At 45.5% G+C, this 70078-nt stretch overlaps 3 protein-coding genes across 4 annotated transcripts; 2 read left to right on the forward strand and 1 right to left on the reverse strand.

Moving 5' to 3' along the window:
• The first annotated feature begins 8815 nt into the window (after positions 1–8815).
• Positions 8816–23127, forward strand: TRAF5 (TNF receptor associated factor 5). Of its 2 annotated transcripts, none has more exons than XM_063152147.1 (12): positions 8816–9332; positions 11572–11704; positions 12090–12462; positions 14206–14263; positions 15498–15599; positions 15935–16099; positions 16401–16478; positions 16859–16933; positions 17202–17294; positions 18232–18372; positions 18878–19046; positions 19548–23127. In XM_063152147.1, the coding sequence occupies exons 3-12, from the start codon at positions 12248–12250 to the stop codon at positions 20123–20125; spliced, it is 1674 nt and encodes a 557-aa protein (XP_063008217.1). In that variant the 5' UTR covers positions 8816–9332; positions 11572–11704; positions 12090–12247; the 3' UTR covers positions 20126–23127. The 2 variants fall into 2 exon arrangements, with proteins under 2 accessions (XP_063008217.1, XP_063008216.1); XM_063152146.1 differs by having other exon boundaries at positions 12131–12462.
• A 444-nt stretch (positions 23128–23571) lies between these two features.
• On the forward strand, positions 23572–28935 carry LOC134416019 (corepressor interacting with RBPJ 1-like). The gene is made up of 7 exons (XM_063152149.1): positions 23572–23635; positions 24113–24184; positions 24422–24559; positions 25226–25278; positions 25876–25959; positions 26182–26274; positions 27657–28935. The coding sequence occupies exons 2-7, from the start codon at positions 24115–24117 to the stop codon at positions 27705–27707; spliced, it is 489 nt and encodes a 162-aa protein (XP_063008219.1). The 5' UTR covers positions 23572–23635; positions 24113–24114; the 3' UTR covers positions 27708–28935.
• Positions 28936–35512: 6577 nt separating this feature from the next.
• RD3 (RD3 regulator of GUCY2D) lies at positions 35513–58642 on the reverse strand. The gene is made up of 3 exons (XM_063152148.1): positions 58247–58642; positions 45935–46246; positions 35513–38251 (listed from the first exon to the last, which is right to left on the reverse strand). Exons 2-3 carry the CDS (start codon positions 46228–46230, stop codon positions 37954–37956), a joined length of 594 nt encoding a protein of 197 aa, XP_063008218.1. The 5' UTR covers positions 46231–46246; positions 58247–58642; the 3' UTR covers positions 35513–37953.
• Between the last annotated feature and the right edge of the window lie 11436 nt (positions 58643–70078).

Raw genomic sequence — 70078 nt, forward strand, 5'->3', positions numbered from 1 at the left:
CGAAATTTTGGGGGCTGGGAAGGAGACAAAGCCGGGACTGCGAGGATGAATGAAGAATGTCTTTGCAGCTCTGATCTTCTCACGCTGCAGGGACCTGTAACAAGCATCCCCGCTGGTGTCAGCTGAATGCTGCTGGAGGGAGGGAATCTCCCCTCTGTGCTTGTGCAGGGGGTCTTCTGATTTTCCCTGATTAACAGCACTCTGGGAGCATCTCGAGGCGCAGCAGGCTTTAACCAAACGCTTTCAACACTCCTCATATTTAGAAGGAAAAATGAAGAGCTCCTATTGTTGGCACTTCTTGAATTGCTTTGCCTATTGTTAGCTTGGTTGTGCCTTCCCGGTGCCAGCCAAGAACAACTTTCCTCATAACTTCCGTTTTATAAATACGGGATGGCTGAAAGGAGTGCAGTGATGTGCTAAAAATAGCTGGGTGTATTCAGGTCAGGCACATCTCCAGGCTGGCAGCAGAAACAGTTGTATTTTTAAACTCCCCTGCTGATTGCACACAGAGCATGCGGGTTTAGTGATGAAGGTAAAATTGGGGTGGTCTGGAATGCATGAGCATGGGCATGGCTGGTTTTTCACATCATCTTCTTTTCTCTGTTGTATTATTTCTTTAGAGCTGAGCATGAGGTTTGGTGGTGATGTGTTGCGCTCAGCCTAAAACCACCCATGACAACTTCCTTTGCTGTTAGCTTTGATTATTTTATTTCTGCTGTGCAGAGAAGTGTTTGGTGTGGTTGAGGACCCCTCTGTGTGAGCAGAAGGCTGAACTGCAGCCCTTGGCTGAAGGGAGTTCATAGTTTCAAGTCAGGAGGGAGGGACCTGCCTGCATGCAGGAGCAAAAGGAGACAGTGGGACCCTCTGGATCACCTTGATAGTCAGAAGCCAGTTGTTCCCAGCTGCTTGGCAAAGGAGATCTTGGAGAAGAGATTTGAAGTAGAACAGCCTGCTAATATCTCTCAAAAAAAAAAAAATCTGCCCTCCCAGCACACACTTGCTCAAATACATGACAAGGAGGCAGTGGAACCTGTTATCATTGCTTGAACAGAGAGGGAACCTTTCTATCATTGGAGGTGATGCAGAGGCAAGTGGAGGGAGACCAGAACAGGCTTTGAAAGTGAAGAGCTTTTGGTGCAGTGGGAAAGTAGAGGGATGTGAGAAGTGATGTGGTTGTAGCTGTGGCTTAGAAAAATTATCCCTGTGGCAGCACACAGGGTGGATAAATGAGTAAAATACTACATTTCAAGAGAAACAGGTGTTTGAAAATGAGTGTTTTCCTCATTCCTGGAAGTGTTTTCTCCATTTCTGGAAGTGTTTAAGGCCAGGCTGGATAGGGCTTAGAACAACATGGTTTAGTGGAAGGTGTCCCTGGCCATGGCCAGGTGGTTGGAACGAGATGATCTTTAAGGTCTCTTGCAACCCAAACCCTTGATTCAATGAAAACCAGAGGATGATGGTGATGGATGGCAGTTTTATTTGTGTTAGCAGACCAGAAATACTGTGTCACACAGAGGCACCAAGCAGGAGAAGTTGGTGAGGTATTGTGAAGGTCTAACACTTAAAGCCTGGAGGGAGATGAAGGTCACAGAGCTGAGTGGAACAGGGTCTGGTTGTGCCAGGCTGGGGAGAAGGGCAGCAGGGCGAGCTTGGGGTCATGGTGCTGCCTCTGGGCTGGCCATCATCCACAGCCCAGACATCAGAGGAGAGGCTGAGAGTTCAGCCTGTGCAGAAGATGGTCTGCAGTGATAGGGCACATATGTGAGAACCTCCCAGGAAACTTTAGGGTTAGAAACTAAAGAGTTGTAAGCTGCTGAAAGATAAGATTCAGAGTAACACCGTGGAAGAAGAAAGAAAAGCTTGTGGTGCTCACAGGGTATTTAATGGAGTTTTGAGAGGGTAAGGAATCACAGCCAGGAAGGGACAAGATTTTGAAGCTAGAAAGCTGCTCTTCTTTATTTCACCACACAGGCTCCCTAAGTGAAGAGCAATTCTTACACAGCTGTCAAAGCTGTGGGACAGGTCAGGAGCTCTTCATTCTGTGCCTTGTATTGCTTGGGTCACTTTGCAAAATCCCTTCAGTGGGCAGGTGCAGACTTGTAGGGTGCTTCATCTCCTGGACTTTATTTTCCCCACCTTTAAGTTACCCTATAGCCCTCTCTCTTCTTCATTTCTTTGTCTGACCCTTTGATTTTGCATAAATAGACATAATTCATCATCAGGAATCACCTGACTGGGGAGAGATACTCCTTTCTCTGGTTTTTCAGGGAGTCTGTGTGAGTTGTAGATCTCTTGGTCTCCTGATCCTGAGGAGGCAGCTGCTGGTGGCTCAGGGATTCGGGTGGTTTCTGCTGTCTCACAGACATTCTGCTCTTGGGAGCATTCCCTGCCCAGAGCAGCTCCTGGGAGCATTCCCTGCCCAGGGCAGCTCGTGGGAGCATTCCCTGCCCAGGGCAGCTCGTGGGAGCATTCCCTGCCAGAGCAGCTCCTGGGAGCATTCCCTGCCCAGAGCAGCTCTTGGGAGCATTCCCTGCCCAGGGCAGCTCTTGGGAGCATTCCCTGCCCAGAGCAGCCCCTGGGAGCATTCCCTGCCCAGGGCAGCTCGTGGGAGCATTCCCTGCCCAGGGCAGCTCGTGGGAGCATTCCCTGCTCAGAGCAGCTCTTGGGAGCATTCCCTGCCCAGGGCAGCTCTTGGGAGCATTCCCTGCCCAGAGCAGCTCTTGGGAGCATTCCCTGCCCAGGGCAGCTCTTGGGAGCATTCCCTGCCCAGGGCAGCTCCTGGGAGCATTCCCTGCCCAGGGCAGCTCCTGGGAGCATTCCCTGCCAGAGCAGCTCCTGGGAGCATTCCCTGCCCAGAGCAGCTCTTGGGAGCATTCCCTGCCCAGAGCAGCCCCTGGGAGCATTCCCTGCCCAGGGCAGCAAGGCAGGCTCAGGATGCTGCTGCAGGATCCAGCCAGTGTGGGGTCACCTGGTCACTCTGGCTGGGACACCTTACAGCCAGCGTGCCCTTGGGACTGCACCCCAGGGGGAGGATTTCAGAACCTCTTCTTTTGCTTTCTGGGGCTTTTCTGTCCAGGTTTCTCGGCAGTAACTGAAGGGTTAATGACCACGCTGTTAGTCATCAGTGCCTTATCAGCAGCAGTTCGGGCTGTAAGTGTGTGGTTGTTCCACTGTCTTCCCTCAGCCCAGGAAAGAAGCTCACCTCTTTACCCTGGCGTGTGGCTGGGCTCAGGAAAGTGAGGAAACTTGAGTCATGCTGTATTGTTAATAAAAATGTTGCAAAAATTTCCAGTTTCCCCTGCTCGATACTGCAACAAATACACAAGTGTGTGAGAAACTGTTTGCACCTAAACCACAGTGATTTTGAGATGGGATTGGCCAGAGTGCTCTCTAGTTAAGCATGTTTGTCTCTGGGAGTGGGACTGTAAAGCAAGTTTTTGTCTGTAATATACTGATGTTTGCACACAAGGATTCTGTATGCAAAATATGTTGCTGTGAACTTACTTTGCAGAAGGTTATATCAAAATACAAAAGTTACTTACTATTATTATGCAAATCACCTAGTGATTAACCAAACCTCAAGGTTAGGAACCATCTGCAAAGCAGTTTTTCCCAAAGTAGATGCTGTGGGACATGAAATGGTCTGACCTGTGCTAAGACCATATGGTTCACAGTCTTGTCTGCTATATCCATGTGCTTGAAACAGGAATGTGGCCCTATGAAAGAAACAGAAAAATGCTGTGGCTGCCTGGCTGTGGCAGCATGCTCAGGCAGAGCAGCACAGCTTTCCAGTGCCCACTGCATTTGGAGAAGGGGCCATGGGAGAGCACTGCTCCTGGTTCTTACCTCCGTACATCTCCAGCCTGTCCTCATGGGAAGGACTTTTTAAGAACACATCCTTCTTCCAGTTGACTTTTTTTGTCTTTTCAAGGAAAGAAAATGGTGATAATCTTTGCTGTCACCACTTTCCCAACAGCAAGTTCATGGGGTCCCTGAGAGCACTGGGTTTTTACATTAGCAGTTGCATTTTCAGTGACAGCTCTGGCTAGAAACGTGTGTGTCTACATGTCATCAGACATATATATGTGTTTAAAATTTTTTTGAGCTCATCCTACTAATTCAGATGAATAACCATTGAGTTGATTCATAGATTTCTGTGGAGATGCTGGTAAAGTCCTCTATAAAGACTGAGTCAAAGGGTCTGGGTGTGGCAAATTAAACCAAGGATCTCTTGTACCTTAAACAGATATTCATGGCCAAACCAACAGAGTGGTCAAATCAGCTAAAGTCCTGAATAGTGTATCCCTATAGGACAGAGAAAGAGAAGTGAATTTGGAAGCCCCAAAGACCTAGTTCTGCAAAATTTGTAATGGCCAATTATTTGTTAGGAAAAGTGATGACTCACTTTGGCTTCAGTACACTAAAAGATAAAAAATTAAAGCCTATTAGTTGTCTTGCTTTCTGTCCCTGTTATTTTTTTCAGTAACTTTTGTTTCTTTATTTCATTTTTCTGTCTCTGCCTACATTCTGTTTCCTAAATGCTGTTGCTGTCTGCCTTTTCACTTGAGTTCATCCCCTTGAGTTTGCTTGAAGCTTGGTCAGGGTTTCAGCGCTGTGCTTGCTGCTGGAGGAGGTCAGGGCTGCTCACGAGCAGTAACACTGCCCTGCTGCTCTCTACTCATCTGCAGAGTCAAACTGTTTAAAATTAAGATCCTGCTCCCACTCAACTTCTCCATTTGGGGTTTTCCCCAAAGCTTCCCAGAAGCAGATGGTGCTTCCTGGAGCTGTGCTTGCAGAGCACTACAATTTCTGCAGTGCTGCCTCCTCCCGAGGAATCCAGCTGGATGTGCCCTTCCCTCAGAGCTGGCAGGCTCTAGGGAAGCCTGTGGACAAGCTGTTGTGCAGTTCTGGTGTCAGGTGCTGATGGCAGGGATGAAAGGACACCTTGTGGGTTAAAAAGCTTGACTGTAGAAGGGAGCTTAGGCTGTGCTGAGAAATGCAACTCAAATCAATTTAATTGATCCCATAAAGAAGCAGCATGCCTGCAAATTGGTGCCTTTCCCTTGGCCACTGACTTCATGATGCAGTGATTTGTCTGTTCCAGAGCTTCGTGGAAGGTTCAGGAAAACGTGCTGTAGGCTGAGATACCTCCAGGAGGGAAGATGGAAACTGAAATAGGTTAGAAATGCTTTGGGAAAAGGCAAAAGAAGCTATATGTTGCATTAAGTACAAATGAGAATAGACACTTTCTTTGGAAAATTAGTATTTTAAATAACAGGAGACTTACAACTTAATGCTTTCACAGAAAATATAATAGGTTACTTTAGGAAAGAAAGAAAAAAAAAATGAAAACAAGAGAGCAGAAAGCAAAGGAAGAGGGCAGAGGAGGATAAGGAAAGAGTGGGGGTAGAGATGGAGCCTAAGGCACTGCCTCGAGGGCAGCACATTTTGGACTGGGGAGGGAGGCTGCCGAGAATCCTGAGTGCACAGTTAAGTTGGGACTACAAAACCATTAGGGTTTATGGCCACTTAAGTTCTTACAAAACCAAATAAAATGTTTATTTTCTTAAAATGGATTTTATTTCAGTTTGGGAGTTCTGTTTGAGTGTCTCATGCCTGTGCAGCCTGTGGCATGAGCTGATGTGACCGAGCCAGTGCTGCTTCCTCTGTGAGCTGCCACTTCACTTCCTGCAATGGGTGGGTTCACACGGCTTTGCCAAGGCTACTGCAAAGGGCTCCCCAGGACTGGACCTGGGTGTTTCTCATGTCCTTGTGTGCTTCCTGCTGCCCTTGTACTTTTTCTTTGATCACATCACTCACCAGTTTGGTGGAAGGTGGAATCTACTCTGCATCTTGGATTCCGACTGTGAGAAACGTCCTTGGTAACCTGGTGTTACTCCAGATGGTGAATTTGCAGTCCCTGCATCATTGCAGTAAGGCAAAATGCTTTTCAGTGGCTTGCCTTGTATCCTAACACTTCTAAAACATTTTTATGCATGCTCTTTTCAAAGCTACTTTGGGGGATTTCCACTCCCTTGCTGTTTTAAAATGCTTGTACTGCTATGCTAACCACAAAGCTCACGCTGGTAGACTCTGTCTCTCTGTCTCTGTCTCTCTCTCATTTTCTCCCCATTGAGGACCAGCTACAGCTTCCAGGTATGGCTTTACCAAAATGTGTCCTGTTAATGCTGGCAGCAGCTTAACTTTGCCAGAATTATTTCTCATTTCTGAAGAGCTATTCAGGGGCATGGCACACAGAGGCTGGGGGAAGGCTGCAGACCCAGAAACATCTCAGGGAACAAGTTCACCCTCTGAACCAGCAAAGTGGTGTCGTGATCTTGTAAGGGTGAGAGGCAGAGCCTTCTTACTGAGATTTCTGTTGGTGCTTGGGAAGGTGATAAAGCATTCAGGGATTGCCACAGAAGTGATGGCAACAGGTTTATTTTTCAGCTGTGGATGAGGTTATTTTAAGGCATAACAATATTGTGTTGATTAGAAATAGATTTCTTGATAGTGCAAAATCAATTAATTAATTATTTTTAGAACATCCAGGGAAAACAGGAGATGTAGCAAATAAGTAAACTGGCTATAAAATAAAAGGTGCTTTAGCACCAGACACACTTCATTAATTTTAAGAGTTTATTTTTAATTTTTTTTTTTAATGCAGTGTTGTAACCTGTGTCTTAAAACCCTGATGCAGTCTAGTCTTATGGGAATTCATTGTAATGCTTGACTGTACCTCTGTGCAAAGGAAACCCTACTGTCTTACTCTGCTCAGTGAAAATTTGCCTATGGACATGAGCAAACTGATGCTTGCTTAGTAAGATTTTACTGTGCCTTGAGGATGAGGTAGTATTACAGTTGGAACTTCAATAGCATAGTGGTGTCTGTATACAAAAGAAAATGTTTATTTTGCTGTCCTCTGCAGCAACATCCCCCAAGGGTGCTCAGGCACATATCCAATAGGAAATTGTTGCTACTGTTAGAAGTACTCTCTCCTGGGTACCAGCTGGTCACTGCCCTGCGGCTTGTAAGTGATTGGGACAAGAGCAGAGCAGTTCCTGAGGTTCCCTCGCTGCCAGGTGAAGTGGGAGTGAGCCCTGAGTGCTGGCTGTGGGTCTGTGTTGGTGAACAAGGGAACCTTCCCTCCTCAGCCTCTGTGCTGCAGGGACACCCAGGGTGCAGCCAGGGTGCCTCTCCCACATGGGGACTTTGCAAGTGTGTTCTGTTGTCAGCAGTCAAAATGTTCTATCTCTCCATGGGCTGGAAGGGACAAGGATGATCCCCCAGTGATGTCAGATGTCATCATCTCCTGTTTCCACATGGCTCCCTATAGCTTGCTATATCTTAAATATGTATCTCAGACTGTACAGATACTTCTAGTCATTCTTTAGGAAACTGTTAGCTCTTCCACTCTGTGTGTTGAGTTGGGGCATATATTTTTTGTCCCCAAAATAGTGGAGTTTTGGACGACCTTAGAGTAGTAGAGTAGTAAATCATACAACTTTGTTATTTTAATTCAAAAGTACTGAAAGCAGCTAATCTGTTCATAAATTTAATAGTTTATAAGGCAGCTTAGAGAGGGTTGTTTTAATGCAACATGCGTTCCCCTCCATTCTGTTTCTGCCTGTTACCTCCCAATGAAGTGGCTTGATCTTAGACATCCAAATTTGACAAAACTTTTCCCACTGTGCCTAAGACAGTTCTGATCTCCATAAAAGGTAGATAATTTTAGAGGGAGGGACAGGGCATCTTCTCAGCCTTGTCCCTCCCAAGTGTCTTAGTGTAAAGCAACAGAAGTGGACTAGAGCTACAGAAAGGTAGGTGCATAACCTTTTTTCTGTGCCCTGTTGTATGTATGACATGGAAGCTGGCAAGTGAGGAAGGTGCTTTTTACTGGGAATACCCCAGTCCTGGAGCGTGGCTGAGCCTCACCCTCCCCTCGTGCAGTGAACCTGGCAGGAGCTGGGCTCTCAGCCCCATTTGCTGGGCAGCAGGACCAGGGATCTTGTCTTCTTGACCATGAGTGGTGATCAAATCTGTGATAACAACCTGGATATTTTCCCTTCTCAGTCTGAGACATGGTGGCACCCACTGCCTGTGCCTGGTTCTGCTGTCCTGGAAGTTTTGGCTGTAATGGTGCACTCACAGCTCATGGGGTAATGATTGTTTCACATTGGAGAAAACGGGAAAAACATGCTCTCTTTTAAAAAAGCAACCACGTTGTAAGGAATGGTTTTTCCTGTGTGCAGAAGGTTTGTTTTTGTGGCTAGAAGAAGTTAATCTGTCCACAGTGGTTCAGTGTGATCAAGGTTGCACACAGCCTCTGTCATTCTGGCTGCTGGTGGTGGAGAGAGAGAGCAGCCGTGCTGAAGGGAGCTGTTTGAACATGGCTTTAAAATGTTGATGCAATTTGATATCCTAGTAAGTCATGCCCATGCTGATTTTTCTCCTTATTATTATGTTCTGCTCAGTTTCTGAACAAGAAGCAATTTTAAGTGTGGAGCATTTTACTGGAAAATGTTTGGGCTCCGTTTGGTGTGGTAGTATTAAAACAGGATAGCTCCCAATTTATAAAGTTAATTCTTGTTATGAAAATTCTCCCACTTGGATTATTTCCAGTGAGGTTAAGGCATCTGCATGGAAAGAGTTGTTCCAGAAGCATTTTGCTTGTGCAGCTCATGGTGCAGGCAGGGCTGGGATGCTGAGGTGGTGGGAAGGTGCAGCTGTGAGCTCTTTGTACTGCCCTACATTTGAGCTCCCACTCATTGGTAGCTGTTTATAGGACTTGGGCTTAGTTCCTAGTGATTCATACCACTTTTTTATGTGTGGGTAGAATTAATTCTGTTTATTTCAGTATAGGGAAATCCTTTTTTTTGTAATGTGTGTTTTAATGTGTCGATTTTCAGTCTCCATAAATTGGGGGGTTTTGTGTGTGTGCTGTTGCAGTGCAGTTGCAGTGAAAATCCCTTTCCAGCATGCACTGTCTGCCACAAGAGCATCATTATGCAGCACGAGCCTGCCGCTCTCTGCTATTTTAAACCAGCATTACAGTTCACACGTGTGCTGAAAAACTGCAGCATACACAAAGGCAGGACAGCTTCCCCTTGCTGGAAGCTGTGAGCAGACAGAAGTGAAAGCTCCCTCAGCCCCTACCTACGCTGGCCAGGCATCAGCGTAAGCAGGAAATTGATTCAGATAACCCTGGGCTGCTCTCACTGTCACCTACAGCACTTTTTCCCCTGACGGTTTCCCTTTGGTTTCAGTTCCGAGAGCCCTGCGCTGGGAGCCAGGAGTGGGAGCAGAGCTGCTGCAAGTGCCCTGAGTCACTGGTGAGTGCTGCCATGGGAATTACACTGCCTGGGCTCCTTTGGATCACATCCCACTGAGTGCTGGCTGGCAGGGGCTGCTGCTTCTCAGCTCCTCTGAGCCTGCCCAGCTGATTCACACGGGCACCTCTCCAGCTTGGGCAAAGCGCTGCCATCCACAGGCCCCTCCTGGAGCATCCCATTTCTTCCAGCAGAACAGCTGCAAGCCCTGCAGCAAAGCTCCTGCAAGGCTGGCAGCAGCTGTGAACTCCCTCATCTTCTGAGGTTTCCGCTCTCCCCTCTGAGCAGGCAGCCTCCCCTTTCACCTGGGGTGCTCTTTCCTGTGTCCTGAGGTGCCCTCAGCTGTGCAGTGCTAGCCTGGGCCAGGCTGAGGTGGAGGAGGTGCTTCCATGGAGATGCCAAGAGTATCCATTTTTAGGAGTGGGATCTGGGTTGGGTGCATTAGGAAGGTGTTTAAAGAGATACAGGCTCTCATTTCAGCAAGAGAGTGTAAGGTGTTGTACCACAGCAGAGTGCTCCTTGCAGAAAGAAATGGGAGTGATTTTGGTTGATTTAATGAGCAGTGAGAGCTCTGGAGGAGTTTCTTGATGGAATTTTTGGCTGCTGAGTGTTTCTTTTTAATGTGTCTCATAACTTTTCTGCCTACAATACGTCGCCCCAGCTGGAGTTTCTGGAGTTAAGGAAGATCCCTAAAGGCCAAATGGGTAAAACATAGAATTGTTGTCGTTGTTGGTTTTATTTTAGTGTGTTTTTACACAGTGATGCATTAGCTTGCTAAACCATACCATCAGATGAGGTAAGTGCTGGAGCAGGATAGGACTGGGGCAATTGTCTGCCAAGTAAATGGGAGAGAGAGCAGCAATAAGAGAGAGGAAGGAAACTTGTTTCAGGGTTGTCACTGACCCAGGGCAGAGTGAGTTCTTAGGCAGCTCATCCTGTGGGTGGTCCATGCTCTGGAAGTTAATGGTGACAGCTCTCCATCTGCCTTAGAAGCAGCAGGAACACTCTGCTGCTGGCATCTGCTCCTGAGGCAGCCCAGACAGGAGACTGGTAATCCCTCAGGCTGCATTTTGTCATCTCTGGCTAACGTGAGGAAAAGAGAATTGCTCCTTATTAGGTGTCAGGGAACTGGAAGTGCCTTTTCAGAGGAGGAAAGATCGACTGTTTAAAAATGAAAGAAGCAAATGGACAGCCCTGTCTGGTTTGAAGCAGGAGGCTCTTCATTTGGAGGAACCAAACAGGGTGATTTGCAAACTCCTGTTGGAATAATAAGTCTTTAATGGCTGGAATATGATTATGGTTCATATTCCTGAGGGCTACCAGTGTTAGATGCTCAGCTGTGCTGGAGTATGTCAGACATGCAGCCTGGTGAAAGGCAGGGAGACTCTTACAAGCTGGGGAGGTGAATACTGTGTACAGCCACTAACGAGGGTGCTCAGTTACAGGAGCACTTAAATGTTGGCTGTGGAATACATTTTAATTGGTTAAGTGCTTTGGTGTGTTTTTGAATCAGGCACATTTTCTGTCTGCAGGATTTCCCGGCCCAGTATGGATTGTTAAAGCGGAAAGGAAAATGGATGTTGCTCTCTGAAGCCCAAGGTGCTCTGTGGCAGCTCACTAATTGCTGCTTTTGTGGGCCAGGAGCCGCTGCAGCAGGGAGGGAGGGCGGAGTGTCAGCCCTGGGTGCGCTGTTTCATGCCAGACACGAGGTTGTTAATGGTGATGTGCTGGCCCTGCTTCCCTCCAAAAGCAGCAAATGCCCTGGGTGACCTTACAGGAGATGAGTGAGAGCTCTCAGACAGGTGCTAATGCCAGTAAGAGTGACTCCAGTGACTGACAGGGTGGGTGGTGCACACAGAGAAAAGACAGCATCCTTTACAGCACAGCTGTAAAACTGAGCACTTCCCTCTTGAAATCAGGATCTGGCAGCTCAGGTGTGTTTTGTACAGGCCTGTAAGGAAAACGTTTTCTGAGTGCAAAGCTACAAGAAATGCCAACCATAGTGGCTCTAGGGCTTGAGCTACTTGCAAAAAAATAGAAACTGCAAGGTTGAGGGACTGGTGGCAAATCTCAAGGTTTGTGGCATAAGGCTTGGAACAAATGTTGATGGTTTTTCCTATTGGAAGATTAACATTGCATTCCTGTGCTGTGTATGAGTTATGGTAGGTTGAAGGAGAACTTACGTCACACTTCTAATTGCAACCCTGCTTTTCTTTCTTTTTTTTCCCACCACTTCTTTTAGACAGAATCGATATAGCCAAAAACCTGCACATAATCCAGTAAAATAAGAGTTTACTGCTAGAAATGAATGATCAACAGGAACAAGAAAGATGTCAAGTTAAGAGGCTTCAACTCCTGTAACACCTAAACTGAAGGTAAAATCCCCCTGCTAGCTTCTTTTTTGTATGCTCCTTGCTGTGAACTACAAAGCCATCTCCTGCTTGAAGCACTGCACTTGTAAATTCATGTGGGTGGGCTCTACTTTATGTGGAGACTTTCCTGGTGAGCATTAAGGCCAAGACTTGGCCTCTGATTTCCCCAGCTGTGTCTGAGACTCGTGTCGTTTTTTAAAAGCTAAGAACTGCTGCAAGAAAACAAAAAACAAACAAAAAACCCTCCAAAACCGACCAAACCATAAAAATCACAATTCTGTGGAATAATTTTCAGACTGTTAAGCTCTTTTCCAAAGAAGTGTGTTTTGATGCTTGCCGCATGATCTTTGTTTTGTGGTTCTGTGAGTGTTTTATTGCTCTTCCGTAGCTGGCAGCACGTTTCCCTCTGAAACCTGTGTCCCCCTGCAGATGAGAGCCCTGCTGCCCGCAGCAGCCTGCTGCAAGCGGTAGCCGAGGCAGAGTGGCTGCCAGGGAGTGTTGGAAGAGCTTCTCCCTGCATCTGCTTGCCTTCCCAGCGCAGCTCCCATGGCCTGTGACGAGCCCGCTGCTCCCTCGGGCACCTTCACACGGCAGAACTCCTCCAGCACCGGCTCCCTGGACTTCGAGCCCAACGCCGACTACAAGTTCGTGGAGAGCCTGGAGGAGCGCTACAAGTGCGCCCACTGCCACCTGGTGCTGCACAACCCCCACCAGACGGGCTGCGGGCACCGCTTCTGCCAGCACTGCATCCTCGCTCTGAGGTGACAGCACGCTCCTCCCTGTCCGCAGGCTCCCCTGCTCCCTCTCCTAAAAAAGCAGCCCACGTCTCCTGTAAATCAGCAGTGAGTGCCATAGTGATATTGCCCACCCAGCGAGAGGCTGAAGGAGTCAATGGCAGGGCTCTGTTGAACCCAGGGTGAAAAACGCCAATCACTTGTTTTAAAAATTTTAAAAGTTTAATAGTAATAAAATGGTTATAAAAATAATAATATAATTAGAGTAATAATAATTTGGACAATTCGGATTAGGGCAATATGAGAAGCAAAGAGTTAAGGATGTCCGGGTACCTTTTTCTGGGCAGCACAAGCCTGAAAAAGGACACGTTAATAGAGGATTAACCCTTAAAAGCAGTAACCTATTGCATATTCATACATCTCATACATGATGCATAAATTCCATTCAAACAAGGGATTCTGTCTGGTCAGTGTCAACTTCTTCCTCTTAATCCTGATGGCATCTTCAGGGCTGAGCAAGGCGGGAAGAAGTTCGTTTCTTCTGATAATGAGGCAATAAATTCTCTTTCTCTGAAAGATTCAGGTGTCCTGTGGCTGCTATCTGGTGCAAGTACCTCATTCCTTTCTTTAAAAAAATATCCCACATACATAGGTCTTATTTTAACTACAAAAATTACCTTTTAACCACAAAACTACATTTACCATATTATTGAAATGTTAATACAGCACTACTAATCAGTACAATAAAATACATATAGTAAATATCTGTGTAGAGCCATATAAATGCACTTTTCACTGACTGCATGCTCAGTGTTTTAAAGGTGTCTCTAAAGACCTTACCCCATCTGCAGGGAAGTCAGCATAAAGAAACTGTTGATGTAAGCTGATAGTGCTGTGTGAGATGCTGCTGTGGTCTGTCTGTCTGCCATGGTGCTCTTCAGAGGAATTTGCTGCATTGATGTCTCACGGTGTTGGTGCTGGTGGTTAGACTAGGCTGTGTTCATTTGCTTCTGTGTAATTCCTCTGAATTCAGCAGAATTGTAAGCTGATGTTAATATTACCTGATGCTGCAGTCAGATCACAAGGCTGCTGGCATGCCTCTTGCTTGGTACAAATGAGTTTACCCTCCAAACCTGTCTGGGAATACATTATGGACTCTTTGGTGTGCCTGAGGGCAGGATTTCACCTGGAAAGGTTGCAGATGAGCCTCTTTATGTGGATGGATATCACTAATTACCTTTTGTGAACTTTAGATACTTCGTTTGCTGCTTTATCTCTGGGTTAACTCCTTTTGCACTGCCTCTATGACTGTTTTCCTGGATTTTACATTATTCCTGTGCCTTTTAAGAAAGAAGCCATTAGATCTCCTTTTAGTGGCATATCAAGGAGGGCACTGCTTCTAGTAGACAAAGGCTGGGTTTGAAGCACACAATGAGAATTTTTGAGATATGACATTTGTGATCTGCAAATGGTCAGACAGTGATGATGTTCCCTTAATTAAAAAACATCTTGTGGTTTTTACCATTGAACATTCTTAGGACAGACTCTGCTTTCTGTTATGTATTCACAATTACTGCCTTATGTCCTCTTTAAGCTATGGACAGAATTTGGCTGTGCAGTTGCCAGATGAAAGTGTTTTTAAAGGGCTTTTTGTTATTGTTTTTATGCTATCTACTGCTGACTGCTGTCAGAGTCAGATTATAGCATAGCCCAATTTCATAAAACAAATTGAATTTCCTGTGGGTTAACACGACTCTTCTTTTGATCTAGAGAGTTAAATGCAGTACCCACCTGTCCTGTCGACAAAGAAACAATAAAAATGCATGAGGTAAGTGGCTGTAGCTTTATTTCAGCAGTCAGCATTTACATGGGAAAGGCAAGGCAGCTGAGAAGAGGTGGCTTTCAGTCCTCAGGGCAGAGCAGTTTTTTGTCTCTGAAATAATGCTTAAGGAAGCAGTCTACTCAGTGATGCTCTCCCAGAAAGGGATTATGGCTGCCTAGCTTAAGCTTCATTTTATACCTCATGTTCTAAAGTTATTTCATTTTAGTCCTCTGTATTTCCAGTAAAGTGTGGAAGAATTTCACAAAGCTTTGAATCCTCCCAAGTCACCAGATGTATGGTTTTTTAAAGGAGATTTTACTGACTTGCTTTTTAAATTCCCTGTCTTGCTGGAGTATCTTGTTTATTTGATTGTCTTCTTTTTAACTTGGCTATAATTTGATTTCTTGATTATCTCCATTAGATCTCATTAACCCTGAAGACCTAATTTACTTTTGGGTAACTTTTAGAGGAAAAGAGAGATAATACTTTTTATTTTGCAAGCTGTTGTTGCTTTTGGTTGTTTTGTTTTATAATGGAATAGTTTGTCCTTATTTATATTCCAAAGCTTAAAAGTATACTACATACTGGTCCTGCCAGAAATTTTCCAGGGAAATAAAATGTCTCCTTCCTCTCTCTCCTAATCCTGATAGGAAGTTATAATCAGACTATCTACAGGATTTTTGTTTTTCATTTTTCATCTTCTATTTCTTGCAATTTTTGATGACAACAATGCGGGAAGATCTCTAAATAAGGCTGAGAGTTTGCTCTGGGGGCTTCATTTGCCTCTGCATGCACAGCTGAGAACAGTGCTGCTTCTCAGAGGTGACAGAAAGGATATCTCAGCATCACCTCCATCCCAAAGGCACTGTTTGAACAGAGTGGAGCATGCACAGAGCTGGCTTTCAGAGCCTGTTAGCTCCAGCTGCTTTCTTCTAGATACAGGCAGGCTCTGGCAGTGCTTATACAGCTCCTGTGCTACTAGTCCTGCTGGCTGTGGGATGGATCAGCATCTCTGGAATAACTACATGGGGAGAAAAAACCTGTGCTTACTAGAAATGTCATAAATGGCTGAATTTATAGTTTCAATACAAATTTTCAATATGAATTATCGAGAGCCATACTCACAATTATGGTGTCTGTGCTTGAACACCTAGAAGATCTGTAGTGATGCTTTGTCCTTTTATATTATTTATAACATCCGATGTGACTGCATATTAAGGCTAGTTTGCTTCCTTTACAGGTATTCAAAGACAACTGCTGTAAAAGAGAAGTTCTCAACTTGCATGTGTTCTGCAAAAACTTTCCTGACTGCAATTCAAAAGTAATTCTGGGGCGATATCAGGTTGGTTTGCTTGATCAAATTTTGAAGCCTTTGATTTTCATGACAGCTCTGTGTATTTATGATCAGCTAAATTCCCATGATTGTCTTCTGGGTTATTGTAGCAAAGTGGTTCAAGTACAAGGATTATGACAGCTATACACTGTAAGTAGCATAGATTACAGCTTTTAGCTTGTTCCAGCTTTGCCTTGGGGTGTTGTTTTTTTAATAAGAACCATTTGCTTTATGTAGCCTTTGTAAATCGCAGCGTTCATTCATATTCTGAATGCTTAGGTGATTGTTGATTGGAGAGAACCACACTGGCCTTTTGGCATTTACCCTGCTGCTGTGTGTTGCAGGAGCATCTGCAGCAGTGTTTGTTTGAAAGCATGCAGTGCACTAATGATGGATGTCAGGATCGAATTCTCCGCAAAGACCTGAAGGAGCACTTGAGCCAGCACTGTAAATTCCGGGAAGAGAGGTGCCAGTACTGTAATACACATGTGGTGTTAATTAACATAAAGGTAAGATTATGGAGCATTCCTGGGAAACCATCACCTGTTTCCCCTTGATACTGCTGAGTGAAAAGTTTCCAGCATTGCAATGGCACTTAACTCCTGAAACAAAATTTGGCTGAGTGGCTGAAGGAGAAAGTACAATAAATGTAATTTAAATTATACCAATTACTGATGCTCTCTTATGAACAACAAAGTGATATGTGACTTGCGTTTGTATGTTTGGGATTACTTTTTGCATAGCTTCCTCTGTATATACTACTTTACAAAAATGAAAGCCATTGCCTTGTTCTGTTTTCTTTTTCTTTAGAATCATGAGAAAAATGACTGCCCTGATTATCCTGTGCCTTGTCTCCAAAACTGTTCACAAATAATTCTGAAAAAAGAGGTACTATTATTTTTTCTGATACTGCAATTCAGCATATCACATAAATTTATGAAAACTGAAAGCTGCAGACCACATTAGCCCATGCCAATAAAATTTCATTGCTCTAATGAAATTTGAAGTTTCCTTTGTTTGATCCTAAAAAGGATAGATCTCCCATCTTCTAAGTGGATTTTTCTGTCACTGCAAGCCATGGGTGTTTTGCAGCATGGAAAAATACCTGGCTTGCTTATTGATTCTGAATACTTGTTTTCCTGGTAAAGTGATTGGTGGTATCATGACAATGGCCTTTATTCACCCTTTTTGCAGGCATTTAGATTTTATTAGTGCTTTGAATGACTAAGTGTTTATTTAATCACAAACTGCTTCATTAATACATGCAGATTGAAAAGCACCACGCTGTGTGTCCCGAGGCAGAAGTGGACTGTCCATACAAGCAGTACGGCTGTCATGTAAAGGTACTGTTTTACACATCTTTGTCTGTACCAGGACTGGACTTTGTCTCTCAAACCATCAGAATAATTAAAATAACCAATTTATGTCCTTTCACAACCATTTCTGCTGGCTAAGATGAAATACTAGAGAATCAGGACTGCCCTTCCCTCCCTTTCAAGGCATAAAGGAGACATTTTGAATGTTTGCATCAATAATTATTTTACCAACAGCTTCAAAGATCTGCTTATCTTACTATTTTATTCTTTCACTTCCTCCCTCTGCCTCACTAAGGTTAAAAGAGGGAAACTTGCTGAACATGAAAACAGTGCCCTGAGGGAACACATGCTGCAGATTTTAGACAAGAACTCCCGGTTGGAAGAGCAGGTAAGTCATATTTAATGAGCACTCTTCAGCAGTTCTTGACTGGTTAGAGGATGATACGAGATTCTACATTTGTTGCCTGGTTTATATCAGGTACATTTTAAAAGACTGTTTTTATGGTTTTTCACACCTCAGAAGACAGAGTAAGCTCTTCTAGTGAAGCCAGTTAATTACAGGGAAACCTCTGTGTGCTCAGGCACATATATTCTCCACCAGGCACAGTGGGAGGCTCCTTGCTATTGCTCACCTCATTTGCTTTCAGTCTCTGCTTTACACTGGATTTGAGGTTTAGAGATAAAGTAATTTAAAGTTTAATTGACTAGCCAGGTTGCTCGAAAAGCAGCCTTTAGGTGCCCAGGTCACCTGCTCTGTGTGGAGGCAGCACAGAGGACAGCAGAGCCAGTTGCAGGCACCTCTCTGCTCAAGATCACTTCTTTGGCTCCCAGCAGGAGACTGGATTTAGGCCCAGTCCTGTTAACTTAGTTGATGGGGGACTTACTCTTTGCTTGTTTATGCAAGAAATAAAAGTCCCAAACTGCTAAAACTTGATTTTGAAGTGTGTATCCCTCACTGACTCATCTCTTCTGCTGGTTAGACATCAGCAGAGGAAAAAATGCATATACATACACATGCACCTGTGCATGTAAGTATATATTATCCCACTATAGAGCTGAATGGATCATCACGATGGAAATGAGAGATAGGAGCCTCTTTGCACCTGGAGCCACACAGATCTGCTCAAGAGTCTGATTACCTTATGTGCAGTTCTTGCCAGTGCTTATTCACAAATAGTGAATGAAGGAGTGCTCTGTCTAGCTCACTTAGAGGATTTGCTTTGTAGACTTTCCCACTCTCTCTTGTATAGTCAGATACATTATAATTTCTGCATCGTATGTTTTGATGTTCCTTAGCATTTATACTCTGATTTTTCCATCTGTAGATATCTGACCTGTATAAGAGCCTGGAATGTAAAGAGATTAAAATCCAGCAGCTAGCAGATGCCATTAAGAAGTGTGAGAAAGAATTCAGACAGTATACACAACTGTTTGGTAACAATAGCAACTTGATGGTAAGCACTCAGGTGAGACATTGATTTTACTTTTTTTACCAATTGCTTTTTTGCATCCTGAAATATGTTTCTCTGGTAATTGTTGTTATTAATAGCACAGCAGTAACAAATCTCCCCAAGACCTTCTCATTTTTTTACAATATGGTATTGTCTTTTCCTTTTAATCAATACAGAAGTTTGGATACATGATCTGGGCAAAAAAAGCACAGTACAAATCCTCATGGTCAGATGCCCAGGGCAAATGTGCAGGTGTAAATTTGAATAATGAGTTGAATGAAGTGGTGCAGTGTGAATGGGTTCTGAATGAGGAATGGCTTCTCAGTCTGTTAATGTGCTGAATTAATCATGAAGGAGCACTGGGATAAGTTCCTAAGCCAGCAGAGCACTTTGAATGCATCACATTGTCGCTACTGCTCACATGCTAGACTTCACTATCTTAATTCAAAGCAAATGCCTGGTTTTATGGATATCTCTTGTCTCTACTTCCCACCCTCTTCCAATGGCATGAACTGGGAAGGCTCTGGCCAGTCACCTGGACAAGTCTGCACGCCTGGAATCACAAGTGAAACAGCTAATACAGATGGCAAACCAGCAGCAAAGTAAACTAGACCTGCGGCCCCTGTTTGACACCATTGAAACCGTGAAACAGAAGATTGCCCTGATGGAGACGTACGACCAGCGATTGGGTATGTTGGCACTTCCCTGCACATGTGGGGGGTTGCTGATTTACTGCTGATTTACGTGGGGGTTCTGGTGCTACAATTGGGCAGTTGGAGCTTTTCACTAGAAAGGGCTTTCTTCTTGCATTCTGAGACCAAACTGTGATGGTGTGTGCGGTGTTCTCCCACCTTTCCCTACTGCACAGTGTCTCCTGAACTCCGGTGGCACTGCAGGGCCACAGAGCCACAGAGCTGGCCTTGGTTTGGCTCCTGCACTGTGATGGAGGCCATGATGCTATTCAGACATTCATGATTTATAGTTGACAGCTTTTCTTACTCAACTACCAGCTGCTGCAATTACAGTTTTAAAAAGTTAACAGCTGTAGTTCATAGCCTGTACTCACACTTGGGTAGATCAGTTTTGCCAGCTTGAGCCTGGGTGCTCGTTTTATCCAGGGCTCTGACGGTTTTATTTTACCAAATGTGTCTCTCTTTGTTCTATTTCTTTTTATTTCCCTCTTCTCTCAGTTGTTTTGGAAGATCAATCCAGCAAACATGATCGCCAGATCAATAATCACAAAGCACAGCTCAATAAAAACGAAGAACGATTTAAGCTTTTGGAAGGCACGTGCTACAATGGGAAATTAATCTGGAAAATCACGGACTACAAGAAGAAGAAAAGAGAGGCAGTGGAGGGCCGTGTGCCGTCCATAGCCAGCCAGCCCTTCTACACCAGCCGCTGCGGGTACAGGCTGTGTGCCAGAGCCTACCTGAACGGGGACGGCTCGGGAAAGGGAACCCACATCTCCCTCTACTTCGTGGTCATGAGGGGTGAGTTTGACTCGCTGCTGCTGTGGCCTTTCAAGCAGAAGGTTACACTTATGCTTTTGGACCAAAGTGGGAAAAAAAATCACATTGTGGAAGTCTTTAGAGCTGACCCCAACAGCAGCAGTTTCAAAAGGCCGGATGGAGAAATGAATATCGCCTCTGGCTGTCCGCGCTTCGTGCCACACACCGTCCTGGAGAGCACAAAGAACACCTACATCAGAGATGACACTCTCTTCTTGAAAGTGGTCGTGGACCTAACTGACCTGGAGGAACTGTGAAAAGCCCGGTCAACGTGACTGCTGCTTTTGTGGTGAGCACCAGCCATGCAATAGCAAATTGCCACCAGTCAAGCTACTGAGAATGTTTCATGGCTTTGGACTACAGGATAGATAAAGAATTGCCAAAGCATCAGCCTTTCCTTTTCTACCCTTTTTTCAAGACTGCATTTTTAAGACAGCTAGAAGTCCAGGTTGGCGCAAAGATGCATTCAATCCAGATTGGTTCAGTCCAGGCTGGGGGGAATGCTTGGCTCCCATCCTCAGACTGGCATTTGGAGATGAACCTCCTCCAGTAAATTTCCAGGAGCCCAGGCAGGCCTGTGGGCTCCTCTCCCCCACACAGAAGTGAAGCCATGCCCAAACATGCAAGTGCATTTCATCTGTCTGCAATGGAAACATTTCAACATTAGCAAATTTGAATCAATGTGTCTTGATCCCTCCATCTTCTGGATTTTTGAAGCAGGGAGAATGGCTTCAGTCAGGCAGGGTAAACATTGGCCAAGTATCTTGCATCTTTTTTATTTGTTTTAATCAAGTTTGTCCAGAAAGCCCAGAGGAAGGAGCCAATGCCTCTTACTTTTTTAGCCTGTTTTTTCAGCTGTACAGAGTACCCCAGGTCACAACAGCTTTCTTGTGTCCTTTCCTGCCTAGTGCCTTGGGACTGGTTTCCATTGGTGGTAAACATGCACAGTCCCCATCTGAAGCCAAAAGCTGCAGGTGCTTCTCACCTCTCAGGACATGGCCAGAGGCAGGGCACTCAGCCAGCCCGCCAGCTCCTGGCTGCACTGCTGGAGGAGGGCCAAAACTCCTGTTCTTTTGCTTCCACATCTGTGCAAAAGAGATGTTTTCTGGCCTTACCAGCTCTACAAAAGGCAGGAAGAGCTTGGGGAATAGCTCACTTATGTAACATGCACTTTTCCTCTCTCCTAGAAGTTTGGGGAAGAAGGGGGAAAATAGATTAGGGAGTGAGGTTGCTGTAAGAAGCCAATTTTGACAATCAGTGCAGCTTTAGTGTTTGTTAAAGGATGACACAGCTGCTGACCGTGATGTCTGAAGATCTTCATTTTTATTCCAAGTTCCTTCCATATTGCAAAGGAATGTGTGCATTGTACAGGGTTTATTTGAGACAGACTAAAACCACCAAGGTCAGGCACTGAGGAACACGTAACACAGAACACATGTGCCTTTTTAAAGCCCTTTGGGTGCCTGTAAGAGGGATGTAATTCTGCATGCTCAGTGATTTTGTTATTACAAGTGGCAGAATTTTGCATCTCTCATCTCTTACAGGTCAGGTGGGGAAACACCTCAGCATTATCTATTGCTCCAAAGCTTATCAAGAGACAGCAAGAAACTAAGCTGGTTTTGGAGTAAGAGTAAACTACGCAGGATAAAAATCAAAATAGGGCACAGACTGAAAGGCATAAGATAGAAAATTCAAGAGGGCAAATGTGGTAAAATGAAAAATACCCTTCCCATAAGGGAGGTTGATAAGACTCTAAATAATTCAAGGATTGATACCAAGATGAAGGCAAAGTACTTTATTTTGTATCTGCAATCTTATTGCTAGACATTCACTTTCCCACATGGTTTTCAGGGCATAATTCAGACACGTGTATTTTCTAACTCAGGGGTGGAGGGGAAGAGACCTTAGTAATCTGTACCTCCTGGTGGGTTAGCACATGGGAAATCTTTGTTTTGATCTTGAAGTCCTTTTGTTTTATAATGTCAAGATGTACTGAGCCACCATAGGGGCTTTCCATGTTCCCGGGGACAGATTGTGAGGAACAAATTTATTCTTGTGTACCTCCACCATTGACCTCAGGAGTCATTTCAGCTGTAAAACAGAATGAATTAGGCATAACACTTGGTTACAGAAAGAGCAGGCTTGTTTTGACAGTGGTATGCCATTCTGTGACATCAACCCTGAGCCTGGATTTCATGTCACTCATTACTTTAATTTTTGTCATGTAACCTTCAAAGTGACACAACTTCCATAATAACCACTAACAACTGATGGGAATGTACCATCCCTGTGTCCTGGGGCTCTCCAGGACACTGAGTGTTCAATACAGAAAGTGATAAAGGACAAGCAAGGGAGGCAAGATGGAAAGGATGTGTGTGGTCTGTATCCTGGCAAATTCCCAGCCCTCTCTGCCTCCACCACCCCAAATGTAAAATGGGAATAATAATACTTGCAGAAGCGCTAGGGCTATTTAAATGTTTGTGAAGAAGTCTGAGCATGAAAAGAGCTAAGTATTATTAAAACTCCATTTCTAATTGTTAGAGTAGGTGATGGCATAGTGATGTGGATAAGTGTTTAGTGTTTTCCTAGACAGATTTTGGAAGCATGTTTGGTTTTATGCAGTTCCTACCTGCAGTCTCTCCTCTACCTACTGGTTGGGTTTAGGTTTTTGCCATGAATATTCCTTTTAAAATTCTGAAGCACAAATTCATCCTGGGTGATGGAAACATCCCTTTTGAAATACTGCCTGTTTTATAAAGAATTAGTTGAGAAGATTAATTTTTTTAAAGACAACCTTCTTTAAATTTGTTCTTTTTAGTACAGAAATTAAGATATTTATGTTAAAATTTTCAGTGATTTTTTTTTACTGCTTGTAAACAGGGTTTTAAATTTCATCCCATTCCTAATAAAGAAAAAATGTTGTATAGCATGAACTGTCAGGAAGAATTTTGATGTTGCATGAAGAATACCAAAAAACTTTTCAATAATATTGTACTGGGTAAGTAACCAAAAGAGCATAGGGTATTTCTACATCAGCATACCATATGTTTCTAATGTATTTATTGATAGTTTGTAGTTGTTTGAATATCTCTTACTACAATACAGGCATTTTTCTAGCCGAATGTCTTTACTGTGTACATAAACTAATGTAATAATAAATAATTTTATCATCCTTCTAGAGGGACTGTTTTTGGCTGGACTGAAGGAGACTTTTAAGGATATGGAGTACTGGACGTTTGTTTACACTAATTAAAAAAAAATTACAAAAACCAACACTGCTTAAGACTAGGAATCAATGTGCTTCACGGGTATTTTGGTTTGCACTTGGATATCGCAGAGCAAGTTCAGTAAATCCTAAGCTAGATCAGATGAATATCCTCGAGGTCTGAGGCTGCACTGCGATGACAATTTGTGCTTGGGCCGGCTTTGGGCTCAGCAGGTTTTGGATTTGTTTCGGTTCAGAGCAGGAACAGGAACTGTTCTAGAATCCCACGACTGCGGCGCGCTTGGGAACGCGGTGCTGTGCAGCGGGAAGGGGACGCTGGGCAGGGCAGAGCCCAGGCAGGCGGAGCGGGGGCCGCGATCGGTGCCCGTGAGGGAGGGCGGGCAGGAAGCGGCGGAGCGGGGCCGTGCTCGCTCCCTGTGCCCGCGGCTGCCGTGACGGAGGGCGGGCAGGAAGCGGCGGCGGGCAGCCCCAGTCCTTCCGGGGCCGTGGGCGGCGCCGGCCCAGGGGCGGCGGAGCCGGGGCGGCGGCGGCCGCAGCACGGGTGGGTCGGGGCCCGGGGGCGGCCGGGGAAGGGTGGGCCGGGCCGGGCCGGGCCGGGCCGGGCCGGGTCGGGTCGGGTCGGGGTGCGGCCGCCGAGGGCCGTGGGCGGGATCCGTGATCCAGCGACAGCCCCACACGTAGGTGTGGGTAAAACCCCCCTGGCGTCTGCGGCAGCGGCACCCGAGCCGGGTCTGGCCTCCGGTTCCTGGTGCAAGGGCATGAACGTGCTTTCCCCCGCAGTGGGGTGCGGTGTCATGGAGGGGGATGTGCTCCTGTGCCGTGTGCCCTGGGATGGCCCTGCTGGAGCGGGGAGGTGGGACCAGGAACCCTCTGTGGTTCCTTCCAAGCTGTCCCACCCTGTGCTTCCATGGCGCTGCCATCAGGCGTGCTGGCACGATTCCTCTGCTTCTGAATTTACCCCCCGCCGCCAAAGCCTTTTGGAAATGATATTACTGAATGTCCTTTTGCTTCTGACTAGATATGGATAACAGGAAGGATGAGAAAAGCAGGACGCTGTGTGCAACCTCAGAAGAAGGGCTGAAGGCCCGAGGTAGGTGCTGTGATCTGTTGCTGTTCTCTGGTGTTGGGTTGTGTGTCACCCTCTGTGTCACTTACTGGGTTTGCTTGCTTGGTGATGCCCGTAGACCATGGCACACTGGAAGAGCAGGGAAAAACACAACCAACCCGTCAAAACAGGGATTTATTGTGTTTAAATTCTGCTGAGAGTCATTTCAGTAGGCCACAGTCATTAGCAGGCTTGCTCACTGTTGCCTTGTGTTGTCCTAAGGAAAAGAAAAAAGGAAACGAAAGCGCAGCAGAAGCAGATCCTCATCTGTTTCATCCACATCATCTTCTAGCAGTACATCCACTTCTTCCTCCTCATCACGCTCTTCATCAAGGTCATCTTCTTCCAGTAGTAGTAGAGGTAAGCTACCTCCTCACGCACATGGTGTTTTCCAATTCTGATAGCACTCCTGAGAGCCTTTAAAGCTTAAAGTTTTAGAAGTGGTGAGACCACCACAAAGTGATAGTGCAGAATTCCAATGCTGCTTGTTCAGGGTGTTTCTCTCATAACCCTTTCCTATTGTATGTAAAGGTGCTACTTCACACACAGTTTGCAATGTTCTTATGTTAATTTGAATTCCTTCTAAAGACAAACTGCCATTCAAATAAATGTTACTTGGTAAAAATATGCTACATATATTTAAGCCCCTCAGTTTGCTGCATTTTCAAAACACAGATCTTTTTTTACTTCACCAGTCTATCTAGACCAGAGTTGTGGGTTTGACTTTAGTCCTCCTTTGGTCTTAACATTTCAAGCATTTAACTTTGAGGACTTAGGTGAAGCTGACACATCTGCAGAATTAGTAAATCAGGTATTTTCAGCTTCCATGTTAGCCCAGTAAGTGGCAGTAACTTAATGTGTTCTCTTTCACTGGGTTAGTTCAACCTGTGTCGATACATATAGCTGAACTAAAGCACTTTCTTCATTGGTTTCACATTTCTCTGTCTTATCTGTAAAACAAATGCCTTTTTAACAATGCTAAACTGAGTGTTTGATTTTGTTATTAATTTTTTTCTTTAATTTTAGATTCTCCTAAGTCTAAGTCAAAGAAGAAGAAAAAAGAAAAACACAACAAAAAGGTAAAAGTTTACAAAGAGAAATAAGTAGTTAACAAACAAAACAGTTCTTTATATTTCAATAACCTTAAATGTCGTGTAAGACAAGGCTTTAGTCTGTGGCTGTGTAAATCTAAATCATGCTTTTAGGGTTGTGGTAGCTGAACTGAAAAATGGGCGCTTCACTTTAGACAAAAAGAGAAATAATTTAAAAGTTACTTTTGTTAATCATTGCTGGTCCAGCTGGAGTTAAGAGTAGTCTCTGAAAAAAAGAGAAGTGGGGAATCTTGATAACTTTATAGAATTTGCCAGAAGAAATTATTTATAGTTGGTGAGTGATAAATTCTTGCTGTTGTAATTTTTCTATTCAATTTTCAGTGATTTTATATATTTGGGTTACTTTAAAAGAGAGAGAACGGGGAATCAGACCTTTTGTGACTCTTGCTCAGAGTCCCAAGGGTTGCTAGCTCCTGGTGCATTACTTTCTACTGCTTGTCCAGCAGTGGTAAGGGCAAGCAGCAGTGTCTGTCTTGACTTGAGTGGCCTTGGGAGGTCCTGGTGGGTTTGGGGGGTTTTGCCCTTGTTAGTCTGTAAGCATAAGAGCATATCTTCTTCTTGTAGAAAAGGAAAAAGGAGAACAAAATGAAGAAAAAGAAAGAAAAGAAGAAAAGGAAAGAGAAAACAGGCCCTATCCAGCTTTCCAAGGTATGGTGGTCTGAGTGTGAAGTTGTTTTATTTCTCACCTACATACTTAATCCATCCTGTCATAAAAATGTTTATAGGATCACCAGCTTGGTCATCCACCAGTAGAAACCTCTCTCTGTTGTTGTGGACAGTAAGGAAGTGTAAAAGATTATTGTCTGCAATTTTACATAAGATTTGTACAGAACAAAGCTTATGTCTTTTTAACATGTGATCTCATTTCAGTTCTTCAAAAACAAAAAGAAGAATGAAAACTACAGCATGATAACCGGAAAGAAAATTAAGATGAAAATAAAGAAGACTAAGGAAGATATAGAGGTAAGAGTTAATTAGTCTAAATGTCCCTGAGAAAAAATACTGGATCTTTAAATATCTTTTCTAGTAGTAATTTTTGTAGAAGAGTGGGTCTTGCAGTTAAGAGTTGTAAAGTGAGGGTAGCTTTTAATGTGGCTGTGATGGCCTCTGAGAAATTTGAATTCACTCTTTTGGCAGGTTTTATGTTATGAAGGGGCTTGGAATACTCAGTCATGAGCAGATAAACCAAAGGATGCTTGTGCAGGTTCTTAGAATTTCAGCCTCTAATCATTAGGCAATTTGTAGCTTTCTCTTACACTGGTGTAATTGTACTCATCTTCTTTCAGTCTCTTGTGATCAGTTGTGGTAATTGCTACTTCACTGTGTTTTTCTAACACATGCAAGACTAGCCTTTATTTAGAGAGGAATTTTAAAAATCCCAGTTGTATTACTGCACATCCTCCTGCATTTTCTTAGAGCAGTCAAATGTTTTTACTGAGATACCTAGGGAAATAAATAACCATGAGTTGTGTTGTGTGCTATTGCTGTGGGTGTGTGGACTCAGCCCTTAAATACCTTCACTCTCCAACACCTCAGGGTGACCTGCAGAGCGCTCTGGTGCTGGTCAGGAAGTGTTACTTCCTCGAGGTATCCAGCTTGGCAGATTCAGGTTCAAGCCCTAGTAGTTCATTCTACAGCTACCAAAGCAGTCCTGAGCATTCTGAGTTAAATTGGACTGAAAACACATTATCTTCTCTCTGTGACACCAAAGGGTGTGTTAAATTATGCTGAATGTTTGCTAGTTTTGTTCCAGAAGTCTGCTGGTTACAGTATTCAATGTCAAATATTTGATGGTGGTCCTTTTTTTGATTTGGGCCTGTGGTCTTGCTGAATTGAACAACATCCATTCTTTACAATATTTAAAGATTCAATAATTATTTTATAAAAAGCTCTGGAATTGACTGGTTGGGCCATTTCTTTTTGGGAAGAGGGAACCCAAATTCAGGGTTCTGTTATGCTGCATAAGCTGCTGTTTATGCACAGGGATAAAAGGATACTTCCCAAAGCTCAGGACTTGCTGGGAGTACAGTGCAAGTTGCCTCAGCCACCAGAGAGGAGCCTCTGTTGTGCTTGTGAGTTCCCTCCTGGGCAGGCTGGGAGCTGCATCATGACAGCCCAGTGGAGCCTCCGTAGGGAGCCGCTTGGGAAGTGTCTCATGGAATAGTGACAGCTTGTGTCCCCATTGCCTGGCACTTCCCCTGGGCACCCACTGGTAGCTGGTTGGACCCAGCTGTGTCAATGGCACTGGCTTTGGGATGCTGGAAACCCACAGAAAACAGGGAACTGTGGCCTTGCTCCTGAGTACAGCTCTGTTCAAGCAGTGCCTCTGCTTGTCTGCTCGACAGAGAGACCGGAACCGTGCCCAGCTCCTGGAGTTCCTGAACTCTGCCTTGTAACAGGAGGAGCCCTCACCAAGGACTGCCAGATGTGCCCAGCCAGCCATCATCCTAGCAGGACACTAAAGAGAAACTCAGGGAAAAGGACACCAAGTTGGACAAGACCAGGCCCTCCTACTGGGAAGAAAATTGGGATGTCCTTTCTTAATGGCAAAACACAGAGTAGCTGATAACTTGTTCATGGAGATCCATGTCCTCCCTCTGAGATCCTAAGGTAATAGCCAGGCTGTGGTGTTTTAGAAGAGCCCAAGTGTGTGTTGTTCACAGTGATAAGAAGTGACACACTGAAGTCCAGCAATGTAATTTCTATCTTAACTGCATGCAGAATGCACTCTTAATTTCAAATGTCTTAATTTTTCTAGTAGCTTAAGCAGAGTATTTGTAAATGTGTATTTGAAAGATGAGGTGTTTCTTTCATGTATATTTTTTTCTGGTAGTGGTTATGCATCTCATAAAGAGCAAACTGACCTTTGTAAATAGAACATCCTTTTACATAAATGATTTTTTTTTGAAAGTTCATTCACTAATATGTTATTTTCTTTCAGAATTCGAGATATGGTATTTCTCTGGACAGTTTTATTGCTCTCTCATTAGAAAGTGTAACAGCAAAATACTCTAGAGCAATAATGGTAGCAAATTATTTTTATCCTAAAGTAGAAGCAGGAAAGATCTCTGGTTTTGTTTGTTTATCTGAATCAGTTGTTCAGTTCATAATAGATAATTTACCCCCCCAAATCTGGAGTTGCATTTCCTAGGCTGAAAGCTCTGGAGTTGTGGCCTGCAGTTCTGATCCTGTGAGCCTGTATCGAATCTTGCTCTCTTTGCAGTGCAGCGAGGCACGTGCCACAGTCTGATGGAGAAGGAGCTGTGGCAGGGTGTTGAGGCAGGCAGTGACAGTGACTCCACGGGTCTGCTGGCAGCCCACTGGGAGATGAACAGGTCTGCACAGGCAGCAGGAGCCCAGCACGGCTCGTGGGTGTGCCAGCTGTGGTAATTAGCTCAGTGCCTGCCCTCTTCCTTCCACACCTTGAGTCTTGGTTACCCAGCAGGTCCCTCTGTACATGGCCCTGCTGTGGGAGTTCACTGGAATCACTGGAAGCAGGTGCTCCTCAGGAGCTGTGGTTTGGGAATGCCTGAAGGAAGGACTCAAGGGGAGTTGACCTTGACAAAAACATTAAGTGTACAGCAGTCAGAGGGGGGAGATCATTAAAGAGCAAATGGAAAACTGTGTCTGTGTCTGCTACGGTGTTTTCAAGTGAACCTGAAGATTTGTACCATTGCTTAAGGGATAGTTTTATAATTGTTTTGATATGTGAAGCCTTCTGAAGATGCTAAAATCCTCTCCTTTCCCTACTTTTCTTTTGTTGTGAAGCATTTTGTAGTTGTTGCAGAGATGTAGCTCTTTAGAGACTAAAGCCCTGATCCAGCAGAGAAACTCCATACATCCTTATGAACATAAAACTTGCAAAAACACAGGTAAGAAATGGAGTTTCCTTGACTTTTAATCCAGCAATCAAAAGGGGTTTTTTGAAAGTACTGTTCTGAAATATCACTGGGCAGGGGAAACCTACCAAATAAGAAAACCCCTTTTATTTATCATGAGGATTATGCTTTGATTTGTGCTACTTTGATATTTTTTAGCTAGTGATGTCAAAGCATCTTGCCCAGATAAGCAGCTTTTGTCTGTGGACTTTGCATAACAAGGTTAATACCAAACACACTCTCAGAAGACAGCATCCTTCCCCCATCCCACCCATCCCTAGGTTATATTTTATGTAAAGACAGTGTAATTTTAGAAAACTTGGTGCGGAGTAGGGAGTAGAAATTTGGAAAATGGAAAGAAAATAGCAATGGGAAACCCAGAGATCACAGTTGTAAAGAACTGCATTGGTTGGAATGCTCATACTTAGTTTAAATAATTTGCTTTTTGTTGCTTTGATCAAGATCATAAAAACTCCTCTTCTGTGTTAGTAGGGAAAAGGCAAAGGGCCTTTAGTAATATGATGTGGACTCTTCTTTCTTTTGGGTTTTTGTAGTTGTCTCTCATGGTACAAAAATGAGTCAAACTATTTCTTCTTACAAAACCTTTTTGTGGTGTGTGTTCAGGACAGAGAAATCTTCTGTTTATTTTTCTTGACATGCTGGGTATGCTTTGGTGATGCTTTAAAATATTTCTGTGCCAGCATTTACTTCTAAGCTATCATTTCTTCTACAAAGCCAAGCTGCTTAAACTCTGTGTCAGTGATTCTGCTTTATTTTCTCCTGCCCATTCAGTTACAAGTGCTCTCTGAAACTTCCAGCAGTTGCTGCTTTTGTAAGCCTCCTTTTCTGTTCTACCCATCTCCATGTAAATTCTCTGGTTTCTGAAGAGGCTTGAGTCATGTTGCATCCTTCCCTTCTCCGTCTTTCTTCACAAGCAGTGAGACCCTGTGCATCTTCATGGCACTGAGTATCTGCTGTTGGGAAAAGGCCAACAGATTCCAGCCCTCCCTAGTGAGCACAGGCCCTTACAGCCTTGCACCCTTGGGGAAAAAGTTCATTTCACTGACCCTTTCACTAGAGCTTGGCTTCTTTATACTGCTGCAATCCCTGTTGTGGCAGGTGCACCACCAGGTGAGAAGCTTACAACAGCAAGAGTGTGCTGAAAATCAAGTTGAGAAATTTGCATGAGGGAAATGTGAGGCAGCTTACTGTGGGATGTTAACCTGGTAACACACATGGCTGATAGAGAGACTTGCTGCCAGGTCTACCAAGAAGTGCATGTCGTGGGCAAGGGTGAAGCTGGAACAGAGAGCAGTGGAAAAGGTGAGCAGGGCTGGAGGGAGATGGCTGCTGTCAGAAGTTGTGGAGTGGGCAGAGGTCAGGTGATGAGGCAGGGGCTGCAGAAGCTTACCTAGCTGGGCAAGCTGAGGTTCTTCCTAAAATGCTGAATAATAGAAAGCTTTTAGATGTGAAACCTGCCTTTTGTGTGTGTGTGTGTGTGGCAGTCTTCCCTGTCACACTCGCCTTCTGTGTTCTGCACCACTTTCCATTCTGAGGATCGTGCAGAACTCAACTGAATTTTTTTGGCAGCAGAATTTTCAGAAGCAGAAGTCACTGTCAGGGGAAGGAGATAAAGGATACATTCTCTGAGCTGCTGCTGCCATGCCCATCTTCCTTGGCACTGTTCGTTCTGTCCCAGCCAGTTCATGTGGGCAGTGCAATCCTTTGTTACTCATTTCCTCTAGAGTTGGCTTGAACTTCACTCTTTTGCCCACACAAAAACGTAGCAGAGCTGAAAAGCTGAGGCAATATTGATAAATGCCACTTTGACTTGGAAGTGCATGGCTCCATGGAGCTCAAGTGTCTCATCCTGCAGAGCTGAGCAGGGCCTGCCATTTTGGTAACAGCTCAGTGTGGTTAAACTTGGGCAGGTTGTGCTGTTGGGATGTCCTTGGGGTTTCATGCTGCAGGAATTATCATTCACAGTCATCCTCTGCAGCAGGAAAAACTGAGTGAGCTCTACATGCTGGGAAGAGCAGAGGTCAGGGAGGCTCAAGTGACTGGCCCTGGGGTCACCTGCTGAGCCTTTCCTGGTGTGGGCAAGGGCCTTGGTGGCTGGTGGAGCTCTGATGTCCTTTCATGTGTTCAACACCCTCCTCATAGGATTTGCTGTGTGTATTTAGAAACAAGTTTCCAAAGTTCTGGTTCAACACTCAAGGCTGGCACCTCCACTGTCATTTGAGGACTCTGTGGTATGGCTGGATTTTATGTCATAGTGGGTTTTCCTGAAGGAATGAGGTCCTGGGCACACTTGAGAAACTGAATATAACCAGTTTGCACTTGATTATATTTCAAGCTGTAGGATGAGTTTTTGAGGACCTGCTTCTTAAAATTATTGGCAAGCACCCATCTAACTAGTTTCATCTCTGGACAAAATTAATCATCAAAATTACTGCCCAGTGCAGAGAGTGAGATTTATTTGCCTGTTGGCAACAGGTATTTTTTCTCCCTGCCTGTTCAACTTCAGTGTTAAGTTGTGCTTCAGGAGTGTGAGTGGTGTAGTTCTGAGGGACAGCAGGACACAGTGCTGAGGGGTCTGAGGAAGCCCCTGAGAGCCCTTTGGGGCAGCCTGAGGAGCATCATCCCCACTCAGCCTGAGAGGCACCGTGTCCATGGTGGCAGCTGCTGCCATCTTCCTCTCGGGCACTGAGCACCAGGGCCAACATCTCTGCTGTTCACTTTGCTCCCCACTCGTGAGCTGCTCTGGGGTGACAGAACAGTGGTGTGGGAGTGAGGAATTTGTCCCGAGCTGCTGCCTGTTCCCTGGTTGGTCGGTGCTGGAATATCTGCCGGTAGGTGGCAATGCTGGCCAGCTGGAATGTCACAGAAACCTTTTTTTTTTTTTACCTTTGGACATTGGCTTTGCACTTTCTTATTCTGAAACCCTATAATTAGCTCGCAAATTCCTAATTATGGTTGTTTATGGGGAACATGTGTTACTGCTGTCCTATGAATTTAATGGAGTCTTTGTTCCTTTCTTGCCCTTGGCTGTGCTGAGGACAGACAATAGTCTCTTCTGCTGGTGCCTGTGTGCCAAAGGCAGAAGGAATCCTTTAACTTCTCAGTAGCTGAATTCAACGGGAGCAGGTTGCTGAGAGCCAGCAGGGGCCTGGAATGTGCATCACCCTATCTGGGGCTGCTGAGTTCTCCAGAAACTGCACTCTGCTCTTCTCCCTCTCCTGAATACCAGTGCCAGAATGTAGAAAGAAAACTCTCCAATGTAAGAAATATTTCAGTGTCACTGCTTCATAACTCATCTGGTTATTTAAACAGTCTTCAGGCCAAATTAAGTGCAATCTTTTGCTTTAAGCCACTTGACACTGGAAAGAATCAGGTTGGAAAAGTACTGCAGATGGACTGTGACCTGATAGAGGGCTCTGAGGACACAGCATTGTGAACACTAACCAGATTTAATAGTAATTACATCCTGAGAGCAGGTACTCTGATGTCAAAAACACAGAAGCTCTTTTCCTCACTTTGGTGTCTCTGCTCCTGGGTTACATTACATTTATTTGGTAAAGGCAACATCTGTCTGTGGCTAAAATATAGAGGTAAAATGCTATATGGGATAAACCTAGCCAGGACCCTAAAAATTTATAATATTACAAAGTGTCCAGTGACAGTGTATACAGTGTGTCCTTGCAGGTGTCTTTCTCACCTTTCTGTTGTGTTTTTTAAGATCTCATCTGTAAGGATTTTTCCCTTTGTCTGAGAATATCTTTGTGCAGGAAATGCACAGAAAATACCTGGTAGTCATGGGGAGACCTGGGCCCAAGACCCAGCACTCAGGGCCAGCAGAGCATCTCTCTGATGTAAGCCAGCCTGAGACATGGCTTGTCTGACCATGCAGAGGGAACAAGAGGTCCCTTGTGCCAGCAGCCCTCACACAGACAGCAGTACCAGGGAAAGGCAGGCACTGAAATTATGATGTCTCTGCCTGGCGCAGGTGGGTGGAACTGAGGGAGGCCTGATAGCCCTTCCTCTATTGCAGGGCACACCAGGAGGGCTGTGACTGATGCAGTCCAGCTCTTGTAAGAAGGCTTTTTGGGCAAAACTCCCTCCAGTGCCATATCCTTTAGCAGGGAGGTGCAGCAGGACACAGGAATATCAGAGTCAAATATCCGAGTCAAATGGCTCACTATCAGAGCCATTCAGTCAAACTGTAGTTTTCCTTCTGGGAGAGGCCTATAGTATTGTCTGGGGGAAGTGGTGTAAGCAACAACACAGATTTGCTTGTCCACAGCTTCAGGCAAGGAGTAACTGTGTGCTATAGGCTGTGTCTAGAGCACTGTGGTTTACTAAGCCCCTGTTCCCTTTTGAAACCACTCATCTGTCTGATGTGCAGAGTGTGCTAAGCAATGCAATTCATGCTTCAGTAATACCTCATGTGGGGAAACATGGTTCCCTTTTGTTAAAAACACATGCATGCTTTGTATATACGTTGCTTAGCACAGGGAGCTCTGAGCCATCTGGGGCCATCTGCTGATATTGAAGTGTTCCAGTACACAAGATCAGGTATGGAATCAACAGAGTGACTCAAAAGTATCTGGAGACAAAACACCCATTTTGTCTCTCCTGTCATCTCCTTTTGTGGTGATGCTGGTTCATGCAGGACGTGCTCAGAAGCACGTTCATGTTGATGAAGACTTCGATTCAAGGTTGTATCTGCAGACCATGTAGCTTCAGAGAACTTCAGACCTTTGCAATTGCTTAATCCTGGTTAAATAAATGGTTATTTATCACCTTATATCTTGAGATCTGATTGTAGAGGTGGCAAGATAGAAGGTGGGCAGTTGCATGTGTACCTGTAGAGAGAGGATGGAGGTTTTTTGTTTAGATCAAGTGCCTTTAGCACTCGTGCCTTCCTGCTTTGATACATACACAGTAGGGCAGTGGAACAGCTGTTGTGTTTGGCTAGATATAGACAGATTATATTTCAGAAGACCTTTAATTACAGACAACAAGTACAAATAAATTGGTTTATATTCCACAGCTGTGATTTAATTCTCCAAGGTTCTGTGTTAAAATGTATAAACAGTGCAGTGTCAGCAGACAGGTATTTCCCTCAGAACTTACTCCAATTCCCCATGGCATGACAGGTGCCTGAACTCTGAGCTGCTGTGGGTGAGGAACCTCAGCCCCTGCCTGCACATCCTTTCTGGCTGGCACAGCCCGTGGCCAGGCTCACCTCTAGAAGCCACAGGGGCAGGGCTGCACAGCTCCCTCAGGAGAGCAGTGGCTCTAAGGAGTGCCAGCCCCTGGAAGCTGGGCAGTGTGGCTGAGCTGCTGCCATTACTTATTAGCAAGTGTAGCAAGTCTAGGACTGCTTCTTTCTGGGTGTGACAGTGTCCTTTGGACAGCACAACACTGTCAGCAATGGGGCCACAGTGATGCTCTGAGCTGATACTAAAAGCCTTCTGAAAGAAAGTTTGAGGATTTAAAATAATTCTTGTTCAGTTCACTTCTGCTTGTTAATGATGACGTGCTGATGGTTAATGTTTCATTCTCCTTAAAGAATTAAGACACAGGACGAGCTCCCAGGAGGTGCTAAAAAAAGATCAGAGGGTCTCATCAAGATTTTTTTGTTTGTTTTTCTACACTAGCAAGTAGTGCAGCCCAGGAGGAACAGAGCTGTGGAGTCAAACAGCTACCAATGAGGACCTGATGTTCACACTACCCAAGTTTCATGAGAGCTTGTTTCACACCACCATTAGTGCAGATTTATGGTTTGTGAGCCACCTGCAATGGATCATTTGGGTTGGCTTTAGCCAGAAACAATCTGTTGGCCTGCTGTGTGTGCCCAGTGCCATGGACCATAGCACAGTAGGTGGGGACAGTCAGGAGTTTCATGCTCCTCATTTGAACTGACACTAATTTAGCCGTGCCAAATGTGGAATTAGGACGAGGCAAACATGAGTGCATAGTTGTTGCTACATGCTGAGACCAAAGGATCATTTAAGGTTCAGTGCACAGCATTTCTAAGAAAAATGAGCACCAGAAGCAGCGCAGCAGTCGTGCACCCTGATCACCTCCCAGCTCTGCTTCAGTCCCTGCTGCTGCATGCACAATGCAGGAGTTCAGTCATCTCCAAGCAGCTGCCTGCAGGCAAACATGGTACCACTTTTACCCCTGTAAGACTACTAGAGAGCATGGAGTAAGAACAGATCTCTCCTAGCTTGGTATCTGAATATCCCTCTACCATCAGATCCCACTGTGAGCCCAGTGTAACTTCCAGAAGGGGTACAGGGACAGTGATACTACTGTTCAAGAGTTTGGATTACATTTTATTGTGGAATTATAAATGATAGGTAAGTTGAGGCAAAACAGCTGTCACAAGCAGTGCCCCAGCCTGGTCTCCATAACATGCAGGGCTTTGACCAAAGGTCAGCTCTGTCTCCTTGGCTGCACCAGAATGGTGTCTGCCAGCTAGAAGCTGTTAATGAAGGACACAGCACAATCACAGGCCACTGTGATAGTGTGAACACCCATCAGGGATTTCCTTGGCTTACAACATTGCTGCAGGGCAGGTATTTACTGCTGATTCTCCTTAGAAAGAGTGAGCATGCTACAGACACTGTGCTGTAACAAAGAGCTGTGTGGCAGAAGGTCCCGTGTCTCTCAGCAGCCCATCAAACATCTCATCGATGCAGTCAATACTGAAGGTGCCAAACGGAACATAAGTGGAAATAAAAGGAAAACAGAGCTGCAGCATGAAATTCATGAACTCATCTCAGTCTTCAGTACCATACAGTAGCTTGCAAATATATAAAAAAAATATGGCTGATTCTTTTCCAAACACGAATTGTTTCTGCAAATTGTGGTGACCCCTTGCTAGAGATCCTACATCTTCTAGACAGCTAAGGTTATGCTAAGTATGTCTAGCCTTGGTTTTTACTTCATGTGCACAATCACGTTACTTCACAAGGACATATGGCTGAAAAACACTAAGCTGATTGTCAGAAGGCTTTAAACTCTCCCTCATTGACCTAAACTTGGAATAGCCTGTCCCAAACTGGATGCTGTATTTGGAAGCCCTGACTTTTTGATTAAAAGTGAGCTGCTTTCTGTCCCTAGGAGGGTTGCTGGCAGCAATGTTTACCAAGGGATAGAAACTGCAGCCTGCTGCTGCTAAGAAAGCCTTGTCTTCAATGTCACATAGCCCAGAGGAGAGAGAGGAAGAGTCAGAATCCCAGTCTCAGAGAGCTCTAGGGGGTTGATCTTGATCTTTGTTTTATGCTGCCTTCCTCCATCTCTGGAAGAAGCTGCACATTTCTAGTCTAGGATAGATTTCATGCACTGGAATTCTTCCCAGAGTTGGCACAGCTTCAGAGGGTTTTAATCTTGGCTGTAGAACCCACATGCTGTTGCAAAGATCCCCAGGGAAAAATAGCTGGAAACGGACAAAAGAACAACAAAGCTACAGGGTCCTCCAGGAGGCTGTACCCCACTGAGATGATTCCCCAGCAGCCAGTCATCCAAGCAAGTCCCTCTCTTCATCCCCATCGCCCCTTGGTCACCACAAAGCATCCTAGCCCTTGGGTTCTCTGCAGGACACTTGACTTTCACAGTGTGCCCTGCTGTTTCCTTTGCTGGTGAGAGCTCTCGCTGCCAATGCTGAGTTAGGGCCTTAGCAGCTTTTCCTTAGTCGCATTTTCCTGTCTCTTCAAGGTCTCAGAAGAACCTTCATCTGCCAGAGCACTTCAGTCACTCACAGCAGCAAATGTTCACATGATCTCAACCGCTGCCACTGTACAGAGAGCCCTGGAGATGAATGCTGAGACCCTTCCCTTTACATGGATATTCTACTTCAGCCCTCTTTCAGGCTTGGCCATAAATATTAATTTCTGGGGTGTAGGGTGATTTCTGTTAAATTTCGGGGGTGTAGGGTAGAGCACTTAGCTCAGCAACACAGAGCACTGAGGCCCCAGAACAGCACTTGACACAGCACTGAGGTATCCACCTCTGTATCTACACAGCAGGGTGATACATTTCTATCTGCTCTGCGGGTGCAAAGTTCTGGGGGTTCTGCCTGCACAAAAGAGAAAGTACCCAAGAAACTTGAACATGCATAAACTGGTGGTTGTGGAACATGATTGGTCTTTAATCTCAAAAAGCTTGGGTCTGTTTCTACCCAGGTTGGATTGTGAACTGTCAGCAAAAAAAGCGGATCAAGAGCAGTGCTGAGGTTACCTGTGAAGTTTGTTGTAGCACTGAGGAAGGCTATTAGTTGGAAAAGGAAGTTCAGTTCCAAATCAGATACTAGCTTTAGCTCACAAGCCTGATCCTGCAAGCCCCACTCATTTAAGTGGCTGTCTTGCTTTCAGCAAGATCGGTGCAGCCAGCAGCTCTCAGTAGCTTGAGCCAAAAGTTTTTATAGATAACTACATCCAGGCTGGAGGGGAAAGGGAGAAGACAGACATAGCAAAACTAATGCATTTTCCACAAGAAAGCAGTAATAAAAATGAGATAGTAAATGAGCCTTAAGGTCCTTAAGGTTCTGAACAGCTACTGAGTTACAGGAAAGGCTACCATGTTTGGTAATAAATGGTGTGACAGGCTGCAGGCATCAGCAGCAATTACTACAGACACAGCTTCCAAGACAGAGACAGGCAGGAAAACAGAGATGGAAAAAAGAACAGTAGAGTTAAAAAAGGGTTAACTGGGCTTTGAAAGATCAGTGTCTAAAAACCTATTGAGTATAGAGTCAGAAGTCCTTGGTGTTCCGAAATTCCGGCATGCTCCAAACCCTCCTGTTGGGCTGGGTGCCCCGTTCCACATCCTCAGAGATGGTCTTGATGTCACTGATGAATGGGGAGATCCTGGACCGAGATTTAAATGTTGTTAAGGAGAGGCTGGTTCTGTTCTTTGTGTTCCACTGCCTTGCAAGCTTCTTGGCCTCTTCCTCCTCTTTGATCTTCTCAGCAGCTTCCTGCAGGACGGAGCGGAAGAGCCGGGATACTTCCTGCGCTTCTGGTTCGTACTCTGCAACCACTTGCCTGAACCTGGAAGCACAGGCAAGGCACAGCTTTGATTAAAAACTTCAAATTCCAGATTGTTGCCAAATCCCTGTGCTAGGCTTGGAACCTGCACTTTCCTGCTAAATGGGACTCCCTGCACAAAAAGGAACAACAACAAGGAGGGGCCGTGAAGATATGCCCAAGGTCTCTAAAATCACAAGCAAGCCAGGGAATGTAAGGAAGAGATGAATCACTGTTTCTTATAAGCACAAGAAATAATAGGGAGAACCAAACAAAGCTAGAAGGCAAGTTTGAAACAGAAGGAAGTGCTCTTTTCAAACAACAACCTATTAAACCAAAACTCAATGCTATTAATAGCTTAAGAAACAAAATTATTGGACAAGTTTGTGGAAAATGTCCCCAGCACTGCTGATTAAATGTGATTGTCCAAATGCACATCATTGCTTGAAATAGTCCCTGAACTGCAGCTTACCAGAAGCTCAAGGTAGACCAGGGAAAGCCCCACGTGACTTCCCCTGTTTTCCATTCTTGTTCCTGATAGCATTACCCAATGGCTCTAGACAAAGGAAAATCCAGTCACTTTCTTTGGTACTCTTTCCATGGTGTTTCATCTTCCTATGAATTCCTGTGACATAATGGACTGGCTCAGCTGAAAATGTCTCGGTTGGCAGCACAATGCTGTATCTAATTAGATAACTCTGAATTATTTCAGTACCTTCTCAGCAAAGAGCTCAAAGTGGAGTTTTTTTGAAATTTATTAACCTAGATTAGTACCAAGGAAGTGAAGAATCATCACTGTTTATTGTGAAGGTGAGGAAGATAAGATGCAGGGCAGAATAGTTTTCTTGAAGCCACTGAATGGGCCACAGGCTGAGCAATGAAGAGATCGTGCCATTGCTGACACCTTGTTGGGGGGATTGTCCCCAGCCTGGAGAGTGTGGGAGCCACTCCCAAGGCTCACCCTCTGGTCACTTAGATATTCTGATTGCTCTGTAATAGTACACATTTGTGACAGGTGGTAATGTGGCTGCTCTTCTAATAAATTATCAGTTCTTAAGGTAAAATTATACCTGCAAGCAGACACAGAGCTAAGCTAGTACTTCACTAAAATCCAGGTGTTTGTACTGCAGGGAAGCTAAAGTATATAAGGTAAGCATTTTGATATTTTCCTCCAGCAGAACTGAACAAGGATGGAAAACAGTAGGACTGTATTTAAATGAGCCCAATGCAGCAGAAGCTGATAGAATAAGATATTGCCTCTTGGGTTTTTGAAAAGCCCCAGGAATGTAAGAAGGAGTTTAGCACAATATGGAATTGCATTGCTTAATGGTGTGCCAAAGGATACCCAAGGTAGCAGGGACAGAAACCAAGCCAAAGAGAAACCAGAAAAACTTTTTGCATGCTTATGTATTTTGACTCCAACTGTGGAGGCCTGAAATTGGCTACACATCTTGACACCCTGCTGTATCCTGATATTTCCCTCCCAGCAAGTACTGGCAGCTACAGGTACAGCTGTGGGGACACCAAAGTTGCCCACTGAAGGAACTCAGTGTCAGCAGAAGCACCAGTGCCTTCCAGTGTCCAGCCAGAGCAGATTGACACAAAACCTTCCAAAGGGTCCAAAATGTTCCTTAACTGTTTCAGTCACTTTCAATTCTTAATCTCCCTCCTCTGCCCCCTCACCAAAAACCTCAAAACTTTGAATGTTTGGGTGCAAAAGGCCTCTGAGGTGCTGCAGTTCATGCTGGTATTTAAGCACTGGCACAGTGATGCCAAACAGAATTGTGCAGAGCCTGGAAGGGAAAGAGATGATCTCTTGCTGAGGGTTAGCAGACAACAGCAGGAACTGTTGGACATTGCAAACTTTGGGATTTGTTGGACATTGCAAACTTCCTTTTTGCCTTTTGAGGAAGCACTTCAGTTGCATTATCAAAGAGCCCAAAATACAGTTTTCACAATAAATACATTTTCCCCTTTATCCTATTTGAAGCACAGACAGGTGAGTCCATAGAAACTCAAGTCTTCTCAACATTCTTATTATTATACCAGGGAAAGCAGCTTCAAAGGATTTCTGTTGCAGAGGTGAACTAAAATGAGACATTCCATTATTTTATCTCAATGTGTGTTTTAAAGAGAGGTGCTATCATATTTTATACATATAATTACATCCTCCTCTTTTGTATTGGCAATTGTGCACGCAAAAGGCCTCCTCACTGCCTCCACTTTCAGAGGCTGTGTGTCCCACTGCTGGATTGTGGCTCCAGAGCAGGGAGCAGCACACATCAGGCTATTACTGGGCCAGTGCCTGGCTCTGGGTACCAGAGGGAAATGAATGATGTGACAGCAAATATTCCCCCTGAGCAGAGAGCTCCAGTGCTAATGCCCTGGGTTGCTGAAAACACTCCCAACCAATCCAGCTGAAACAGTTTTCTGAAATCAGGGTAGCTTTCCACCTGCACAGCTCTCTGCCTGTTTGCATTCTTTTTAGCTTAGTTTTATCAAGTCTGCTGTTAAGATTTACCTCTAACTTTTCAGGACCAACACCAAAACTACTTTGTAAGGATTTGAGCAGGTCTAAGAAACAAAGAGAAAGTAATCCAAAAGACTGTCTGCCAGTCACACAATGGAAAGCCACCCTGATTCTGATGGAGAAGGGAAAGGGGATCCTTTTCTCTCCCCTAACAGGATGAACTAACTTCACCCCTTTACTAATGCCCACCTAACTTCAGTACCAGCACGTCTGGGTAACGGACAAGCTTATGTAGGAAATCCTAAAGGAGTGCACACCACAAATATTTCTCTACAGAAAAGATGGACAGGTTATCAGGGCTGAGCTCCAGCTACACCAGTCTGTGTATCAGAAAAAAAAGATGGTTTTGCTGCAGGCACCTACACATAACCAAGTCGTCTTCCCCAGGTGTCAGTGAACACCAGCTGATATGCTGAATGCTCCAGCAGTCTGCTCTCTGCACAGAACAGCCAACATATAAAACCAGAAAACCACTGGAATCAGGCAGTATGGACTTGTATCTTGGGAAACAAACTCCACACAAAGCTGCTCAGGGGGGTTAAGTACACAAAATTGCACAAGGCTCATCTGTCTTCTACCACAAGTTGACACCCTTACTCTTGTGCATGGGATAGTTTCAAACTAGGCAACCTCACAACCATGTCCAGAAACACCTCAGCAGGGCTCCCTTACTCATCACAAAAGCAGACCTCTGCATCTGATCTGTGGCTCAAGCTGTGGGAGTGCTGGCTGCTCTCCTGGAATACATCATGCACGTCACACAGTGACTGGGGCGTGACAAAAACTCACCTTGAACCAGCACAGACCTGGGGAGGATGAAGAGGCATACACAGGGATGAGCACATTCCCCAGTCCAGGCACTGTTTGAATCGCAGTTCAAACAAATTTGTCCCTTTCATTGCTTTATGGGGCTGTCAGGTTTCAAGAATCCTGCCGTGCTTGGCTCATCCTGGCACTGCTTTTTAAAGCACTGTCACCTGCCTGTGTTATTCTGTAGGTCCCCTGTACAGTGGGTTCCCTAAGAACAGCCTGAACTTTAAAGACCTGTTAAATCCAGTGAAAGTCCATGGATTTAAACAATGTGCTTATAGTTCAGGGTATTCCTGAGTGCCTGTCTGAATGGGGAGCTCTAAGTAGATTTAGTCATTCAAAGAAAATGTGGGGTTGCTTAGTGCTAATAATTAGCTGCTGACTCCTGAATCTATATTTTGAGCAGTAATTCTGGTTCTAGGGTGACACTCAAACAGCTTTGCTAGAAAAGGCTCCTTGACTCCCAAAGAATTACAGCATTCACACTAATTGCAACACTCGTGTCACATCACCTCAAACTTAAGCTTGTCATTGTAAATAAATCCATTTCTGATTTTAGTCATTTGTCTTACATTAAGTCTTACTAGGAAGGCCACTTCAGCTATACACAATCCTTATAAAATTACAGTCCTTAGCCTGGGATATTGATAACAATTCAGATCACCAAAATGCAGGTTCACATTTCCATACAAGGGAGTCTTTTGTTTCCCTCTGGACACAGGAGGACATAAACTAACTGTTTCACTTTTGCTGAAACTGAAATAAATTAAACAGACTTTAACTAGCTCTGGTTACGGCAAAAGCTCTGAGTAAAAATGGGAAAAAATCCAGCATTTTTAATTGGCAACATACCATTCTACTTGTTCAGTTTGACCAGGGCAGATAGGTACTACAGACCTCACAAAACTCACTATCATTTCCTTCAGCTGGCTCCAGGATTTCATTTTAAATAAACAGAGATCTCTAACCCAGTAACCTAAAGCTAAGTTACTCCTGAATGCAATGGCTTTATTTGCATGAGGTGAATCAGAGTCTCCAGATATCTGATGCTATTTGCAGTCTATTTGAATCCTTCCAGAATTCCAAGAGCCTCAAAGAGAAGTTCCTATTGACCCAAAATACAAAATAGGCAATCTGGATCTGAAAAAACCCTGTTCATTTGTGAAGTGCTCCTTTCCAGCCTCCTCCACATCTAAAGAAACAAATTTGGAGAAAATCTGCCTCTCAGTAAATGAGCCCATACCCACAGAAAGGACAATTTGGATCATTTAGACCTTTAGAGAACAAAGTGACATCTCTGACAACTCACATGAAAATGTTTTGTTCTGGCTTTGACTCTGAACTCAGAGGCTCACAAAGCAGGAGACCTTGCATGACACAAACAAAACAAATTATGCAGTCTTGCAAGATGCCTACTCCTTGTGTTATTTAAGAATTACGTGCTTGTTGAGTGCAAAAAGGACTTCAAAAAGGACCTTAGCTCTTCAAATATCTTAAGTGGAAGGGAAACGATCAAGCTTACTATTTCAGTCAGAACCAAGGGCTTTGGTAGGGTACATGCTCTGCAATTGAATTTCCCAATGCAAGCTCAGAAACTTTTTTTAGGTGGAAGATTTTTCTAAAAGCTGCTACATATGAGGAAGTCACAGAGAAGTGCACATCAGCAGTGCAGTGATCTTATTATTAAAGTACTTATCTGGGAATGTGGAGGTTTCATTGCATTCCTATTATACTCATCTTATGGAATTTTGGGGAAGTTACTAAAATCTCCATCTTATCTCACTTCTGAAAAGAGAATTTATCCAATTTTGGCTGTCTTTCTTTTAAATCGTAAGCTCTTTCTTTTTTTCTTTCTTTCCCCTGTATATTTTCACCTCCTAGCATAGCAAGCCCCATTTTTTTTCTTTGTTTCCTCACCAGCAATGAAAATTCCATGGAATGACAGAGCTCTCAGTTAGAAGGTAGAAAAGGAGAGGGGTCAGCTCTTAACATTTCCAACAAAGATGAAAGGATTATTGAATAAAACTAGGACATATTAGCTTAAGACAAGCAAAACACAGTTTTTTGTAACAGAGTTGTAGTTCAGGAGTGGAGCTCTGCTACAGGGTGCCAAAATGTTATAAATTTATACATGTTCAAAAAGAGAAAAGCTCCCACAACTTAAACAACTGAAAGAAAAAGCCACATCAGCCAATTATGGATAGAAGGTCCACTTGTGGCTCCAAAAGTCTCCCAGTTACAAGGCACAGTAAGCTGGATGCTATACATGAGGTGTAATTGTCCCTGCTGTTGGATTTTCTTCCTTGTCCTTTGCTCTTTTCCTTACACTGATGCCACTGGTCAATGCAGACTGCTCATCAGATCAGCCAGACCTTTGACACAATCCAGTTCCACCATTTCTGTGCCTGTGATAGCCCCTTCTCAGCCATGGAATTGAACCAACAAAGGTTATGAAATCCTCAGGGTTTATTTTAGTGTGGCTCTGCTAAGCATGCAAGCTCTGTAAAACACGCCACTTCTCAAATCACGGTGTAATACAATTTATGACAGCACCCTATTTGTAAGAGGAGTTTTAAGAGGATGGTTTTAGCCTACTTCAGTCACCCACACTGAGTCCACCAATGTTGTTGAGTACATTTATCTACTGCCTTTATCTACTTACATTTATCAGTATGCTGAATCCTGAACAACAGTGAACAACCATTACAAGCTGCACTGAAATCAGACATCTAGCATGATCTGTATCAATTAAACAAAAACCAAATAGCAGAGCAGCAAATTGTATATGGCTCAGCTTAATACTTTCCAGAAGAGGATGAACCTTGGGGCCTCTCTGCTCCAGCAAACAAAACCTGCTGCCATGGAAATAACCTATTAGCCAGCCAGACCTTGCTCAGTGGCCCTGGGGATGGTAAAGATAGCTCTGAATCCCAGGGGTTTGAAGTGGCTTGTTTACAGCATAGCTTGGAGTTATACAACCACAAGGCAGGTGCTATTCCCAGCAAATTTTCACTGGAGAGGTCTTGGTCACTGAATGATCCCAAATTCTGCCATCATGGCAACCTTTGCAAGAGCCAAGGCTCTGTGTGCCAGGTTGCTTCCAAGGTTCAGCCCCAGGGAAAATGAGGGCTAGAGAGGTAATTTTGGCATTCTTTACTGGCTACATCCACTGTAAAACAGAGGAGCAGCTATTTCCAGCACTTTTGCAGCTGCAATTCAAGGCAAAACAGGAGCCAGCATATGCAGTGAGGGACTGCAGGGTGCTGAGAGCCTCTTGTATATGTTCTGTAAGGACTGTGTTCACTCTAATCCCATCTGAAGAACATGTTGGAGCAGGGGAAGTTGATTATAAAGGCTCATTGCACAACTTTGCTTTGGCTGAGGTGCACTGCAGAGTCACTGCTCCTCACTTTGCCAAGTTTGCCTTCACTGTGCCAAGTGCAAGAGTTTATCTTAGAACAGCCACCCCAGAAGGAAAAGAGCCACACCTTTCCCTTCCAGTCTGCATGCTAGAGCAGGCTTAGATCAGTTTCTAAAGGCATTCTCACAGGAGGTCACTCAGCAGGCAGGCAGCAACCCTAAGGGCAACACTTGAAAGGCTCAGCAGCAAGAGAGGCTTTGTGCACATCTAAACACTGCAGAAGTCAGAAGCACCACTTGGCTGTTCAAACCAACTCATCCCCACCTGCATCCCATGACTCCATGTCTAGGGTGAAGAGGGAGGGTAGGGAAGGGAGACATTCTCTGGGAATACCTGGTTCACAGGCTGAAATAAATAATAGCACCTTTAGGCTGGTTTGAACACTAGGGACAAGTGCTTCAACAGACCTGCTGGACAGCTTAAATCCAGGAATGAAAGCTCCAGTGTGAGGGGAGAAACACCAAAGGATGCTGTTCAGAGGCTATGGAAACTCTGCCCTCAGAGATATTCAACAGTGGACAGGACAAGGCCCTAAGCAACCTGATCTAACTTTGAAGGTAGCCCTACTCCAAGTAGGAGGTGGAAGTATATCTCTCTACAGGTCCATTTAAATCTCAGTTTCTCTATGATTCCACAGTCTGAACAGGTACTGAGATGGTACCTCTTCATCAGCAAGGTAATGCTGCTCTGGCTACTCAGGAGCGTGAAGCACTCAACCAATGTCAGAGGGAAATAGCATTCTGTAACTTCTTGGGGGAAATGATGTTAAACTGACTTAAAACATTAGATTTCCCTTCTCTCACAAAGACACTATCCCAGCACAACTCACGATACAAGATGCCACATTTTGGTTCTGCTGGTCCTAGCAACTCTCACTCTCTCCTCACACATCCTAAAGAGGAAAGGGAGAAAGGCAAGCTCTTCATCATCCCATCCTTCACAGTACCTGAGTATGACAGGCCCGCAGTAGGAAGGGTGTATTTTGGTGCACATGTCCTCCAGCTGCAGCCTCTCCCCGGGGCTGATGTCGTAGCTGTGCTTGGGGTAGCTGACCAGCCAGCCGTAGTCCACGCCGCTCTTCATGCGCCGGTACTCGTTCTCGCGCTCGCGCTGCTGCTTCTCGGCCTGCTTCATCTGCCAGCTCAGCTCCATCATCAGCGTCTCCACCACCATCTCCGTGGGGCTCCTCTGGGAAATGCGGTTTGGGGGCTCGTTCCACCTGAACCAGGATGCCAGGGACATCGTGCTCCGTGTGTCTCTGCAGGGAGTGGGGTGAGGGTGGAGAGGGAGAGAAAAAGAACAGTGCCATCATTAGCACACCTCAGCTGAGAACACTTTCCCCCTCACCCCTCCAGTCTGCTGTTGAAATTGCTGCTGGATAACCACTTGGAAATAATTGGTGCTGGGCACCTTGGTGTGGCAACCCAGGAAATTCCTCTGGCTGCCCTGGAGTGTAGCAGGCCCAGGGCCTGCAAGGGCCCCGTGGAGAGCAGAGGCCTAAAGGTAGGAAATGCCAAGTCATGGTGTCTCGGGGTCTCTGCTGGTCAGAGTGACTCTGAGAATTGTTAGAAAGTCTCTTTTCCCAGCCCAGCACTTGAACAAGGAGTCAGGGCTCTTCATTTCTCGGTCTCAAGATTGTTTATTTTATCTTATCTATAAAAAATTTTCTCCTGCCCCGCTGAGGTCAGCTCAGCAAGACAGCCCAGGCACTCTGCCTGCCCCCGGGGCGATGTTATGTCTTTATACTAAAAACTACGTATACAATGTTTACAATTACTTTCCAATACCTATCCCCTATGTTAGACAGTGAGCTTCTACTCTAGACCATCACAGCAGAAGATGGAGGCCAAGAAGAAGAAGGAGAAAGGATGGACACATCAGTTCCTTCCATCTTGCCCCCTGAACACCCATAGCAAAACCCCTAAAATCTACTTTTCCATCCTTTGATAACTTCACTAATATTCTACTTAAACTGTTGTGGCTTGCTGATCTTCATCTAAGGTTGGTAACTTGCTCCATGGGTCATAATCAAAACCACAGGCATCTTGGGCTCTGTGCCAGGGTCTCTGAGCCCCCTGGCAGGGGTCTTGGCTGCTCAGGACAGCCAGAGGGATGTCCTGGGTTCTGACAATGGTGAATAGCTAGAAGCCCCTGTCTTCTGCCTTTGAACCCCTGCTTATCTCTCTGTAACCCCATAGGTCACTCTCCTTTAACCCCTGCTATTGGACAATTTCTGATCCCCCTGTATCCCATATAATGGACTGTTTTAGCCCATGCTGGTTAGAGGAGCTGTCACTGGAACCTTCAGAGAACAACCACTAAAAGCATGTGTGTGGAATGCCAGAACGGCCTTCTCCTCTCTCTCCCTGCATCTGCCTTCCTGTGGCAAGCTAAGGGCTGGAATCACAAAGAGCTGATAATCACTAAAGAGCTGTTATCATCCCTTAAGCTCACTATTTTCAAGCTCACTAAGGTTGCCAGAGGCTGAGAGCTGCTTGGGTTTCAGGCAGTCTGTCCCCATTAAGGACTGAGCTATCAGGCCCTGCAGCCTGCTTGGGGGCAAACCTGAGCCCACCAGGAGGCCGAATTACTGGAGGGCTCGAGCCCCTGCCCAGGGGGCTCAGAGACCTTGGCACAGTGCCCAAGACCCCTGTGCCTTTGATCTTGACCCATGGAAAAAATTACCAACCTTTATATGAAGAATTACAAGTCAAAAAAGTATAAGTAGAATAATAGTTAGTTTGTCATGAGGTGAAAAATAGATTTTTGAGGTTTTTAGAATGGGGGCTCAGGGTCCCAAGATGGAGGAATCTGGGCTTGCCTTGTCCTTTTTCCTTCTTCTTCCTAGCCTCCATCTTCTGGGTGATGCTGGCACTTTTAGACTGGTTTAGAGTAGAAGCTCACTGTCTAACATAGGTGTTAGGTATTGGGAAGTTATAGTAAATCATGTACATGTAGTTTTTAGCATAAAAAAGACTACACTGCCCTAAGAACGGGCAGTGTGCCTCAATCCAACCTGCCAGAAAGATCTGTGGCGGGTTGGAGAAAGAATTTTATAGATTAGAAACAATAAACAACCTTGAGAATGAGAACAGAAGAGCTCTGACTCCTTCAATGGCTGGGCTGGGCAAGGAGACTTTCCAACGCATCTCGGGGTCACTGTGACCAGCAGAGATTCCAAAACCTTGAGAAATCTCACCTGCAGCAGTCAGCTCACTCAGAGCATGAGACAGAGGGTGAAGAGGCACCCTCACTTCCTCTCAGCATGTCATTGAAATGAGTCACAGCCCTGCCACCTGAGGCCAGGTTACAAGGATGCTTTGCTTCCTGCAGGCTGGGGAAGCGTTCTCCTGCCCACACACGGGGCTTGGGCTCGCCTGGCTGAACCCTTGTGGGAGGGCACGACCTTGCAGCAACCCCACCTGTAAAAACCCAGTGCACGGAGTCAAAGGATGGCTGGGAGCTACATTCTAGCCAGGAGATCCTTGGAGATCTCCTCTGTGACCTGCTGCAGCGGGCTGAAGCTGATGCCCACCAAGTACTCACCAAAGCGGCTCAATCACTCCCTTCCCCAGCTGGACAGGAGAGAGAAAATGAATGGTTTGAGAGAAGGACAGAGACATCACTCAGCAATTACTGTCAGGCACAAAACATACTCATCGTGGGTATATTAGTTTATTACTCATCAAATCACACTTAGATAATGAGAAATAAAACCAAATCTTAAAACACCTTCCCCCACTCTTCTCTTCTTCCTAGGCTCTGCTTTACTCCCAAAATCTCTACCTCCTCCCACCCACCCAGCAGTACAGAGGGATAGGGAATGGGGGCTGCGGTCAGTTCACTACACTGCAGCTGCTTTTGCAGCTCCTTCCTCCTCAAGGGGAGGACTCCTCATCCTTCCTTTGCTCCCTTGTGGGGTCCCTCCCATGGGGACAGTCCTCCACGAACTTTTCCAGTGTCAGTCCTTCCCATGGGCTGCAGTTCCTCATGAACTGCTCCTGCCTGGGTCTCTCACAGGAATACAGGAACAGGAACAGGCTGCCCTGTGTGGATTCCCCATGGTGCCACCAGTCCTGCCACCAAACCTGCTCCAGCTTGGGCTCCTCTCTCCAGGAGGTCCTGCCAGGAGCCTCTTCCACTGTGGTCTTCCCCTAGGGTCCCAGCCTCTTGTGGACATGGCTGGAGGTGGATCTCTTCATCCCCTTGAACCTCCATGGGCTGCAGGGGCACAGCTGCCTCCCCATGGGCTGCAGGGGGATCTCTGCTCCACTGTCTGAGGCACCTCCTGCCCCTCCTTCCCCACCGACCTTGGGGTATTTAGAGCTGTTGCCATCCCATAGCCTCCCTTCTGTCTCCTTTTTGTTTTCTCCCCTTCTTAGACCTGCTATCCCAGAGGTGCTGCCAGCTGGACTGAAGGGCTCAGCCTTGGCCAGCAGTGGGTCCTTGCTGGAGCCATCTGCCATTTGCTGTGTCAGACACAGGGGAAGTTTCTGGCAGTGTCCCACAGGAGCCACTGCCATAGCCCCCATCCCTTGCCACACAAACCAAACACACCTGGGTAGGTTTGCTGCTCCTGCTGCTGTAACATCAGCAGCAGAGCTCACCCTGCCTGGGCAGCACTCACAGGAGCCTGAGGTACAGGGCCAGAGCTTTAACCATTATTTAGCAAATGTGTTGCTGCATGCAGCAGAGGCTACACCACCATCTACAAGTCCAATTATTTGCTTTGCTGCAGTAGTACCTTCAGCAGCACCCCCAGTGCCAAGGGAACTGAGGCTGCTCTGAAAGGGATGCAGAAGCATACCAAGGTTTAAACTATTGTTACTTCTAAGTGAGAGGTTTCTGCTGCTGGGAGTTACCCAGCACTTAGCAGACAGAACAAACTGCATCAATCAGCTCAGAAAAAGATGGAATTAACTCCCCACCCAGCCAATCCCTTCATGTTGTCCCTTCAGGAGGACAATGCATGGAACAAAGTTATTACCTATTGTACTTGTATTTAAACACAATGGACTCCAAAACAGGCACTGGGGAGCTGAAGAGGAGAAAAACAGCATCTGTTTCTTCACACAGAGCACTTACGTGCCTTGTTGCTCCCTCCCATTAGCCCCTGGGGACAGGGGTGGCACAAATAAGGATTGCAGCTGGGATTACAGAGAGGCTCCTCTGGCAGCAGCCCAAGCAGGACATGGCGTCAAAAGTTAACATGAGGGCAAGGGATTAAAGAGTCTGCTTCTGCAGGCCTGAGCAAATCCTCACTGCTGGGACACAGACAGGCATGAAGTGGTGGGGGAAAATATGCTTTTCATTAAGCTTCCACCTTTAGTGACAATAAAAATCACCAAAAGCTCATAACTGCACAATACTCCCCCTAGAGCTGAGAGCCACGAGCTCCCAGACTCCTGGATAAGAAGTGATCCACAGCATTCTGCCAGGACTACAAGGAAAAGATGCTTCCATGCATCATTCACTCATCCTACAGTAGCCTGTTCACCTTCCAAAGTGTTCATACTATGTAAATAAATCACACCATTAAAGGAAAATGCTCCAAAAACCTGCATAGTCTGTACAGTGTCCCACATCTGAAATTATTTCAGGCTCTAATGCTTAGACTTTTCTAGAAGCAGGAAGTTTTCCAAACTGCATCAAAGGACTCGTTTCTCTAGTCCTATACCCCACCTCTCCCAGCAAGCATTGCCAGTCTCTTCAGAAGGCAGACACAAAAGGCCCGAAAGCTTCCACAGGTCACAGGTGAAGCCAGCTCAGAGTGTGAGGCACAAATCTCCCATCCCTGCAAAGAGGAGCACCAGGATGTGGGGGGATAGAATGTAAGGAAATAAAGATAGTGCAGGAGGTAATCTCTCTCCTGAGGAGCTGCAGCTGTATGAATTACCAGAGGTTAGGAACAGGCCTGCCCTTAACAGGCCACAGCTGTAACCAAAAATAAGAAGAGTGCTACAGAAGAGTGGGTTAGCTGGGTGAGGAGAGATGGAGTTTGTTGGTTGTGCTGTGAAGGAGTCAGTGCTGTGAGGAGTTACCCATGAGAAATCACCCAGAAGGTAGAGGAGCTTTGCAATAAGGTGACACCAGCTGGGCTGGTTTGCAGTGCCTGTACAGGAGAGATGGCTGCAGTGGCTGCCCTGCAGCATCAGCTGTGGCTATCCTGGTGACAGCAGCCACAGCTGATGCTGCTGCAGGTACTGCTGCCCCTCCCCATCCCTGTGCTCTGGAGGAGGAGGAGCAGCCAATGCTTCCCTCTGTGTCCATGGCCAGGGTGAGTGCCTCCAGCCACAGCTCCCACAGCAGCAGGCAGAGCTCTGGTGTCTCAGCTCAGACACAGGAACAGGCTCAGGCTGGAACTGAGGCACTGACAGCTTCAAATCAGTGACCCTGCCACTCCAGTGGGTACCTCGAGCTTGCCACATGGTGCCTCCACTCACCGTCACACAGCATTAAGGATGAAGAGCTTTTCCTTGGTCTGATCACCTCCTGTGTATCCCTAACAAAAGTGAGGGGCAAAACAGGCCACAAGCTGTTGTAAATAATTTAAAGTTTCCTGTTTCTTTTCAGCTTCTGTGATGACAGTAGTTTTTGTAAGCTGCTACAGGTACCATTATTATTTGTGTTTGTGCCTTTATCTGATGAAGGTGAACATGCCCTTCTGTATTTTAATTCTGGCTATGACCTGGTTTCACACTGGTTTAACTCTGCTGACTTCAGTGGCATTAGGGGTAAATCAATATAAAGCATTACAACTGAGGAATGCCCTTCCAGCTACTCCTGGCTCACCAGCTGTTTCATTAGAAGAGGAGCAAGAGGGGAATTTAGTGCTCAGACTGGGAAAGAGAGCAAGGAGACTTGGATTTTGCATGATCCTGGCCTGTTCTTATTGCATTTATGGTTTTTAGTTCCACAGGTCTCCCTCAAAGCAAGGCATTCTGCATGAGAACCATTTTACCTAGCACTAGTGTTACAGAGAATAAACAGAAAAATATTTTGGATACTTTGTCTGCTGATACCAAGGCCTGCTGGACCTGAGCTTTGCCCAGTCCCAGAGTTTTCAGAAAGCTCTGGTAAAAGGCAGAATTGCTTTTAGAGTGGGAACATGGATAGCTCTGACCCCAAATGGGGCTTTCACTTGACTGCCATAAAAATCTGCTTCCAGATGAGAAGACTACAAAGGAAGGAGAGCACCTGACCTGCAGCTGAAATGGCCTGTTTTCAAATGAACGAAAATCCCATGCAAGCTTTTCATGCACATGGGCAGCTTGTGCTGGCTGCTCCTAAGGGAGTCCTGTTTGTATGAGATTGTTTCCTTCCCTTCCCTCATCCATCATCTCCTCTTTTTGAGAGCTGGCAAGTGGCCATCTCTATTTAGCAGGCTCAACAAGCCACCACTCTTCCACTACTGCTCTTAGCAGCCTGCAGAAGATACTGTGGGCTCCATTAATTGTGGCTGCTGGTTTTAATTTAAAGTTCACAGGCAGGCTAATCATTAACTGACTCAAAATGGCTTTCCCATGTGGAAAAACTCAAAGCACTGTTGGCAAGATGGGGACAACTAAAGAAAGGCAAAAGTTACAACCTGACCTTCTTACTGGGGAAAAGGGCAAATTTATACTTTTCAAGCATTCACATTAAAATTCTTTTTAAAAAGACACTGACTTCCCCAGCTAAATACAGATCTTTCTGTTGCCCAATCAGTCCACTTTCCAATTCCTTCTAAGAGGCTATCCTGGGAGCTGACACAGTCCAGTTGATGAACATCTCTGGTGTTATTCAACCAAAATTTCTGAGGCGTTTATGTAAGTTCTACTCCAGAAACAGACCTGGGGTTTGAGACTTTGGTGTCATTGACCCCAGACCTTTGCCTGGAAGGTCACTGCTGATTGAAGTCTGACCAACCACCTCACAGAGTTTTAAGCATGTGTTTACCTTAACTGTGCTAAAGTCTGGAATACCTGGCTTTCTCCCCCTCTCTCCCCCCCTCACAGTCTCTGAGGGGTTACTTAAAATTTTAGTAATTTTTAGTAAGTCTTGCCGAAAGTATTTCGTGTAAATGTTTCCTGTTAGTTTTGCCTTTCTTCAAAACTCCTACACTGTTCTCTACACTGTCAGCAATTCCTGCATTTTTCTCCTCATGTACTTTGTAGCTTTCTCCATTTTCTCAGGGCATGTTCTGAGCCTCATCTTCCATTTTTTTACCTTCTCACATGTTTCCCCATGTGATTTCCTCTTCTTGCTCCAAAGACCTCACCATCAGAAATATCAACATTCACATGCCTTATCTGTTTTTTCACCTTCTTTGCACAGGGTTTCAGCCCTTCCTCCAGCAAAGGGAGTCTGTTTCCTTGGCCTGCTCTCTGGCTGGTCTTTGGCCAGTTGGAGGCGGTTCCTCCAGCCTGACAGACACAGGCTCTTCCAGGCTCCTCCAGGCTGCATCACCACTTGCTAAGCCTTGTCAGAGTCTTAAACCATGAGTCAATCAGCAGGGCCAGCTTAGCGTACAGAAAATCAACTTCTGAGAATAAAATATTCATTTCCATTGATCCTTCTCCTTGCTCCCAGCTTGTAGTGCCCTCCAGGATAGGAGAGGATTATGCAGGGAGTGAGAAATGTGCATTTTGATAAAAATGAGAGTAGAATAGGACTCTCCGTCCTCTGTTGGACAAGTCTCCTGTGGTTTGCCTTTGCCTTCACAGTGCTGCTGACAGTCCTGCGTGGCTCTCAAGAGCCTTGGGGGCGTGGTGATTGTGCAGGAACAGAAGGAGAAGCCTTAAAGGGGTTACATGAGAGAAGCCTAATCCATAATCCAGTGATGTCAATAGAAAGGCTGTCACTCAGCTGCAGACAGATTTCCAAGAAATCCATCATCATCCAGTCAAAGCATGCCAACAAACTGGGCTGAGGAGCTCGGAAATGCCTTCCCTCCCTTCTTGTGGGTGGTGGTTCCTTATAGCTACAGTCAGAGAGCAGAATTTGCTCATGCAAGATACCCACTTAGCTTTTTCCACACATGCCAGATCACAGGCTAACAAACAAAGAAATTTATTTCCAAAGTGGGTCTGACCTCCAAATTGCCCCCATAATTGTACTTTTTAGAAGACACATAGTCAGGGGAAAAAGAGATAATGTCAAACTGCAGAGCACATTAAAATTTGTTTTAAATTATTTACCTCTTCAGTAAGATTTGGATTACATTGTCCAGAAAAGTCCAGTGTCCTTCAGATACCAAAAGGTATCAAGTACCTGCCTGGACTGCAGCTCATGGGTAGATTGAAATTGGTTTGGCTACCCCCCTCTCTGAATTCTGTGCTAACTGATGCAATGTTTAACAGCTGCTCAGGCAGAACTTGTGGTCAGGCCTCTGCTGCTGGCTCTATCTGTATGGAGTAGCATTAAGTAGTAACAGCATCAAAGATGAACCTCAAATTCTATTTCTCTTGTGATTAATATATTTTAGATTTTATTCCAAAGAATCTTAGCAACTTCTAACTAAGAAACTGCTGCCAACACCCTCTCAGTTTTATTTATATAGTCCACCATAGCTTTGTTAAAGAATCTCTGTTCTCTGTTCTCCACCACTCTCTGGTTTGTTCAGCCTGGAGAAGAGGAAACTGAGGGAGACTTCACTGCAGTCTACATCTTTCTCACAAGGAGAAGCAGAGGGGCAGGCACTGATCTCTCCTCTGTGTGCCCAGTGACAGACGCAAGGGAATGGCCTGAAGTTGTCAGGGCAGGTTTAGGATGGATGTCAGCACAAGGCTCTTCACCCAGAGGGCAGCTGGCACTGGCACAGGCTCCCCAGGGAAATGGTCACAGCACCAAGCCTGACAGAGCTGAAAAACAATTTGGACAACTCTCTTGGGCATGTGGTGTGACACTTCAGGATGTGCTGTGCAGGTACAGGAGCTAAACTGCAATGATCCTTGTCCATCCTTTCCAACTCAGGATATTCTGTGGGGCTTTTAAAGTTACTTGCCATTTTCCTCTCCAAACAGAGAATTTTACCTTACCAGGGCCCAAAGAACTCCACTTCCTCTGTGTCTGGAATCTCATTTCTTGTTCAGTGACATGGAAGGCTAAGGTGTTTACAGCTACCTGCCACGTGATTGTAATTTCTGTGGAAATTATTAGAAGCTCAGCCTGGGATGCTACGAAGCAATTAATGCTGAAAAAGCAGTAGGTAGAGCTTGTCAATCAAGAAATTTAAAAGCAGTGCGAATATCATTATATTATCACAGCAGCATTCCTCATTCTGACCTGCAGAATAAAGAGAGAGAACTTTGAAGTACATTCAGGGGTAGACCACAGCAGAAAACCTGTGTTTTGCTTTGTAAGCACACTGAATCCCCTGTTGTGATGGACACAGGCTATTTCTGGACTAAAAAAATTGGAATTCGCAGTGGTTAACACGTTTCCAGGTACATGACCCTGTTACAGGTAGCAAGGAGCTTTGAATAACAGAAGCGCAGGGGATGAAGCGAATGCTTTAAATGCAACCTCATTGTCACGTCTTTGTGGTGACAGGTGTTTGGGGACAGCCTCGCAGCAGTGTCCAGGAGCAAAGCCAGCTGTGACAGGGCACTGTGGCACCCAGCAGGCCCCTGCATGCCAGGCAATGTCTGTCTGTCTGTCCCAGCATGGCTGCACTCAGGGTCCGACCTGCCTGCCCCTGTCTGTCCGACCCTGCTGCTGCCAGCTCTGCTCCCAAAACTGCGGGACAGTCGCTCCCAAAGCAGCGGGACAGCCACTCCCAAAATTGCGGGACAGCCGTGCTGCTGCTCAGTGTGCAGCCCCTGCTCTGCATTCCCTTTGCTCCAGCAGGTTTGGCACTGTCAGCACTACACAAAGGGACTAGCTCTTTGTCTGCTGTCCTTGTCACAGAGTCACAAGTCACTTAAGCCTTTAGTGAAGGTGCGTGACCAACAATCGCCGCTACGTAAACGTGACAGGAGGGACTCAGAGCGAACCAAAGGTGCTGCAGGACAGAAAAGAAACAAGTGGTACTATTTCTATCAAAGGAAAGGTTGAGTGGTACTCTCTCTATCAAAGGAAAGGTTGAGTGGCCTTCTGGAAATACCACAACAGTGATGAAATACATGAATCTGTCACGTTTTCTACACCTGGTAGCCCTCATAAGATTTTTTTCTTTTAATGAAAGCCTTTAAAATTGAGAATATGCTAAAAGTACTACTCTTATCTCTCCCAGTATTACCACAGTTTGTAATACATTCTTAGAGTTTCAATCTTCTAGAAAACAAGTGTATCTGATGCATTTTACATCTGCATTTTGATTGCAAGAGGGGTAAAGAAAGAAGAATTCAGTGTAAAATGGGCCCCAGGTTCAGGTGAGAACGAGAAAGATGATTTTCAGTCACTAACCAAAACACCATGAGGAAAGGTAGCTGATGTAACAGGTACAGCTCTATGATCTGCAGCAAAGCTGCACAAATGTAAAACAGATTTATCTCATTGAAATAAATGAGAGTTCTGTTGATTAACTCCAGAGGAAAATCCAGTCTTAAAGAAGGAGTGAAGGAAGGGCCCAATAGCTTGGAGCTCTCCTAATGCCTGGCACTCTACAGAAGATAATCTTTGTGTTATCTGCAAAAGCAAAAGGGTGGGTTCTACTAAATCTGCTCATGAAGCAGAGCAGTATTTTGCAGTTTATCTACTTATCAAAGCAAATGAGTTCCCTTTGTTGAAAAACAGAACTATTTTTATGCCAATATATCACTCATGCTCGAAACAATGTTTCCACTAGCAACCATAAAATCACTCTGTCATACAACTTACGCTAAACTGTTACCTAAACCTACAGGAGACAGGAAGTTAAAGCACAATGAACTGCTCTGTTTGACTGATTTGTTATTAAAACTCCTATATATTGCTCAGATCTTGCCATGGTGGATCAAACACACCTTCAATTCTATACCTTGCTTTGATCTCTGCAGACTACAAAGCCAGGTTTCCAGTCAGGACAGAGGGATGTAAAGTATTCTTCACCATTCATTCAGCTGTGTAAATGAGAGTTCAGAAGGTAGCACAGACCCAGAGCTTTTTTTGTTATTAAAATCACCTAAACCACCAGAAAAAAGTATTCTGCAATAAAACAGTAATAGCATCTGATGGAAGGGACCAATACAAAACACTTTCAGAATTAAAACTCTGAGAGATCCCCAGCTCATCTTTCTCTATTCTACTACTGACCACACAATGTTATTAAAGGGGCAGTAATGTCACAGATTGGAGTTTCTAATACTGTCATCCACTGCAGATATTCATACACAGAGTTATATAAAGAGATTGAAACTCTGACCCAAAGGCATATTCCACCTGTTGTCAGGCCCTCTGAAGTATTTTTATTAATATATTGTAGTGAAGATCAGACTAAGTGCTGTGAAAAGGGGCAGGTGGGAAGTGCATTCTCCATCCAAACTGAGGACTGGATGGAGAATGCACATTTCTTCTGGGAAAGCAGGAGGAACTCATTGCATCACAGGTGAGAATGCAGTTTAACAGACACCTGTACATTTCTGTTCAGGACTGAACCTTAGTTATGGCATCTACCAGAATGAATATTGACCAAAGGTCCCCAGAGTCCCACTCTGACTGCAGAGTTTTCTCTGTACTGCAGAACACTAGGACCAGTGTTTAAGTTTGATCATTGTGACAGGAGCTACTTAAAAATACACATTGTTCCAAAATTAGCAACCAAAAGAAGAAAGCTAAATTTACAGCTTGAAAACTTAAGCCTGTCTTTATCGAGATCACCCACAGCACTGGCAGAGTTCCGGGAAAGCTCATGCTTTCCACCCTGGAATAGCTGCATGTCCCACCTGTGGGCACAGAGAGCCTCTGTGAGCATGAACAGCGCTGTCCTCACATGGGTTTTAATTAGTGTATCAGCACTAGGAGATGCACAGTGTGTGCTAGCCTCAGTTACAGTGCCATAACTCAGAAGTTGTCTGACCGACCTTCGTGGCACCTCCCTGGGGTTGACAAACACTGAACTTCCACGCTGCAGGCACTTAGCAGGGCAGGTGTCTGATCAGAGAGATTTTAAATATGGCAATAAACATAAAGCAGCATAAACCATGCTTTCCTCCTCGATTGCCTGTCCTTACATAACCAGTTACCTGGCGCTTATCCATCACCCAGGCAGCCGAGCCCGAGCCCAGCCCGGCAGAGCTGCCGGGGGCCCCGGGCCCTTCCCTTCCCTTCCCTTCCCTGCCCACCCATCCCGCCTCACCTTTGGCACCAGCGCTCCCGCTGCTCCTGCGGACAGACGGACTCGGGGCGAGCGGAGAGGGTACCGGGAGGAGGACGTGGCTTGCAGTCAAGCCCTCTGACTGGCACAGCAGGCTTAAACCCACACCGGGCTGTGGATTAGCCCTGGTGACGAGATACAACAGCTGCGCTTAGGGCAGTGCCTTGGAGCGATTAGGGCTCGGTCCGCTCCCTCCGCACACTCACTCAGCCTCCCGCCAAGAGCCGGCACCAGTTTAAAAGTCCCTCCAAACCACGGAAACTTTGTGCCGTTTTCTACCCTGCAGCTGAGGCGGCCCTTGGAAGAAAGGCAGGTGCTTGAGGGCGCCGGGACCGGCTGCAGCTGCAGGCGGGGTTCGCTCCCGGGGCCGGCCCGGCGGAGGCGGCGGCACCCCGCGCCCTGCCGGGAGCCGCTCGGGCCGGGCGGTGCCCGCTCCCCGCACAGGGACCGGGACACCCAGCCCGGGCTCTTCGCCGCAGAGACGGCGGTCCCCTCCGCCGGACACCGCCGGGCACCGCCGGGCACCCTGCTGGCCGTGTCCCCAGCTCCTCCTCCTCCTCCCGCTCCTCTTCCTCACCGCGCTGCCCGCTGCCGTCCCGCCCAGCCGGGGCAGCGCCTCTCGCCGCCGCCGCTGCCGAAGTTGAGCGGAGCCGCCGCTCCGCAGCCGCCGCCGCCGCGCCCCGCCCGCCCCGTTCCCATAGCGACCACGGGATGCCCGATGCTCGGTCCGGGACCGTGAGCTCCGCCCGGGCACCGGCACCGCCAGCGGGAGCGGCAGCGGCACGGCGTCAGACCCCGCGGGGACCCACTGCTGTACACGGAATTAGCACCGACAAATAACGGCGCGGAAACTGGAACTGTTCATTCGTTTCTCACCAAGTCCTTTGGGAACGGAACAGGACAGAACAGAGCAGTCTTCAGCCACAGAAGCCGCGAGGGTTTGGAGGGATGAAGAAGGATGAGGGGTCGGCACGGGAGTTGGAAAGGCATGGAGGAGAAGAAGAGGAGGAAGGTTTTTACAAACACTGGCCCAGGTTGCCCCGTGAGGAGGTGGATGTCCCATCCATGGAAACATTAAAAGACAGTGCTCTGAGAAGCCTGACCTACCTGGAGATGTCCCTGCTCTTTGCAGGGCGCTGAACTAGGTGGTCCCAGTCACACACACGGCCACAGTGCTCTCTGTGAGCCCACAGTTCCTCACCCAGCCTCTTCCCACAGTGCAAAAATGTGCAAAATCATCCCCAGTATCACTGGCCAAACCCCCATCAAATCCCAGGAGAGCCAGGCTGTGTCAGAGGGCTGCAGAGCTACACTGGGTGGGGACAGCACAGGCACAGGTGACAGCACTCAATGACACCTCCGACCTGAGCATGTGTGTGAAGTCGAGCATGCCCCACTGAAAAGCTTGCACAAATGATGGCCCAAGTTCTTGGTGTTCGTGCAGCACAGGCACAGGCAGAGGCAGAGCTGTTTCAGACCATGTATGTGTGTGCAGCACACACGTAAACCAAAACAGCCCAGCTGAAAATATTACAGATAACAGGATTCCCAGTGCAGTCTAGATTAAAATGTATGAGCATGGGGGGTTTTAAAGTTTCATTTATTATTAGATAAAAAAAATACAACTGGAGTAACGAAGAGATGGGAAGCATTTTTCTGTGCTAATTTTCTGTGGAGGATTCCTTGTCTGTCCTGAGCCTCAATGCCAGCCCTGTTTGTGGAGGTTTACAGCGTCCTGGTTATGCTCTGCTTTAAATGGGTTGTTAAGTTTAAGTGAAAAGTCATCTTACACAAATAAAGACCATTATATTCTCATACATTAAAACCTATTTCAAAAGTCATCAACTCTGACTAGTGCAGAATAAAACTCCCTTGAAAATGCTTAGTTTTCAGGTATATTTTCCAGGTTATCTTTTCAATGCAGTGAATTCTGGAAGTTCTTGTCATGAATCAGAGACACTGATGACTGGGGAATATCTCTGGGAACATTTCCTTGCAGATATATAAGCCTGACAACTGAAAAATCATTCATCTCTCCTATACTTTATTTAGCAGCTGAAACCAAGGATTCTCTCACTGTTGTACTGACAGGATTTAACAGATCAGTCAGCATCAGATCATCAGTGGCTTGGTAGCAATGCTCTGGTACCATAGATGGAGGGAAGGTTTATCCAGTGGTACATTTCCCAGGAGACTCCATGACAGTCAGCTTTCACCATATTGCAATTTGTGGTGCATTTGAGCAGTGTGTGGTGCAGTGCACTTGGGCCTGCTGTTTCTCATCATTTATCAGATGCTGCCCTGGCTCACCTGAGCACTCTGCTAACACTGCAGGTATTGCCTGCAGAGCCTTCATATTCTGGTGCCAAAGGCATGGACCTCTGACAATGGCACTGAGGATGGACTTCAGTAATCACATTGCTGCTGTCTTCTGCATGGCTCCAACCACAAGCAAATAATCTCTCTCAATCACTGACAGAAAGCAAATTTAATATGGTAGGGTTGTATTTGGCCTGCTGGCTTTTGTCTGAGCTGCTGAAGCATCCTAGTTATATAATGGGGCTCACAGAGGGAACTCTGCTTTTTGACAGACTTACAATCTTCCTTAGAAAAGTGCCACTTTCAGAGTAATCAGAGTAATATACCTTGTTTGGTTTGTTTTTTGTTTTTGTTTTTGTTTTTAATGCTTGTTTTCCCTCAGCAAAACAGTTTTTCATTTACTGGAAAGATCTTCATGCTATTTACTTCAAATCCAGTTAGCCCACCCACACAGAAGTGTATCGTGAGCAAAACAAGAGAAAGTTCATTCAGCCTCCAGCAGCAGTCCCCAGGCTCTGCAAGGCTGAGGCCCATTTAAGAATGCCTGCTGATGTTGCCATGTCTCTTGCAGCACAGATTTCTTTCTCTCCCCTCTCCCTGCCCCCTTTCTCCCTCCACATGTTGTGGCTGGGTTGTTGGGTTGCTGCCTGTGCCCAAAAGGGCTGAAAGGCTGGGGTTTTGTTATCTGTGCTGTGGAGGTGCACTGGCAGGGACATCTGGCCAGGAGGGTGAGACAATCAGCTCAGAAAGGAGAGAAAGGAGAGTCCTGGGCCACTAAAGGACACATGCTTATATATGGAGCTCCAGAGCACGGCTGGACCATGGGCATGGTATACAGCTATTTCTCAGGAAAAGTCAGAACTATTCAGGCTCTACTTTATCCAGGACTCTGGGGTAAACTTACCATAGAATTATTGCAGAAAGAGCTGAGACTGAAGTGAACAGCCTTTCTGCTGTCACCTTCTACAAGCTCCTGAGTGACAGGCCCCTTGTTGTATCTGAGTAGGCTCTGATGCTGGTTTTCTTTTTTGCTCTCCTTCCCTTTTTTAGGAGAAGATGATAGCTATGGTTTATTACAACCTAGAATCCTGAAGCCATAGAAAAGAGAATCATAGGGTGTTACAATGCCAGGAGTGGGAAATCATTGCTTAAAATTAGTATATTAACTACAGCAAAGGAAGAAATTTAAGAACAGGAAATTAGGCATAAGCAAACCACTTACACCCTCATGGAGACCCCCCAGAGCACAATAACAAACACCTCTCCTGCCATGGCCTGTCCCTGCTCTGTGTGCACAGTGAGCCCAGAGCAGATGTAGAACCCTGATGGTTTTAACTCTGTGCAGAACCACAAAACCTGAGCTGCAGCTTTTAAACTGCATTTCTTGCCTTTCTGTTCTCCACTTAAGAGTTTCATAGTAGTGTAGTGCTCTGTTTAATTGCTGGTTATCTTAACCAAGCCACTTAACTGAGTAAATGCAAATTCTGTTCTTTTAGCTCTGAGTGAAAATGATGAAGTGTCTTGAAATACTCAGCCAAAAAACAGATGTAGTAAGGCAAGCTGAGCAGCAAAAAATACAACACAGATGGTCACGATAAATTAATTGAAGACACAAGGGAGGGAGATGCAAAAAAATGCCATGGAGCCTGTAAGTAGACAGATGTCAAAAATATCTGTGATTATGCACTTAATTGCACTCTCTGTGATTGCTTGATTCCTGATGTACACTCTTAACAAACAATTATCTCCAAAGGGCATTGCCAAGGTTCTTGGTTTTTAAAATGACCACATCTCAAATGCTGATACAGTGCATGATACCACCTTTGCAGGGGTAATAATTCCTTAAACATGAATTTTCATTATGTGATGGAAATTTCTCTAGTACTAGACATGTGACTACTTTCACAAAATATTTGAAGGGGTTTTGTCTCTGTCTTACTAAAATATGTGTTATTTTATCTTACACTGATATAAATCCAGCTGACAGCAATTGACAGATTTTCATTAGCTCCAAGAGGCTTCAAATTATTTGTCCTCTTTCATTCAAAAGTGATTTTTTCACTGCTCAAAATTCAGTACAACAGGAGTTTTGCCATTAAATTCAACAGGACCAAGACTTTGTCCATGCTCTGTTTGAATTTGTTCCAGAGTCAACTGAAATCAGTGCAGGGGGAGGAGGGATTTAATCTGATTTGGAAAGGAATTTAAAAAGGGAGGGAGTGTAATGGTAATGCCATCATTTCTCTGAATACAAATATGGAGGGAATTAATTAATTGCCCCATTCAGTGTGTAACCTCATTTGTATCACTGAAACTTCATGGGATGTGTTGTGCCAGAAACACAAATTTTACACATACACCCCCTTCAGGAGAGAGTGGTAGGAAGAAAAAAGGACAAGGAAACCTCAGTAACTGCTCTGGGGATTTGAGAGTGAAGGACGAAACAGGAGTAAGGGTCTCTGGGGGCAAGAACTGAAAACTCAACGAGTCCCAGTGGGATCAACTGTTTGTGTAGAGGCTCCCAGAGAAAGCCATCTCCTCCCACTCTGAGACAGACAGAGCTCTGGTGTGCCTGTGCTCCTGCTTGGGTCTCACAGAAGCTTCTTTTAAACACTTAGGAAAAGATGCAGGGTACAAAATCTCTCTGTTATTACACCCTGAAACCTTAAAGCCTGCATTCCACAGCTGGGGGAAGTAGGACCAGCCCTTGCTTGTTCTAACAACTGCTTTAGAATGAAAGTTTCTGAAATGGTGGTGTTTCAGAGAGGGGCACCCTGTGGCATTTGAATTAAGCCCACATTTTCTGAGATGCCATTTATATCCATGGACTCTCTCCAGGGTCACCCACACAGCACATGGGAAGCCCTTGCATCTAAGGAAGTTTGAACCCAGCATTTGGGGTGCTGCTTGCACTGCTCCACTGACCTGCTGGGCACTCTAGCACTGGCCAAAAGCTTCAAATAGCTCTTGGCACAGCTGGGAGAAAAAGCTGGCACACTGCAGCCCTCTCACAGGCCTGGCCCTGGAGAGGATTCTCCCTTTGGCCAGGCTGTTTCCTGCTCTCCATCCACGTTCACCTCTCAAGCCTCCATGGAGAGATCTGCTGCTGCAGAGGCTGCAAGAGACTCTGGCTCAGATGGGCTGGGAAAGCAGAGGGCAGGCGCAACAATTCACCCTTTCCTGCACACAGTGTTTTGGTCAGGCTGAGGGAGAGTGCTGCCTCTGCTGCCTCCTGACCTGATGTCTGAAGCCTGGAGAGCCTGAGTGTCACAGGGACAAGGGGACACTTGAGCTGCTCCCTGTGGGTCCCTAAAAAACCATTAAAAAAGCATCACAAGGGAATGGTAGGGTTTGTTTTTCCAGATTTTATCAAAATTGCTCTCTTCAAAATGTGAATTCTTAAGGTAAATCTTAACTATCTTGAACATAGTTCCTTCAGTTAAACACCCATTTTCCAAAAGCTATGTAGCATTGCCCACGCACAGACATGTATTTCTCTCAGTGTGGGAGGTCAACAGCAGAAACTTCAATCCCAAAAATGCTGAGACTGATTCTAACTCTAGAGCCTGTAATTTTGATCTATTTAGTGAAATGATTTAGATGTCATTTAGACCCAAGTGAACGACTGTCCTTTCCTGAAGGCACAGCACTCATTCATTCCCAGCATTACCCAGCACTATCAGCAGCCAGGGCAGGGGAGCTCCGCTGGGGCAGGTGCTAAATGCAGAGATTGAACAAGCACGGCTCAGTCTCTTAAGCAAAAGGCGATCTACAGAAGCAGATGCTATAAATAAGAAGCTTGACTAGGCCAATATTCAAGCAGCAATCAATTTATTAGTTAATATGGTAAAGTATGAGCAATACAGCGCTGGGTATTTCCCTCCAACTGCACACCGATAGTTGAGGCTTACAAGTATTTATAGGGGTACTCCTAAGGTTTCTCAGCAGTTTCTATTCAAATTTTTACTCATCAGCAGTTTTTATTCCCAATTTTTACATCACAATTCTATACACTATTGTGAGTTAGTGTTTCTCAGGATGTATCCCAAAAGGAGTATCCCCAGATGGTGGTGGTCCAGTTTCTGAAAGAAGAAAGACAAATCCCATCTGGTGAAGTCCAGCTGCCCAGATGTGGGTCCATCTTTTAATTGCAAGGACTATAAATCTCATAACAGTGATGTCCAGCTTCCCTTGGTCAAAACTATAAATCCTTGAGTTGATGTTCATCTTCCTTTCTCAAGCTGCTTTTCTCTGTTTTAAGGTGTGAGATAAGCATGTTTCCTTTATATATATTCCAAAGCTATAGTTTCATGGACACATGCAATATTCTAAAATGATACTTCAAAAGGTTATTATTGCAAAACTCTTTAATAAGGCTTAACTACAAGCAAAGAGCAACATCCTTAACACTATAATTTAAATGCTCCTAAGTCAATGAAGGTTAATTGCGAACAAAAGATAGGTTCAAAGGCCTTCTTCCATGCTTTACTTTCCTCAGTTATTATTAGAATTCACAACTGTCCCATGGTCGGTCTCCACACATCTCACAATCACAAATACACACACTGGCTCTATGTACCTGACATGAAACACAGCTTTGTATTTCACACAGATGCATCTGGCAGGTTGTATTCACAACACACAGAGAGTCTGTTCAAGCAGTCCCCAGCCTCAGTGCCCACCAGGGAGCTGCAGAAGCTCCCTGAAGCAGGGTCCTGCTCACCCCTGGAAGGTAAAATTCCTCCATGTGGCATGAGGCAGCAGATGTAGGAGATCAGGCAGAGGCTGTTCTCTGCACCAAGAGAGCTACCCAGACATATCTGAAATAATTCAGGCTCAGCCCAGATGAGATGTTCTGATATGAAGCTTATCTGACACCCCACCCTTCTGTAAGACAGGAATTGTTTTGGGCCTGCCAGTGGAATGTTCCACAACTTAACTCAAAATACTAATTACTTGACAGGCCAGTGCTCATTTTCCTATCATGGCAGCTGTCTGTTTTCTGTTGTGATTCTAAATGGTTAAGCAAGCTGTATACTGGGAGGCATAATCTGCTGTAATACGCTGTGGTCTGATGCATGCACCTAGATTGGAGTGTTACTTAAGCTTTAATCCCCAAGAAATCAGTGATTACCCACAGGAGACAAATGGAGGGCTGTTTATAGTATAGTTGCTAGACAACAGTGCACCATTGAAAGTATATTTGTCCAAAGATTAACTGCATCTGAGAGGCTGACAACTTTTCCAACCACCTGTTTCTGAAAAGTGAAGTTTAAAACATCTAGATTTTCAAAAGAAAGGAGAGCAACCCCATAATGGCTTGGCATTTTCAGGACACAGGGACATGATGAGAGCAGTGCACAATGCAGAGGAAGGGGCTTGCTCTGCTGGGAAGTAAAGGAGCACCATGATGAATACTCTGCACAGGCTCTTGCCACCCCTCTGCACACACAAGGTGTGCATTCCCCCAGCTTTTATACACCAGTGCTAGACAGCTGCTTTAAAGCCCTTCATTCCCTGCCTCCCTCAGAGAGTAAAACCAAAAATAGTAAAGAAATTACAGAGAGTGTATCATTAAATCCATCTGGTTTTCTCCCCTTTCCTCTCCTGAGTGTTACAGAAACTACCTTTGTTCCTTTTGGAAAAGGGGGATATGTAAATGGAGCAGAGCTGGGCTGCACTTACCAAGATCTATTTGGTTATGCTCAAATGCAAACTGCATGAAAAATGTCCAATTTAAATGGTGTTTCCTTACTTACTGCAGTGCTATCACACTTAGCTTTGCCTCTTCCTATAACTTTGCCTCTTCTTATAGTTTGCTGGTTTTTTTTTTTTTTTTGTTTTGTTTTGCTTTGGAGTTTTTTTGTTATTTTGTTTTGGGTTTTTTTGCTGTCTCTTTGACCACACTGTTTTTATCTTCTTCCCAATACAGCAAATGAAGCAAGGAAGAAATATGTGGAGAGGGGAAGGGGTCCTTTGTGTGGAAGAAGCAGGGGGCAAGAAATCCAACAGAGGCCCAGAAAAGCAAGATTTTCCTGACCTGTCACTTCAAATGCTGTTTTCATTTTTTAGGAATCAAGTGTCTGGATTATACAGATTTTACAATATATGGCCTCTACGTTACTTGACAACTTTTTGAATTAATCTGGGGTAGTTTTTTGCAGAGGGGGATCTATTCAAAATGTACATGAATTCTTAAAAATGTAATCCTCTTAAATAATTTTCTCAAAGCAGCAGTGTGAGCAGTGCTCCCCCTCCTCAGCTCAGATCTCTGGCTGGCCCAAACACAGGGAAAGGACTTTGCTGCAAGGCAGATGTGGCTGCTGCTGCTGCAGGGCTGGGGGGTCACCCCAGCCACCATCAGAGTTGGGACAGCATGAAGCACAGCATGAAGCCTTCCCTGACAGTTCTCCATCCAATCTATTCCTGAATGCACAGTGCCAGGGATCCTGTGGCCCCCTTGGTTACCAGCCACAAGTTCCATGGTAACATTTTTCTTCTCACCTAACATAAATTCTCCTTCACACAGATTAACCTGATTTGCCCTCACCTTGTACAAGCAGATGGGGAGAACAACTGCCCCAGTAGAACACCTGGGACTCAGATTTATCCCATGAGCTGCTGTGACCCTTTGTTCTCAGTTTGCAGTACTTGTGCCACTTGTGTAGTTGTACATTCCTAAATATACAATTTCACCTTCATCATCACTGACTTCCATTCTGGGCCATTTTCCTTGTTAGTCCAAATCATCTTTAACTCAGGGCCTCACTCCAGATGAGTCCTTCAGTCCTTTCAGGCAAGGAGGTCATAGCAAAATTATAGAAATACATTCTCCAGTCAGCACCACTGGACATAACAGTAAAAATATCCAGTAGAGACAGGCTCACAGCACATCCCTGTGAGACCTTATTTGAAATTACCTCTTGCTGAGATAAAGGAACCAGAGAGAGCTCAGAGAGTGGTTTTTCAACAAACATTTCTTTGTCATGGTGCTTCATCTACACCACAGGGTCCCTAGTGCATCATTAACTTCTAAATTGTTGCACAGAAGTCTGTGCAGCTGAGAGCAGGGTCTGGCCTGCACATTAGTAAGATTTGCTGCTCTGGTCTGTTTCAAAGCCATCAAGATGAAGACTCTCTATTCTTAGCTTGAGTAGTGGCATTAATGCACAGCGCTGCAAGAAAAGCAGAGAAATGTGTTCCCCTAAGTGCCACCTTTTTTGGGGACAAAGGCAGTCAGGGCCAGCCATAGCTCCCAGGACAGCCCATTTTAGACATATGTACACACAGCCTCCAAAGCACTTGACACACATCCTCCCAGGCTGAAGCTAGAACTTATTTGCAAATTCAGATGAAGATCTGAACCTGAGTTACGTGCATGAATTTGAAGGGACAAAAGAGAAGTTATATGGAATTCATTAAAGATGACCTCCCAGTAGATGTGCCAGGAAAATTGTATCCATTGTATCAGAGCATTTTGTTTCTTTTTTGTGAATAGTGTCACAACATGAAAATTCAGAATGTGCAGGCTTAGCTTTCTGAGGAATTTTTCTCCTTTTTTTCCCTTATGAAGCAGAAAACCCCAGAACGTGATGGATTTCGGTACCATATGCCCAGTGTGGAAAACACCAATTTAATAAATGGGAATATTTGTCCAAATAAAGGAACTGAAGCTGCTGGAAAAGCGAGGACTGGGTGATCAGGCAGCTCTGTGAACAAGAGCAGAAGCAGTGTAGAGAGAGAATGTAGAAGCAAGAAGTTATTTTCTCATGCAAAAGCTGTCCACCCCCTTATATCAAGAAACCACAAGCCATTCCCTCATGGAAGTGAGAAAAAAATACTGAACATCTCTGTTCAACATTGCTTTTGATTAATTCTCTGTGCAAAGGCAGTCCCTGTCCCATCACACTCACTTGGTGTCTGCATGGACTTAGAGAGGAAAAAGACTTGAAGTGCATCAAGTGAACATTGTTGCTGCTCCAGGCTCTGAGAGGATCACTCTCCTCACCCCCCACTGCCAGACCCTGTAGTTTGGAGAGAAAAGCCACAATGGAGATGGACTGAGCCACATTCCAGGGCTGGAGCTCGGTCCATCAGAGGGGATGGAGCTCCTCTGTGGCAGTGGGCACGGCTTCTCCCCTGGCTCTGCCTGTTTGGAGCTGGATGCTGCAGCTCTGCTTACCAAGGGCTGACAGCCTGCCGGTGGTGCTGGAGCTAAAACACACCTGTTACTTCTCAGCCCACGTCTGGAAGTGAGCATGGAAAGGAATAGGTTAAAAATGGAAGCTCCTTTCTTTCCTGAGCACTGCTATTACTGTGAAATGGTCTCTGCTCAAAGCTTGCCTGCAGGGAGGAAGAGATTGTCATTTGAGAGCACCTACTGCAAGGATATTCTTATTCTGCTCTGAGACTGCTTTTTCCCAATTATCCCAAATAACATATTCCATGAGATTCAATGCTGTCTTATTTCTTTCATGCAGTCAAGCCTCAATTGCCAGCAGAAGGCAAAGCAGAAATCTGATGGACAAGGCTAATCTCCTGAAGAGGGGAGGCTGCAGGCACTGCCCTCTCTGAGGACCCACTTTAGCAGCAGGTAGCAGAACCAGACAGATTCTCCTGGAAAAATTACTGACAAAAAAAGTCAAATGCAAAACAAATAACCTGCTCCACTCTCATCTGCTTATTGCTGAAGCAAAATCACTTGTCAGCAAGGGGACATGAGCACGCAGTATGTTGTCACAGCCTGGCAGCTGGCACCATCTCCATTTTGCAAGGACAGATTCCTGCAGGCAGTGACCAGCTTTCTCTGACACTCTGAGTGCTTCTGACAGGGAAGTGCTCCCACAGCCCTGATTCTGGTGGGAAATAACTTCTGGAGTGAGACACTAGCAGGAGAGAACTTCTGGAGTGAGACACTAGCAGGAGAGAACCTGTGACATTCAAAGCAAAGAGTCTGGTTGCCATCTTATCTTTCCCTCCAGCCTCTGGATGTCTCTGGCTCCTCCTCAAAGAACGGCCCTACACCCTCACATGAAATGTGGTGTAGAGAGGCTCTGGGACCAGACCCTGGTGCCCACCAGGAGTGTGGGTCCTGCACAACTGGGAGCTGCTTCATTTCACAGAGGGCTGCACAGCAGGAGGAGCAGGTGGAGAAAAAGCCCACTGCACTTCTTGTTGCTGCTCTGGTGACCGTGGAGGAGCAGACAGGCCAAAGCAAACAGAGCAGCAGCAGTCAGTGCTCTGTTGAGCAAGAGAGCACATGTGTCTGCAGGGTGGATTGAGTCTCACCCCAAGAAGGCCAAACAGCAGACCTGGTGCTCTAATGTTTCAGATATTATATTCAGATGTTTCCTTTTGCTGAAGTACATTTCTGGTGGCTGCAGGTCAGTCACTATTGCCCTGAAGGACTGGATATTCAGTGTAAGGTACACCAGCAAGCTGTGCTGACCCCACTCTGTTCACACCAGCATGGAACCTCATCCATGCATTCATCAC

Source organism: Melospiza melodia, chromosome 3, assembly GCF_035770615.1.
Source record: "Melospiza melodia melodia isolate bMelMel2 chromosome 3, bMelMel2.pri, whole genome shotgun sequence".
NCBI classification, from domain to species: Eukaryota; Metazoa; Chordata; class Aves; order Passeriformes; family Passerellidae; genus Melospiza; species Melospiza melodia.

Bases quoted from the DNA above. Each gene is read 5' to 3' on its own strand.
- TRAF5 (XM_063152147.1), top strand. From the start codon at position 12,248: ATGGCCTGTGACGAGCCCGCTGCTCCCTCGGGCACCTTCACACGGCAG. The intron at 15,600-15,934 runs GTTGGTTTGCTT...TGTGTGTTGCAG, and splicing joins TAATTCTGGGGCGATATCAG to GAGCATCTGCAGCAGTGTTT. The intron at 18,373-18,877 runs GTGAGACATTGA...TGAACTGGGAAG, and splicing joins ACTTGATGGTAAGCACTCAG to GCTCTGGCCAGTCACCTGGA.
- RD3 (XM_063152148.1), bottom strand. From the start codon at position 46,230: ATGTCCCTGGCATCCTGGTTCAGGTGGAACGAGCCCCCAAACCGCATT. The intron at 38,252-45,934 runs GTACTGTGAAGG...CTGTGCTTCCAG, and splicing joins TGCGGGCCTGTCATACTCAG to GTTCAGGCAAGTGGTTGCAG.
- LOC134416019 (XM_063152149.1), top strand. From the start codon at position 24,115: ATGGATAACAGGAAGGATGAGAAAAGCAGGACGCTGTGTGCAACCTCA. The intron at 24,560-25,225 runs GTAAGCTACCTC...CTTTAATTTTAG, and splicing joins TTCTTCCAGTAGTAGTAGAG to ATTCTCCTAAGTCTAAGTCA. The intron at 26,275-27,656 runs GTAAGAGTTAAT...TCTGCTCGACAG, and splicing joins AGACTAAGGAAGATATAGAG to AGAGACCGGAACCGTGCCCA.